Below are 70,819 nucleotides of genomic sequence, written 5' to 3'. Positions count from 1 at the left end.
CCCTAGATGGATGCTAACTATGGTGGTGATGATGTTTACTTGCTAATTCATGTCTGACTCTGCAACCCCATGGACTGCAGACCTCCAGGCTCCTGTCCATGGGATTTCCCAGGCAACAGTACTGGAGTGGGTTGCCATTTCCTTTTCCAGGGGATTTTCCTGACCCAGGGATTGAACCTGCATTTTCTACATTGCAGGTGGATTCTTTACCACTGAGCTACCTGGGACGCCAACTATGGTACCTGTGGGTTCCAAATGGCCTCTTCTGTAGCTCTGGCAGATTCCAGTCTAAAGACTGGTCAGTCCAGACTCCTCTTCCAGCACCCCCACAGCGGAAGGCAATGCTTCCAGCCTCCTCTTGTTAGCAGCTCATTTACACTTGGACAAGCCTGGAGATTCTTCTCCCCTACGTCCCTCACCCATGCTTTGCATATTATTAAAATCAAATCATCTTGATGTCTGGGCTGAGAGACTTTTACTTCTTTCCTCACTGAAATCTATTTTGAAACTGATGGATGTGTGAAGAACATATGCAATGTAGATTAGCCTCAGAATGACTGATTTTTTCATAATTCTGAGAAAAAGAGAAATTATTGCCCTTAGAAGGTGTCATCTATCTGCATACAATTTGGGTTAGAAAGAAAACGTCCTTATCAGGACATTATTATATAGCTCTCAACCCAGCACCAGGAAACAGTGTAATTTGAGACAATGAATATCATCAATGCCATGAATTCCACGTAATTGTATTTCATTGAGAAAAAGAAGAATGTGTCTCTCTGCGCGTCTTCGGGTGGGGAGAGGCGGGGAAGAGAGAAGGACTGCACTGTGCCATCTGGACTGTCAGAACAGAGATGAAAAATAGCATAGCCACTCACCCGGCCCCTGGGAATGCAGTCACATGTTCAGAAATGCAAAATATGAACACAATTAAGCTAAGGTAAAAAGAAATCAGCCTGACAGCTAATTATTCTCTGCAACCCAGCCTGCCCTGACTGAGCTCCTGCTATGGGCCCAGGGCTGTGGCAGCTGCCCCGTAAATTCACTGCCCTGGTTGAATTCCTTCCACCAGTCCTCGTAACAGAAGAAGTCGAGACTCAACGAGCCTGCAAGGATCTGACAGAGCCAGGATTTGAACCCTGTCTCCCAAGTTTGATATTATGACTCAAGGGACTGGAAGAGGCTCTAGCTGAATAAGTAAAGAACTGGCTCGTCAAGCTGAAAAGTCTAGGGGTAAATGCTTTGGGCATGGCGGGATCTAATGACAATGATCAGGCTCAAACGACATGATCAGGATACTCGTGCCTCTCAGCTCCACTTCCTCTGTGTAGCCTTTTTTTCTCAGGATAGTTCATCCTGTGTGGCAGCCTCTGAAAACCCCAAGCCTAGAATCCTCACAGCTCAGTAACTTTAGTCATTATTAAAAGTGGTTTTTACATTTCTTTCTCTCTGCGCTAGTTTCTAGGAAAAGCCTCCAGACCCAGTCTCCTTAGGGCAGCTTGGAACCCGTTGCTGAAGCCATCACTGTTGGGGTGGGGGGGCGGGCAGGACAGGAAGATGAATGCTCTGACTGGCCAGACTTTGGTCATGTGCCCACCCAACCCCCAAACTGTGGGTGAAGAAAGCGGAATCTTTTAAAATGTGTAGCAATGAAGATCAAGGTGTCCTTCCCAGAACAAGGATTAAGAGGGCAGCAACGCACAGTCCTCACCTCCCCCACTCAAAATTCTATCCTCTTAGCCTACCCTTAAAGCTCCTGCCATGCACTAACACTATAGTGTAAATTGGCTTATTTCTGCAAAGGCACATTCTTATCAGCATATCCTGGGTACCCAGCAGAGCACCTGGTACATAAGAGCTGTGAAATATTTGCTCAATAAAAGAATGAGTGAGTCAGAAACACCAAACCTGCCTCTCAACTACAGGGTTTATGTGATAGGGCCTCTTCCACGGGAGACTAAATGATCAGCACCCCCACTAAGTGCTTAACAAATGCTCAGCACCTGTGCATCCAGGCAAGCAGAGAACAAGCCCCCACTCCGATGCCTCCCGCAGGGAGCAGAGGGATGGGAACACCTGCCCCAGAGGGTTGGGAGGAAGCCCCACTGGCCACCCCCGACCCCCCAGGAGGGGGACCTGCCACAATCCCTGAGGCTTCATCATTGACCGGAGACATATTGTTACTTGAACATTTTTGACCAGAGACGGATCAATACGTTCTTAGAGAATGATAGAATTAACATCACTGTGCAAAGTTGTTAGACCTTAAAACTGATCAAGCCTTCATTTATGAAACTGTCCACTGTCATTATCATTCACATTTTGCTCTCTTATGCTTTTGTTACAACCTTGTATATAGTATACAGATGTTTATTACCATAAAATTTTCAAAAATGACACATCACAAAATTTCTCATTTCTACAGGAGCCCCTCCCCCCCCCACACACACACACGAAGATCCACTTTGTCAACTGCCAGGTAAAATAAATGAAAATATTCTAGAGGAAATAATACCCACAGAACTTTAGAAAAAAGTGCTGCCCATAAGTGTAGCCTGCTCTTCCACAGACTGGGAAAGCACAGTGAAACATGGTGTATTTGTAATACCCTGTTCTGCAGACAGTTGCCTGCTATACAGCCTGCTGCTACTGCTGCTACGTCACTTGTCGTGTCCGACTCTGTGCAACCCCATAGACGGCAGCCCACCAGGCTCCCTCGTCCCCGGGATTCTCCAGGCAAGAATACTGGAGTGGGCTGCCATTTCCCTCTCCAATGCATGAAAGTGAAAAGTGAAAGCGAAGTCGCCCAGTCGTGTCTGACTCTCGGTGACCCCAAGGACTGCAGCCTACCAGGCTCCTCCATCCATGGGATTCTCCAGGCAAGAGTACTGGAGTGGGGTGCCATTTACAGCCTATCACCCTCTAACAAAACACTGGATGCTTTAGTAAGACATACAGCGACTCAAATAAACGCATTAGGTGCAAAAAAGTTGTTGATATTTATTCAAACGTGGTGTTTCCATATTCACTGACGTAACAAATCACCAGCCACAGGCATGGTGGTGCCTGTGTTAGTTTTGATTTTTAAAAAAATCCCCTGGTCAGCAATATGTAAAAGCACAGACTGCAGAATCCACTCCCAGGAGATCCTATTCCATAAATCCTCAGGGAGGCCCAAGAATTGGCACTCTGTGTAAGTTCCCAGGTGCTGCTGCTTCTTCAGGAATCAGTTTGAGAACCGAGCTTTTCTGCAGCGAAATTTTAATGCTAATATTATTTCCAGTGTTTGGTCAGCAGCTACTGAGTGCCCCAAGGGTTCACAGGGCGGTACAGCAGGGAGTTGGCTAGAAAAGAAAAATTTGCTCATTTTAATCAGTCCCTAAAAGGAAGCCTAAGATGCAGGAGAAGCTTGCTGTCCCGCAGAGATGCCCACCCCCACAGCTGACTTCTAGACTCATTCTCAAACTGTGGTCCTCTGACCACTGACCTCATGACCCCCCGAAGATGACTGTCTAAAAGTAGCTTCCGAGTCAGGAATATGTTTAGGAATCATACCAGGAGACGTTTTTAAGGTGCACAGAAAGAGATTTACTGTGAGGGATTGGCCTCACCTGGTTATGGAAGATGAGACATCACAGGACCTGTCAGCCACAAGACAGAGGTGCGGGAGGCTGGTGGGGTAGCTCCAGTCCAAGTTCTAAGGCCCGAGAACCAGGGCAGCCAGTGGTGTACATCCCTGAAGAAGACTTATAAAACCCAAGAAACAGCAGCACTAAGGCCCAAGGCAGAGAAAGATGGATGACTTTACCCTGCCGAGAGCGAATTTTCAGTTTCTCTGCCCTTTTATGCTAATCGGGCCTGCTGTGGACTGGATGACCCCTGCCCATATTCGTGAGGGTGACCTGGATGGCTCAGCCAGGTACCAGGGCTGGAGGTGACAGGAGGACCCATGGTCCAGCCATGCTTTCCTGAGGGACATCCCCACAGAGGCCTGGCCCAGCATCTCCAAATTCAACAGGTTCTTATTTAAATAGGAGACCCACTGCATCAAGGACTCCCGGGTGGTACTTGAATGTAACTAGTCAGTAACAAGGATTCCCTGGGTTCTCTTAGAATCAGGCCCTACAACCATAAAACAGCTGATAACACGCAAGAACGGAAGGAAGGAAAGGACTTGTTAAGCAAAGGCATCCACAGCATGCCAGGCCCTTTACACACACAGTTGCTTGAATCCCTGCCAGACCCTATGAGATGGGTATAATTAGCCCCCTTTTACAGATCTGAAGATACTAAGGGTCAGAGACGTTTACTAACAATAGCTAGCCCAGCTAATAAGAAGCCAGAATCAAACCCACGGTATTGATTCCAAATACTGCCCTCTGTCTGCCATGCGGGATAATGGAAACAAGGCAGGCAGTAACAAGCAGGAGGCTCAAGGACTCAGAAGCTTCTAGCATCCAGAGTGAAGACTGTTGGTGAGAGGCTGTGAAGAGGGACAGACGGAGGAAGTGGCGGTCTGGGAAACTCCCTGGACACTGAGACCCACCCCCCACCCCAAGCTTTCCGCAGAACAACGTACATGCCCAATTTCATATCAAGCTGAAAGCAACTTCCCGAGATGAAAGTCAAACTACCCATCTGAACCCTGAGGAAGGCCTGGGGTGGAAGTTTCCACAGTTCCGCGGTTCTTACTTCCCCTTGTTCTGAAGTGTCATCCCCTGAATCTGACTCTGACTCATGGTGTTTCCCCAGTTTCACTGTCTGGAAAACAGCAACCCCAAGACACGTAGCCCTGTGAGTCTTAACTGAATGATATAAACGAAAAAGCTTGATCCTGAGAGGAAGTCCTACAGAGATGCCCAATGTCATCATTGTCATTCATATGTCAATGAGCAGCGCATGCCAAGAATTTGATATAAGCTTCCCAAGGACCATGAAATTACACTTTTGCACACTGTGTTTAAAACATGCCAAACACTATTTTTTTTTTCCTGTACCACTGGTGGCTAAGACTGTATATTTTTAAGATACCATAAGGAAAAGTGAAGCAAGAGTGGTCTCTTGTGGAAGTAAACAGTACATACAACAATTTATAGAATGACTCACAGGGGGTGGTGTTTCAGAAGCGAATTGGTGGGAAATGGTCAATTTTCAGAGCGGGTGGTTTTTGAAGGTGCAGACCTGAAATCTGAGCCTACTTGGGATTCTTTCCTTGGGGCCATGAAAATTTGGTTCCTCCTGTTGGCCGCCAGCCTTCCCCCTCCGCACCCCTCCATCAGCCAGGTGAGTCTGAAGCAGGTATTCCGGAGATATGCTCTGAGATTCAGCCTTCCAGTGAGTTTCACTGGCTTTGCGTGGGGCATGCAACTGCATTTTCTTCAAACATTACTGTCGAAGTGGGGCCACGCTACTAAAGGCTTTCCTTCCTGGATACCCACTCAAAACAGGGCTGCACAACATGCATGGACCGGGAAATTGTCTTACTGAGTGATAGAAGTCAGACAGAGGAAGTGAAATATTATGTGATACCACTTGTATACAGAATCTGAAAAAAAAAATGATACAAATGAACTTAAAAAAGAGAGACAGGCAAAAAATAAACCTATGATTACTAGGGAGAAGGGTGGAGCCAGCCGGGAGAGAGACTTTGGGATTGTCGTGTACATACTAATGTTTTTTACATGGACAGGAACCTGCTGCACAGCACAGGGAGCTCAGTTCCTTGTTCTTTGATGACCTAGATGTATGGGATGTGGGGAGAGAGGTTCAAGAGGGAGGAAATATGTGTTTACTGAAAGCTGATTCATTTCATCGTACTGCAGAAACTAACAACATTGTAAAGCAACTAGCTCCAATTAAAAAAAAACATACATACCTCATAGTTTTTTTTTGTTGTTTTTTTTTTAAAGGACCTACTGTATAGCACAGGGAACTTTGTTCAATATTATGTACAACCTAACTGGGAAAAGAATTTGAAAAAGAATGGCTACACATATAACTGAATTACTTTGCTGTACACCTGAAACGGACACAACATTGTAAATCAGCTATATTCTAATATAAAATCAGAAGTTTTTTTTTAAAAAAAAACCTGGGCTGTCAGCCATCGGCAGCCCCTCATCTTGGTTTGTGTCCAGGAAAGACAAGGAAGGACTAAGGCTGGCACAGAAGGAACAAAAGTCAGAGGCTGGGAGGAGCCCCAAAATGCTTGGGGGATTTCTCAACAAAGGATGCACACTGTTTTATGTCCCCCAATTTTGATGAACATCTTGCCATTTTTTTAGGCTGTGCCAGAACTGGATGATGACTTGTGTTTCAAGATTTGGGAAGCCAATTTCACATACAATGAGTTTATCTATTATGAAATTCGACATAAACACTGAGATCATCTAAAATATGCCGACCATACAAAGAATAAAAGGTGGGCATTCGTGCAGCTAAGAACGAGCCCAAACTAAGAATGAACATTGCCAGGACGCCCATGTGCCTCTCCAAGCACGGCCACTCCAGGGATGAGCCCCAGGCTAACTTTTATGACAATCATCTTACTTTTCTTTGTAGCTCTCACATGTGTTTGTATTTCTAAGCCTACATTTATCTTGAGTTGCCCTTGAACTGCATATAAATGGACCTGTTGTGACTTGCTTCTCTCCTCTATAATATTCCATTGTACAAATCGACTCCTTTTGATAAACCTTTTGGGTTGTTTTCCATTTTAGCACACAAAACGACTGAGAACAGTCTCACTGTTGTTGTTTAGTCACCAACTCTTATCTGACTCTTTTCTGACCCCATGGACTATAGCCCACCAGGCTCCTCTGTCCATGGGGTTTCCCAGGAAAGATACTGGAGTGGGTTGCCATTTCTTTCTCTGGGGATCTTCCCAACCCAGGGGTAGAACTCGCATCTCTTGCACTGGCAGGCAGGTTCTTTACCACTGAGCCTGCAGGGAAGCCCCCAAGAGTGTCATACCATCGCCTGATTCCCATAGGCAAGGGATCCTCCAGATTGGAAGTTGGGCGCACATTTTCTGTAAATGGGAAGATAGTAAATATATGGAATTTTACAAGCCAGACAGTCCCTGTCTCTCCCAGCTGTCCAACTCTGCCACTGTATCATAAAAGCAACCATGACCAGATGTCAACAAATAACATGACTGTGCTGCAAAACTTGAAACAGCAGCAGATGGCAGGCTGGATTTGGGCTATAGTCCCATAGTTTGCTGACTTCTGCTAAAGATGGCCTGCTGAGGAGTGGAAACACTGGGGCCGCCCCATTGCACAGCTCCATGGCAACCAGAGTGTGCACTGCACATCCTGCTGCAGCCCAGACTGCTGAGCCAAGGGCGTGTGCACCCGACTGCCGCGTGAGGCCAAACTCTTCCCCGAAGTGGTTTTGCAAGTTTGCATTTCCACCAGCGCAGAAAGATGCCCCCTTCACTCACATTCCCACCATCCTTGGTATCAGTCACTTTTGGTGAATTTACAGGTAATACAGTAGCTTGGGTTTGCATTTCACTAGTAAGTGGCTGAGTCCTAATTTCACGCATTTCTGACAGCCACCTTACTCTTCTGTAAACTGAAGATAAGTCCTTTTTCCTTGGGCACTTGAGTGGCAGAAGTCCTGTGCTGCTGTATCGCCCTCTCATCCCTGTGCCCAAGCCAGGCTTACACACTGCAGAGGCAACGATGTTGATAATTCAAATGACGTCTTAGATGTTTAAAGCTTTCCTACTGAGGAGAGACAGGTGACCAAGACTGGTGGTTGAGGAACTTCCCTGGTGGTTCAGCGGCTAAGACTCTCGGCTTCCAGTGCAGGGGGCTTGGGTTTGCTTTCTGGTCAGAGAACCAGATCCTGCATGCTGCAACTAAGACCTGGCACAGCCAAAAAAATAAAAAATAAATACTGGTGGTCGAGGCTGAGGCCACTTGGTGGGGGAAAGGGACCAAGATAGATCATATTAGAACCCTGAACCCTATGAAGAAGACAGCATAAGCAGCTGTCTAAGTGGTTTCCAGGGGACCCTGGATCTTATAAAACTGGCTTGGCTGTGGGATGTGGAAAGTTAGGGTGTATGTGCAAGTGGAGAGAGTCCCTATTACCACGCCTCCTTCACCAAAGCTACAAGTTCTGGCTTGTTTGTCTTTATGTGGGTTCATCTGTTTATAAGTTCAATCACTATATCACATATTATTTTAAAAGAATTTATAAGCTCCTGTAAAAGACTATAGACCATTATTCAATATTCGTCAACTTATAGAAAGCCAATCTGAGAAACATCCCCCCAAGGATACACAGTCATCCCTTGGTATCTGCAGGAGATCGGTTATGTAAAACCAAAGGATGCTCAAGTCCCTTCTGTAACTATTCATATTGAAGCTGTCCCTCCATATCTGTGGATGCAGAACACCAACTGGTATGATATAGCTAGGGATTAAGATCTGGGTGCCGAGACCACCCGCTGGCTGGGTGACCTTGGGCTGATGTTCCACTTCTCTGGAACTATTTCCTAATGCGAAGAATGGGAGTAGTGACGGGCCTTCTCTCACTGGCTTAGTATCGGTGTTAAATGAGATAATACATGGGAAAAGCCAGCTACGTTTCAGGGAAAAAGTAAAAGCAGTAAAGGCAGGTTGGTGCTGTCTTAGTAGTTTTTTTAAAAATGCAATCAGAAATATAGTGGAATATCCCTTAAATAAATCCATGTAAAACTCTTCTGCCTCAGGACCACTTGTCTTCTATTGAAGAAGTAGCCTTGGTTTGATTAGATAAGGAGAGGCCAAGAGCCCAGCGACTTTCCCTTTGCTCTGGCTGCCAGGAAGCTGAGATTCCGTAACCAGAGGGTAGAGGGGATGTGTTAGGAAAGGGGTACATGAATGTGAGCCACAAAATGTGCACACTAAAGTGAAAGTGAAAGTCATTCAGTCATGTCCGACTCTTTGAGACCCTATGGACTATATAGTCCATGGAATTCTCCAGGCGAGAATACTGTGGGTAGCCATTCCCTTCTCTAGCAGATCTTCCCAACCTAGGAATCAAACTGGGGTCTTCTACATTGCAGGCAGATTCTTTAACAGCTGAGCTACCAAGGAAGCCCCATGCACATATTAATGTAAGTGTAAATACAGACAGTAGTCAAAGAATATGTAACCAAAATATGTATGAATGAAAGAGATCAATCAGGTGACTTTAATTAAAACATTATTTTATGAATTTTGTTATTCATTTTTAATAGTTGTGATTTGCTGTGATGTCTTTTCTCATCCTAAATACATGTTCACTTTTAGATTCACCTTTATAATTTTATGTTCTTCTTCTTAAAGGGTTGCCTCTAGAACTTGGATCAACCCCTGCAAGACAAGGAAAATTGAGTGTCCTTCCTATTAGAAGATTTTCCAAGGGACAAGGCTACAGGGAAAGCTCTCAAGCTGTGGTCCTTACATTGTCAGCATCAGTCTTACCTGGAAACTTGTCAGCAATGCAGATTCTCAGGTCTCACCCCAGGCCTACTGAATTCTACACTGTGAGGTGCAGCCCAGTGACCTGTGTTTTCATACACTCCAGGTGAACTGGAGGCACTCTGAAGCCTGCAACCCATTGACTCCAAGGGAATCAATTTCCAGATCCTCAAGGTAAAAACACACATTTGTACTTTTACCTAAAATGGACCAGCTTGAGACCTGATGTATGATCTACCATCTCTCAACACCCACAGTTCTGTCTTCTACCTTATCAGAGGGCAGGCCTCTCACAAACCCAGAATCCACTACTCTTGGGTGCACAGCCATGTTGTGTTTTTATTCTGGGGCACCAAAGGGTCCCTTTCTGTTGGGCTTCCCTGATAGCTCAGTTGGTAAAGAATCTGCCTGCAATGCAGGAGATCCCAGTTTGATTCCTGGGTCAGGAAGCTCTGCTGGAGAAGGGATAGGCTACCCACTCCAGTGTTCTTGGGCTTCCCTGATGGCTCAGCTGGTAAAGAATCTGCCTGCCATGCGGGAGACCTGGGTTTGATCCCTGGGTTGGGAAGATCCCCTGGAGAAAGGAACGGCTACCCAACCCACTCCAGTATTCTGGCCTGGACAATTCCATGGACTGTATAGTTCATGGGATCGCAAAGAGTTGGACATGACTGAGTGACTTTCACGTCAAAGGGTCCAGGTGAAATATTTTTCATGTAGCAACCTGCCTTTTCCCTTCCTCCTTGTTGGCAAACAATGCCTTGCTCCAGAGGTTGTCTCCATACATTTCATTCCTGCAGCAAACTAGAGCACAATCTCCTGCCAGCATTTCTCCACCTTAGAACCCGGAGGGGAGATGACTATTACTGGACATGCATTACCACATCTATTAGGACTGAAAAATGAAGTCAGACTTTTCCGGTGAGCAAATAAGCCACAGTGCCAATTAGCCTGAAAACAAGGATCAACTTAGCCAACTAGATTAAATGATGCATATATTTTTCTAAATTGGATGTGTTAAGCCTGCAGCTTCAAGGTTCTGATGCAAACATATTTAAGGGAAGTCATAAGATAAAGGCACTTATTCTTAAAAATGTATTACCAGAGATATGTTGCACTGAATATTATTTCTAAATTTCCCAGCACTCGAGTATTTCAGGTTATATAGAGTGCCTCTAAATTGAAAAATAACAGATACAAAGAATAATCATTTGATAAATTTTGGAAAGCCTTTCTGAAATGCAAACCACAAAGTGCAAAAGTAAACGACCCTTAATAACTGAACAAAGCTTTTTGCAAGTCAGTGGTTTCCAATTCTCTGCTTGCAACAAAACTGAAGGAAAGCCCAATTAATTTGTTCACAAATGGATTCTTAAAGATAAGTCCTCATCATAAAGTATTGGGTAATTTTTTGGCAATATTGCTAAGTTCAAATAATTAAGATATCTATATCCATAGATATTTATATGTAATAGCTAAAAAAATTCTTTGTATTCCTATCCACTTATTTCTGTGAAGGAAGGTACATCTATGAAAATAAGAAAAAAGATGATAATTGATACTGAAATTCATCTCATTCTATGGTGATGTTCCAATGGTGTTCATCCAGATACATGCAATTCAACTAGGGAAGGGAAAAAAAAAACTGTTATGTAATCAAAGGAAATTTTTTTCAACAAAATACTACCTTTTCAATAATTATCAAAATACATATTTATCCCATTCATATAGTAATTGTAATGTTAGCTCAATCCTGAAAAAAATGTTTTTAATACATAGATGTTTTAAACTTTCTATTTAGCAAACTATATTTTGTGGCACACTTTGTGTGCACAGCAAAACTTATAAAGGATTGAAATATGTTCAATCAATATAAGATTCTGTGGTGGAAAAGGAATAAACAAGAACATGTTTGAATGTACTTTTATTTTTATTTTTTTTCAAATATTTTGGCCACACAGGACAGTATGTGGGATCTTTGTTCCCTGACCACGGATTGAACCTGCATCCCCTGTAGTAGAATGGTAGGTAACAAACTTCAGTGGTTTTTAGATTTAAATAAATATATTTAAAAGAGTAACTTTCAGTGTTGTTTTAAAACATCCCTAACAAATCAGTTTACAGTGGCTCAGATAGGCTTTCCAAGGATAGAAGCCAGATCCTGGCTTCCATTTGGTCTTCTCGCTAAGCAGGTGTCAAGCTTTGCAAACAAGCAGGAAGTTTCCTTCAAGAATTTGACCAGCCTGCCATGGAAGCTGCCCTTAGCCCTGCTCCACTCAGAGCAGGGTTTCCTCAGTGTTTCCCATGATGCAAGAAACCCTGGCCTTGGAAATGTGGACACTTAAGGAAGACCAAGCTCTTCCAGGAGGGCATTTCTGTCATGTGGAGGCAGTACAGACCCCAAAGTGGCCACACCGCCTCCTCACACATCCCCTGCTCAGGCACAGAGGTTATTCTGAGCTGTGGGGCAAGACTCTGGGCCAGGCCCCTCCAGAGGAAAATGAGGAAAACATATTCCTCCCTGGGATCCCTGTTTAAAGGCTGTAGGACTGGTCCTTGGTACCAAATCTGATTTGGTCATGATTATAATAAATATGCACACAGAGCCCGTCACGTGCTAACCCACTCAGTCCACCCTATGCATATGGATTATCATCATCATCCATGTCATGGATGGGAAAACTGAAAACAAGATGATATAACTTGCATAACTTGGCACAAAGCTCATCAGTGGTAGAGCTAGGACTTACCTCAAATGGTGAGGATCTGAGGTCCAAACCTCACCCTGATGCTCTACAGTGCCATCCACACAGGACGCTCTAGTCCACTTGCTCCATGGCGGGCCGAGGACTCAGGGTCCCAGGGCTCAGACTCTTGGAGAGGGAAGGCGGGGCCGAGGTGGGATCCATGGTTCTTCGGCTGTCCGCAGGTGCACTGGGCCAGCCTCGGCTTGTTAGGCAGACTAACCCATGAGACTTCATAAACATCTACCCTGCCTTACAGGGGCATGCATTCCGGTATCAGCAGGCACTTTCCATCTCGAGACTACCCTTTACCCTGTAGCAATTCATGATTTTTACAAAGGCCCATCAAAATTGCCATGACACATAACAGCGTTGGCAGGATCTCACAGGGGCCAAATCAGCAACCTCTTCTAGACACTGTCATGACTCAGGCAGCAGTAGGCACAGGGGCCATCCCTCCGAAACCCTCCTGGCTCCTGCTTCCTCTGGACTGTGAATCCCATCTTAACCTGTAAGAAGTTGGGAGAAAGGAACTGCCGTGCTTAAGGTAACAGAGAGAACTGCTTCCAGGCTCTAGAAAGACTTGGATAAATGACAGCAAGAATTGCAAGTAAGTCAGTGCCTGGGAGAAAGAGGCCAAGGTAAAGAGGGTAGAGACAGAACAAAGGTCACCAAAAGTGGTTCTGACCCATATGTGAAGGACGGTTAAATCATGGCGTGGCAGACAAACTGGAGTGGTATTAGTCAGGGCCGAGCTGTAAAAAAACAAAACAAAGTTTTTATTCATCCAGTTTTATGTTTCCCTTAAAGACTTTGCTCCTCATGTTAGCCCTCTATATAATGTGCATATGTAAGTACATAAAAGAGAAACAAAATGACAACTCAAAAAAAAAAAGAATTATTTTAATAAAAATTACTCATAAAAATCCTAATAAATTTCCAAGAGCAAGATATTTCTTAGTACATTTATAAAAGAACATTTGGTCCTTTTACAAAAAGCTCCCTTTTAATTTAAATACATTTCTTATTTACAGATTACACATAAAATATCATCTATAGTTGCAAAGCATATTGCACATTACAGACAGAAGCATTTGTGTATTTCAATAGGTTTTCCCAGAGATTCCAACTCTAGATTTTTGTCCTTTTGTAAAAACAGATTTCCCTTTCTTGGGCATAATAAATAAAAAATACAGCTTGTGTTTTGCTATTTAAAACTAAAAATACCTTTCAAAATATTACTTCTCTGCCTCTCAGAAAGAGGGAAGGGGATAATGAATTGGGAAGGTCCACAGGTACTTGACACTCGCCAGATTCACATCCAGATTCAAGTTGGGAACACAACCCTGAGCCCTGTAAAACCTGGAGACACAGCCCAGACACCCCCCTCTTCTCACTTTCACAAGAGTCCCTGCCCTGCAGGAACAGGCACTAGAGAAAGAGCTGGATGTCTGGGAATGCAAAAGGAAAGAAAGATCAAGATTTTTTTTTTTTTCCCTAAAGTTCCTGCTCAGCCACTGCAGGGCTAGGGCAATCATCCAGCCCGACCTGTTAACCAGCATTAAATTTGAAATCAGCAAAAGAGAAAGACCTCTGGAAAAAGGAATGTCTGATACTGCGTCTGTGAAACCCAAAGCAAAAGATGACAATTTGCAATCATTCAATCAAGTGAACTAAGAAAATGGCTGAGGGGTGTTTTTCTTTGGTGGGGGACACGGCGTGGAGGTAAGAGAGGAATTCAGCTGAGACCCTCAGACTGCACCATGGCACTTATCCAGCCAGAGAGCTAGAGACTAACTTCCACCTGCACAGACACCATCCTGGAGCATAACTACCTAGAAAACTACTGAAGTGTGTGCTCTTGCCCTGTGACCCAGGACAGCCTCAGAACCTGGGGATGCAGAAGCTCTGAAGGACAGACTTGAACATGGAAGCTGATTTTCACCCAGGCCAGGACAATCAGAGACCTAGCAAACACTTTCCTCACCACCTCCTCCTCCTCCAGGAAACAGAATCCCTCAGTTATACCATCTCAACCCACGAAGCCTGCCCTGGAACGATTTAGAACTCTGGGGGGATAGATTTCAACTCAACCCACAAAGGTAGCTGTAAGGCAGCTTCCCACAAAGGTTTGGCAAAACCACTTTCACTGAGTCAACTAAAGCGGAGTCTTTAGACACGAGCTGCACCTGGGAATACGAGGATGGTGCGGGCTGTTCCAAAGCGTGGAATGGTTGGCATCAGGGTGTTCCCAGGGCAAGTCACAGAGCAAGGGACTTCCCCTGACACTCCTCTCCTCAGCCCTCCCCTCCCTGATCTCTTCTAACACAGAATAGAAGGAACAGCAAAAACCCTGTAGGATACATCACAATTGTCGACATTCTGATCTTCAAAAAGAAAGCAAGATTTGAATGTGGCTCAGAGAACTTTCTCTTGTAACTAGCAAGAGATGGCATTCTGGCATCTATTCACTGAGGGCAACCTGAAAGCTTGGCAACCAGGGTGAGAATGAGCCCCTCACCCTCGGACTCACAACCGGTACAAGTCCAGGACCTGGAAGCTGAGAGGGAACATGTCTTCCGTCAACCTGTGGCCCTGAGATGCTTCTGAAACACTCAGGCCCTGGCCCCTGGTCCAGAGTGGGAGGGGCGATGGGATGCCTGAGCCCACAGGAGAGGGTCGTGCGGGTGTGATCACACCACCGCGTGATCACGGAGGGCCCACTTTCTTCCCTGAGGTGCCCCATTCTCCCAAGAGGCTCACTGATAGTCCCATCTTGGCATACCTGGAGAAAAGGCGCAGGGCCACTTGTGCATGTGTGTGTATTTAAATGGGATATTTTGGTTTCAATGAAGCATTGAAAATATATAGGATATTCTCAAAGAAAATTTTCTATTCAGTAGGTCAGACAGTGTGATAAACAGAATGCTTCTAAAATGAAGAAAAAATGTAAAATAAGAAGCATTTGATGTGTTTTTTTTTCCTTTAAAACAATTTGCACAGTAAATGTTAAAAAGACAGACATTGATTACTGTGACATTTATTACTGAAAATCCCTTTTCTAGAAATCTCAAAGAACTGAATTATATACCCATTTTAAAAAACAGTAACACAAGTTTTCAAGAAGAATAAAACTCCTCTCTTTTAGAAGGAAATGCAACGGCTTACGCAGCCCTCTCTTCTAGCTTTAAAAAGACTAAAATAAAATCATTTGAAGTGTGCCAGCAGTAACAGGGGCACCACACACGACAGGTGAAGTTGGAGGTTTTGAAGAGACTTCCTACCCTCTCTGCGGAGATTCGTTTCAACCTCTGACGCTACAGGGAAGCCAAGTACAGGGTTCAAGCCCACCTCTGCTTTCTCTGAGCACTCTGCACAAGTTCAAAGAGACATACTCCATTCTCGCTAGGGAAATAATGACAACAAAGAAGAGAGGTGCTTTAGCACGACTTCCTTCGTATATATGCTTGCTTAAAATAGCAGGCTGAAAGGCAGGGATGGGCCAAGAAGTTTTCAGAATCTACCTACCTGATATGCCATCCTATCCCCCTTTCACTGTGGTCTCACCATGGAGCAATACGAAACAAGCCTGCTAAAACCATAGCAGCAGCTGTGACATCCAGTGGCCCAAACAAAAATGTAAGGCACTAATCGAAAGCCTGTATTACACAGAGAAACGGCTCAAGGACACCAGGAAGTCATTTGGTCGTTTCTTTCTCCCTGACTTGGCTAATTGGCACTAGACACAGGAAACGAAAACAAAACAATCCCAACCCAAACACGGTCAGAACTGAGAATCCTTGGTTGGCAGATATAAGACTCAAATGATCACAGGTATTTTTCTCTCCCTAAAAGGCACCTGGTTCTGAAACCGTGGTAGATCCTCAGGTAAGCTCATGGGAAACAGAGACCACCACCTGGAAGACCTACTTGCTAGGCTCTTGAACGGTGACGCGACAGCCTAAGAGACTGCCTGTTAGACTTCGGCTTCCTTTGTGAGCAGATAATCTTGTCACTGTGACAATCACACGGGGCACAGACGTATAACTGGATTTTTCCCCACGCGACTGACAGTCCCAGGGAGGAGACCTGGGAAGGAGCCCAGCGATCCAGAGAGGGGATAACAAAATGGAATAAACAGAGTAGTCAGGGGAGCCGCAGGACCTGTTGCACAGAAATTCATTCACAATCCTCCAGTGGAGAGGTAGTCAGGCTGCAGTCACACGAGCACAGGCAGAGGAGACTTGACTCGACAGACCCCGAAGTAGGAAGCTCTTAGGATCCAGCCAAAGACACCCTGTCCACGGAGCACATCGTAAGAGGCCAACTTCTACGTACCTTTCCACTTCAAAGCATATCCTTAAGACAAACGGCATTTTATTGAACAGAAGAGAAACACTAAAGTGTGCAAGGATCTACCAGATGTGCGCGGGGAGCTGGAAAGAAATTCCTACACCATCATGGATGGCCAGACTTCCATCCTCCTCCACTTCGGGTTGGGTCTCGGCCTGGCCCGGGGTTCAGCTGTTTGGGGCCCGGTTTCAGATGGAGACCACACGGGGGAGGGCAGATCAAATCAGGCCCACCATCTGGTCAATCTGCCGCATGTAGATGCTCTTCAGGGGCAGGGCGTATCGCCGCTCATCAGGAACCCGATTGCACTGGAAAGAAAATCAATGAAGTACCATTTGAATGAGTTAAAACCCTGTGTGTTAATCCCTCAGAAGGGGTGACCAGATGACCTCCCCTGGGGTTTCTCATCCTAGCACTGTGGACTCTTTGGGCCTATCCTGGGCACTGCAGGATGGTTAACAGCATCCCTGGGCCCCCCCACTACATGCCCCTCACCCCTTATCCCCAGCTGTGACAATCAATGTCCCCCGACACTGCCCAATGTCCTTTGAGGAGCACAGGTACCTCCAGTTTAGGACCACTGATGTAATTTACAGATGAAGATGTAGAGACCCAGGGAAACTAAAGACATGCACCCAGGGACTCCCCTGGAGGTTAGGACTCCACGCTTCCACTGTAGGGGGCACAGGTTTGATCCCTGCTTGGGAAACTAAGATCCCACATGCTGCAAGGTGTGGCCAAAAACATAAAGACATACGCGCATGCAAGTACAGATGGTTCGGACTAAAAGCTGTATCCCTTGCGTGTTTAATCGATCCAGAATTGCAAAAAGAAAAAAACCTTTGGCTATTTGAAACCTGTTGCTTTTCTGAGTTTACATGATTAAGAGTGCTAAGCTTTCTTCTCCCTCTCTCTCAGAGGGGACCTAAGTTTGAGAACCGAATGTGCTGTGTGGAAGCAGTTTCCACATACATTCACGCCCCTCCTCAGAAAAACACTTTCCTGCTGCTCTTACTGGAACTCGCTTGCCCAGGGCCTCATCTCTGCAAGATCCAGACTGACAGGTCCTTCAGGTGGTCCCCACCCTCCCTCCCAGCTCCTGCTTTTTGTAGGAGCTGTGCCCTCTGCCTGTCCCTCTGAAACCTCCCCCTCATCGTTCCAGTAGTGACTGAGAATCAAGCTCCCGAGTGAAGCCTTCCTTGGCTTGCCAGCAAGCTAATTTCTCCATCTTCCATGTCCCAACAGCACTTCACACAGCCTCCTACTGACGAGCACTCAGGAAGGGGTGGGGGGGGTGCAGATCTCCGTCTGCACCAGACCCTGAGCCCAACCAACACCAGGACCACAATGACTGGCCCACACCCCTGGCGGCTGGCACAGTGGGATCTGGTCTGTGAGGCGAGCATCTCCTTCAGTCCAAGTCTGGGTTCCACCATGTGCTCCGCCGTGTGACCTGAACCTTTCAGTGCCTCGCTGCTGCTGTCTACGAAACGGACACATTGACACCTACCCCTCCCAGGGCTGCTATGAGAATTTCACATACTTAATTTCAGCACTTAGATTGGTGCTCAGCACATGTGAACTCTATAAATGCTGGCTCTGATGGTTACTTTTCCTCCTGCCCTTCCCTTTCCTTCTCAGTTGTATTTTATTCATTTAACCTACACTCCATGGCCTAATGGAAATTTCAAGGACTTTGCTCTGCTCTGGCCTGTTGATTTAGTTCAGAGACTGATAATAAAGACTTTCAATGAGTCACGAAAGGAAAAAGTACAGTCTGGGATGAGAGGGCATGCCCTAACCCAGGTAGCCTGGGGGGAGGTGGCAGGACTCTTGGCAACTGAGGATTTTCCTGAGGAGGGAGCTGGCATACGATGCATTGTGAGAGCATGAGGTTTGCTCTATCACCGGATGCAGCGGCCACATCCAGACCATCCTGCTGGGCTCAAATCAACACAACTATCTTTGGCTGAAAGGAAAGACTTGAGGATTTGTTTCCAAACCTTCCTCACTGCTCTTGGGGATAGTCCAAGCGTGCCCAGTTGAGCGCCCCTCCCCCTTTAAATGAGGCCAGATACGTCTCTCACTTTAAACATTTTTTGGCTACACCACATGGCATGTGGGATCTTAGTTCCCTGACAGCTGATCAACCATGCACCCTGCATTGGGAGAGCAGAGTCTTAACCACCGGACCTCCAGGGACGTCCTGACCCAAGGGACGCTATTCACAGGCTCCCTGGCCCTCGGGCCCCTGGTGGGGCTGGCCCACGAGAAGCTCCAGCAGATCGGAAGCGCTGTGTTCACTTTGCCAGCCCCCTTCCCACACAGTCACAGAAGCCCACCCAGAGCAGCGGCTCCTGCCCAGAGGCCGCCCCCGGCACCGGCTTCTCTGCATCAGGGTTCCCGTGACCACCCTGTCTGCTGGCACCTCAGCCCAGAGCACTGGCAGGCGGCTGCCCCCATGGTATCCTTACACCCTGACAGCACCTACAGAAACGGCCCCCTGCTGAAACTTCTCAAATTACCCAAGCTGCGGGTGCCAGGAATATTCTGTCAGGACCCCTGAATGACAACAGGATGAGGAGTATTTTCTCTTCCTCCACAGACAAATCAGCCCCGGAGACAGCAACTTACATTGGAGCTGGAGTTGATGACGTTCAGCTCCTGAGGTTTAGGCCTGTGCCCAGACTTTCCCACTTGGTCCAGCCCTCCCTCTTCAGAGAAGAACTCCTTCCACGGTGACTCCCGGAGATGTTCATCAACAGATATAATGTGTCCCTCAGTTGTAAACATGTATCTGGTTCCAGATTTGTGTACTGGGTTCTCCTCATCAAAGAGCTAGTGGGGGAAAAAAAAACAGATACAATTGTAGCATGTTTGGAACTAATTTATAGGGGTGAGTCCAGACTACTTTGCTAAGCTCTCAGACCAACCCAGGCTGTGAAGTGTGCATGCTAAGTGGCTTCAGTCAGTGTGACTCTTCGTGACCCTATGACTGGAAGCCAGCCCCGCTCCTCTGTCCATGGAATTTTCCAGCCAAGAATACTGGAGTAGATTGCCATGCCCTCCTCCAGATCTTCCTGACTCAGGGATCAAACCCACGTCTCTTATGTCTCCTGCACTGGCAGGCAGATTCTTTACCACTAGCAGCACCAGGGAAGCCCGTGGGGCAGAATCACCAGTTATGTTTAAGTTCAGATGCTTGAACTTCCCTGATCCCACCTAGACCTAGAGGTTAGAAAGCCCAGGGCTAAGGCCCCAGTGACACTAGTCTGTATAGGCCCCAGATAATGCTCCTCACCCTGCTCCCCTGAGAGTTCAAGTGCTGGGACTCAGGAACTGGCCCCCACCTCAGCCCTAACCTGTAAAAACTCCATAGAGAAGGAGGTACGTGGCTTATTCTTCACTGGACCCCCAGGGTCTGGCCCTGACACACATTCCTACATGGGCTCTGTGGGAACAGGGCACCCAAGGCAGTCCCTTCCTTCAGCAATGGACATGGGGGTGAAGAAGGGTGCAGCAAGGGCATCTAGAAAGAAGACCTAGCCTAGTAGGGACAGGTCAGAGTGGGAGAAAGCAGGTGTGCAAAAAATGACATACGAGGCAAAATGTAGAACAGATCTCTTCAAGATGGGAAAAAACCTTACAGGCATCTCAAGTATTTTACAAATGAGAAAAAAACACTCAGCAGGAGCGAAGGAGAAGAACAGGGCCAGCCCAGGTTCTCCCCCTCCCCCCATGACCAGACCGAGTTCTTTCCCTTCAAACACCCTGGGGGTCTCCTTCATTCATTCGCTCTAGGATTTGCCCCTTGAACATCCCAGACGCCAAAGCTGCAGGAACGGATGTCTGGAAGAACCATCTGAGCCACTTGGCAGAATGACACTCCTGTGCCTGCTTCTGAACCTTCCAACTCAACATGGCTCTAATCTTAACAGGGTGACTCCAACCCAGCTGCCCCCAGGCTTGGAAACCACTGAACTAGATACAGGGAACCTATCACCACTGATGGCTATCTCCAGATCTTCACCTAAGCTCCCCATGCTGTTTCCCCACCAGGACCTCCCGACCTTTGGAGCCTGGAGAGCAAGAAAGCAGCCTCATGCCCTGGTGCAAATGCCTCACGTGTCCATGGCTGAGTAGCCGAGTGGAAAGGGCACTGGACAAGGAGTCAGGACTGGTTGCTCAAGCCTCGGCTCTGCCACGTCACCACCCCCAGAACCCAAGCAAGACCCCTGACCTCCCTCCAGAGATGGCAGATCCCAAGGGGAAGAATGAACACCGACCAGATGATCCCAAAGGTTTCTTCCAGATCCAAAAGTTCAGTTTCTACCCAAACAGGTGAGCATGTGTGTCTGGACAGAGAGTTGGCAGGGCTGTGGGTCTCACGGGAACACACGTGTCAGGGAAAATGAGATCTGAGACCCTGCTCTTTTCCTCAGAGGAGCCTTCTGACCCCCAGGCTCACAAGGGTCCTCTAAGAACTGCTGTCTGCACTCCACACGCTGTGTGACGCTAGATCTCCGTGTGTGTGTGTGTTCTGGGCAGTACTTCCTCCATGAGGCCAGGAACCACAGAGGACACATCAATGTGCTTTTGTTCTGACAGGGTGGCACGCCTGGGCCAGTGAGATGCCCAGCACAGAGCAGTGCCTGCTCATGTATGTTAGATGGAAGGCAAAAGGCATGCCTGCTTGCTGTATAGCACAGGGATATGCTTTGTGATGACCTACAGGGTGGGATCGGGGTGGGGAGGTGGGAGATTCTAGAGGGAGGGGACATATGTATACTTATGGCTGATTCATGTTGTTGTACAGCAGAAACCAACACAACATTGTAAAGCAATTATCCTCCCATTTAAAAAAAAAAGAAGGAACGCCTGCTTTCAGCAGAATCAAACACTCTGGGTCAATCTCACAGCACACGTACCAGATACAAGTATTTACAGGTCTCGCTGAGGAAGAAGCTCTCCATCCGGTCCTCCTTGGACTTGTCGATGACATGATGCAGCGTAGCGTAGCCACACCTACGAAACAATCGTCCCGTCAGTCCCACAGTGCTCCCTCCCACATGCTCGCTCATTTAAGAGGCAGAAGCCATCTATTAACAGAATAACCAATGACCAAACGCCACAGGGGAAAATAAAATAGGGTGGGTTTAAAGGCTACCTTTTTTGTAGCCTCAACTGACTGACTGCAAATTCGTTAAAAAATGGTCTGGCAGCCAAATCATCAGGTGAATGGTGGGGAAAGGGGTCCGAGGGTGGTGGAGAGTGTTTGCCAAAAGCGTGACAAGACACCAAGAAAACTGACCGGCAACAAATTCCAAAAGACCGATTTACATTTCCTGTCCCAAGATTTATAGACTGACTTCTCATTCGGATGGTTTAAAACAGTATTTTCTAAGAAAATATTTATTTTCTAGGTTCATTTATTACTAGGTTAAGAAAAGCAGGTCACAAAATTTAGTTTTTATACACGTATACACACATTACAGACATATATAAATGTATAAAAAAGAGTGTAGGACTCTATACTTAAATGCTAATGGTAGTTATCTCTGCACATGGAGATCACAGTGATAATATTCTACTTCTATATTTTCTATACTCCCTGAACTTTTCACTATATGTATTTTTTGTATAACAAGGAAATAAGTTACTTAAAAAGAGCCCACAGAGTCCTCTGGAACTCTACAGGAATAAAGGCAAAAAACAATTTTTTGTGAATTAAATTTTTTGTGAATTTTTTGTGAATTAAAAGAATTTTTTTAATTCACACTATAATGGGCAGGTTCTACTACACAAAAAGCAAGGAATCTCCCTGCAAAATTAACATTAAGGGTCTGTTCTAAAAAGTAAAACACAAAATAGAATATTATTACCCCAGAACGACTCAAAATAAAAGTGGTCAACAGGAAGAGGAAGGAACTTAGGAAACTAACTTGACTTTTGTGTACTTTTCCAGACTCTGCAGAATGTCCATTCCTACATGGAGGTAGAAGGGATTCTTGGTTGCCTAGAGAGAACATGAGAGAGTGTGATCCAGCGGGGCCTGGGACACGCCATCCACACACGCGGCTTCCCCGAAGGAGGGGCGGTCACTTCATCCTACAGGGTCTCGAACGTTAAAGGACTAAGGCATACTGTGGATTCTGGTCAAAGTGCACCTCCAACCTGCTTAACTTGAATGTCAGACTGGGGATGGCAAGAAGGCCTGCTTCCAGGGCAGATCAACCCCCTGCCTTCGGCTCTCCTGATCCCCACCATGACACAGTCCTGCATCTAAGGACAAATCCAGTTTCTGTGTTGTCTCAGAACTCTTCAGAAACATCAGCTGCGAGCACAAGAAAACAGGACTTTGCCTCCACTCCACACGCAGCGCTGGGAAGAACTGCCGGGCAAGACTTCTGAAGCATCTGCAGGGGCCTCCACACTCTGTTCTCTAATCGCCCCCAGGACGCAGACCCGGGGCCGCTGCCTCTTCTGTCACAGGCTCACAGATGGTTTTGTGAGGGGAAGAAAAATTCTCTGGGAGGACTAGACCTTCCTCCCAAAACTACTTTAAAAGTTGGGAAAATCTACAATCCATTCCCAGTGCCAAGCCCGCAGCAGCAGCAGAAGCAAATGACCACAAAGTCACCGTCTCTGGATTAGGAGAAGTGCAGGGAGAGGGCAAGGCGGTAAAGCCGAAGATTTCTTTGGCTTCTAAGAAAATAGGCAATGTGAGGTAGAAGCTGCAAGAGGAAAGAAAGTGACAGAAGCCAAGAGCCTAAACCCAAGGGCAACAGACCTCAGCTTAAGGGGAGGCCTCAGACGGTGCCGAGTCACCCTGGCAGCGTGAGTGGCCTGACTCGGCCCTGAGTCCAGGGAGGCAGAGTCACAGGCTGGCTCCTCCTCTGACAGGTTACCTACAACTCACGAGGTCTCTCTACCCCATGAGGTCAATTACCAGCTGCACAGGATTTCTCCCTCTTGTAGAAGCAAATGGCAAGGATTTGGTGTTTAAAAAAAAAAAAAAAAAGATTGAATAAATCTAAACTACAACACTGGGAATTCTTCGGTGGTCCAGTGGTTAAGAATCCACCTTCCGAGTCAGGGACATGGGTCTGATCCCGGGTCAGGGAACTAAGATCCCACACGCCACAGGGTAACTAAGTCCATGTGCCACAAGCACTGAGCCTGCACACTCTGGAGTCCACGCTCTGCAACGAGAGAAGCCCACGCACCACAAGGAAGACCCAGTGCAGTCAAAATGAAAAAATAAAAATAAACTACAGCACTAATCCTGCTAGCCGAGCTCGTAAGATCTCCTTGCAAGGGCCTGCCCACTACGCACATCATTATACGGCTGCTGAACACACGGAGGGCCAGCCTCTCAGAAAGTGAGCAGCTCTGGTGCTATATTTGCAAATGGCTGACAGCTCTCGGTGTGTACATATGCACGGCGTGCACAGAGGTATAAATATCTGCCTTAAACTGTGGGGGAGAAGATTCTTCACAGTTAAAGTGACATTTCCTCTGGCATTCAAGTAATTTCACAAAAGAGAAAGACTGTTGTTGTTTTTTTTTTAAGGATTAAACAAAAATAGGTATTCAGATGAATCCCAGGTGATTCCCTTCCCAGCTAAGAAACAGACTTCATTCGTCTCAATAATTTACAGCCCAGGGCTCCACAGCACCTGAGGACAGAAATGCATCCCCCCAGGAGAGTTCTTTGGTCCAATATATTTGGAAAACAGTGAGTATTAAATCTGCCTCTTGGCTGTTTTAAGGATGGGAGAAACAAGTCCTGGAGTGAAGACAGGAGCCAGCTTTGCACAATGTGGGTCACACGTGTATGTGACCGTGGATGCCTTCCCTGTCCTGTGGAACCACAGTTTACACTCCGTGCTCACCAGGCTCTGGGCTGGCGGTCACCCCAACAGTCACTGTGAAGTAACTTGGTTCTCCACCTGTCAGCAAGCACTCCCTGTGAACCAACTGCTCCAGGTCTTCCCAGCAGTACCTGGTAGAGGAGATACGTGGACTCCACCAGTTCGGGCCTCAGCGGGTAGAAGAGCACGTCGGGGGCCTGCAGCTGCCAGTTGTACCTCTCGGGGAGGGCCCCGTAGCGCTTCCAGATGGCGTAGTAGAAGGCATGCAGGCAGATGGCGTCTTCCACATCTCCTATCAGAACCTGTGGGAAAGACGCAGGGCCCCAGGCTAGGATGGGGTTCTCACAGTGGCAGGATGTGACACATGGGCCCTGGGCTCCCCCTCCACCCACTGGTTATCTGATCCACAAACATAGCTGGAGACAAACCCAACCCAAAAGCTGCCTGTGGGACAGATGCCACCCCCCATCTGGCCATCAGCACTACATCCCTGAGGACTGCAGAGGACAAGAGGCTAACTCCTCATGAGCAAAGCATCGACACCTGAGAGATGGACCATCCAGAAATTTTACACCCTTTACTTTTCAGGCATGGCTTTGCACTGATTCAGTGTGGAGTAATTTTCAAAGAGAATAATGGACACATACTATGCCATGAACTGCCCAAATCTGAAGGAGCCAGAGAATGTTCTGGAACCATAAAAAGAAAAGAGGGGGCGGAACCCTTTCCAATGACTTCTTTCACTGAGCAAACGGAACTGTGAAATACCTGCAGTCCAGGGAAGAAGGCCTGCAGAGAGTCAATCCACGTGTTCATGAGCTGCCCGCTGAACATGTTCACGTTGACATAGAGGGGCGGGTCCCCTTCTCCCTCATTACAGGCTTCCCGACTGAGGAGCCAAGCAGAATGGTCAGAGAAAAGGAAGAGACACAGCTCTAGCCCTGTTCCTCCATCAGCCCCCAGCAGCTTCACTTCAGTGGAATCAACATCAACCTTTGCTCCCAACACATTCCTTAAACCTTTGGAGACAGACCCTCTCTCCCTGTCAATACAGTACTCTAGCACGAGATGACACCTACTAGAAGACAAAAGTTCTGAACTTGGCCATCGTAACACATTGACTTGTCACTGCACTTTGCAGAAAGCACTTTGACATGCAGGTTTGACTAATATTTCCATGTAACTTGGTATATTTTCCAGCCAATGCAAAAGCATTTCTGTACAGAGCTTCCCTCATAGTTCAGTTGGTAATGAATCTGCCTACAATGCAGAGACCCCTGTTCGATTCCTCGGGTGTGAAGATCTGCTGGAGCAGGGATTATGCTACCCACTCCAGTATTCTTGGGCTTCCCTTGTGGCTCAGCTGGTAAAGAATCCGCCTGCAATGTGGGAGACCTGGGTTCAATCCCTGGGTTGGGAAGATTCCCTGAAGAAGGGAAAGGCTACCCATTCCAGTATTCTGGCCTGGAGAACTCCCTAGATTGTATAGTCCATGGGAACGCAAAGTCGGACACGACTGAACAACTTTCGCTTTCACTTTCAATTTGGTTTATACAGTGAGTCAGTTTTGACCTGAGTGGGGAAGCCTAGTTCTTTCTGCACAAGAGTCTCATCTCTAATAGAATCCTACACTATGGGGCCTGGGCCTGGAGGAGCACATCAGAGCAAGGAGCTGAGGGATTATCACTAGATTTAGTAAATGCAGGGGCTTTAAAAAGCAAAAAGGACTGAACTCTGGCCAAACAGCCTCTTACCTAAACATTGCACTCGCATGTTCGTACAACAGCTAGGGTGGAAATGTGTCTGAGAAAATCCTACCAAGCAGGCAACTCAGTAGCTGTCACTTGCACTGGCCACTTAATAAATGCCAAGTGCACAGGGGAAGACCCAGGAAGAGAGAGGAGGCATAGGGTAGAAGCTGCTGCAGCTTCAAATGCCACTTCTCTGCCATCCTGAATGCACAACCGACAAGCAGCAAGCAGTATTGTTTTTAACAAACACGCCATTTTGCTGTATAATAAAAACTAATGCAACACTGTAAACCAACTATACTCTAATAAAAATTAATTTAAAAAAATAAAAAATAATTACTAAGAAAACAAACGTAGAGGGGAAAAAAAAATGTGGTACCTGTCCTTCCTCTCATCAAGTATAAAGACGGAACCTAACTTCTCTGGAAAGTGAACCAAAACAACTGTGCTACAAGACAGCTCTACATACAGTTAAAGCCTGAGAAACCCAGGGACGTGTCACTCCTTGTGGCAGCCGTTAGTGACCCCTGCCTCTGGGCTGTCACACCTTTGTTCCGTCCCTCACACACTGCACCAGCCTTGGTCTGTGTGACCAACAATCCAGCAGAAGTGCTGGTTGTCATTCCCAGATTAGGGCGTGGAAGCACAGGGCAGTTTCTGGAGGGTCTCCTTCTGTCTCTCTCAGACCTCTCATTCTGGGGCAGCCAGCTGCCATGAGCTGCCTATGGAGAGGTCCATGTGGCAAGGAACTGAGACCTCCGGCCACAGCCAGGGAGCAACCGAAGCTTGGCAGGGAGCCCTCCAGCCTGGCCCGAGCCATGACATGGCTGCAGCCCCCACCCAGAGCTTGTGGGCGACCTCATGAGAATCGGCGAGAGAACATTCGCTGTTTAAGCCACTAGGCTTCAGGGTAATTTGTTACATAGCCGTAAAGAGCCAATACACCACTTCATCCCCAAATGACCAGCTAACAACTAGGAGGCAAGAAAATGAGGCCAGAGACCAGAGCCTGTGTATTGAATTCCTCAAGACACATTCTACTTGCTCAATGGAACAACGAGACAGGCAGTGAGGAGACATACCCTCTTCTTAAGTAGTTCTGAATACTCTGATATGCAGCATTAAACATTTCTAGGTCTTCTTTTTCTCCAAAGAGAATGTAAGATTTCAAGAGGTATTCATAGAAGGAGTCCAGTCCGGCACCCAAGCCACTCTGCTTGCCGACCCAGTGGCCCGTCTGAATGTTTACAACATTGCCTGTGAAAATAAGTGGAGCTCGTCAGGACCCAGGGCTGAGGGGCAGGAGGCCTCCTACTTCAGCCCCATGGCTCCTCAGTACCTTCATCCCGCACAGGGAAGAGGAGGCAAGGGTACAAGGCCTCTTGCGTGATTTGACAAATGGAAGGAAGACTAAAAATATCTGTATTAGGATTTAAAAGTGCTGTATACAAAAGTTTCATGTGACAGGCTGAAGGGCTTATGGAAAATTTTAAAGTTGACAATTTGGGGTGACACTGGGTGACAAATGGGGCGACTATTTTATTTTTCCTGTTGTTAAATAAAACAAATTTGTGAGAAATGAAGGAATAATCGAAAATCACTTTTAAATGGCAGTACTTTTGCAATGACACTCTAGGCTCCAAGACCCCCAATCCAGTTCCCTCCCAGTGACAAGAAAATATTTCTCAAAATAAGACATAAGAGGCAACAACCTATTTTAAGATAACATCTTGAGCTAGTAAAATACTAATAATTATTGAAGATAAATAATGAGTACATAGGGGCTCATTATTCATGACCCTTTTTCCTACTTCAGTAGGAAATTGAATTTTTCAGTATGTTTGAAATAATTTTTTAATAATGTCTTGACCAAAATTCTGGAGGAAAAAAAGAAAAATCTAATACTGGTTTAATCTGGCTTTCAACCTACTACCACATAGTGAGATTTCTGTAAAGGAGAAAGTCACTCAACCAGTTAACTCTAAATTCCTATATTTGGAACCTCATACTGAAGCAACATCATTTGCCTCTGAGGCAGCTCTTTTTATAGCATTCCCATTAACAATTATTTTCAAGTGGAATATGCCAAGGGATTCAAATCGGAAGGGAGCCCTCAGATAGGAAAAGCATGATTCCATGCCATCAAAACTTCCATTCTCCCTCTAAGAGAAAAATCACACGGAGAAACACTGAGGGGCCCCCTCTCTGAGCTGTCAATTTTCAGGTTCCATGGCACAAGGAAAAAGGAGTGGAGAGGAGGAAGGGCCCCAGAGAAGAGGAAAGGAAAGGGGGTGATGCTCTCAGCACCACCCTGACAGGTTCCCCGCACCTAACAATCCCGTGTCGCTGCTCCGCAAGCTCCAAAGGGCTTTCACCGCTCGCCTGGCCACCCACTCAAACGTGGAATCCCCCAGCAGTCGGCTTAGAATCCCAAATTCCACCAGGAGGGAGCCGGCACCGGCCGTGCACGTCTCATTATTGCTATCGGGAGGAACGCCTGTCTTTAGATTCACCTGGGGATAGAAAGAGACAAAGGATTTGTGGCAACAGTCAAGGAACTCACGTGGCTAGGAGGCCAAGTCACAGCGACCACACTCCACTAAGGAACCAAGCTTACTGCAGGCTGAGTCAGCCCCTGCCTCCTGCTCTACACCCGGGACAAACATGGGAACGAGTTTAAGACACACAAACAAGATGATACGAACATCAGAGCCCCATGTTATTCATAAGAGCCAGTCTTGGGGGAATCACATAACGCTATTCACTAACATGCCTCTTTTCAGCAGATTTCCAGGTTCTCTTCACGGTTATGCAGCACCAGGCTTTGGCATGGGGGACAAAGGCAATCTGTGGAATCATGTAGAAATTTTAAGTGAGCTGCTATGAAGCCAGTCCTGTTCAGCAAACATGAACAAATCTCGGGCTGGCAGAGAAAGGGCACCCAGCGAGAGCGTGACAGCCTGTTCCATCATAGAGGCTCCTGAGGTCTGGCAGTTCTCCACTGGTTACCCAGAGCCTGACTCAACTCCCAGAGGAGCTCTGGGCTCAGCAAATCAGACGCCACAAAGATAGAATCTTCTTCCAGATCTTGCATTTAAATCAGCAGCTAACTTACTGGTCTGTACAGGCTTTATTTGAAAGGTCCCGGTGAAACAACATACACTGAACTCCTATGGTATACATGTGAGGGTGTCTGGGGAAATGGACCCAGGTCAGAAATGAAGACAAAGTCCCCTCACTGTTTTGTTGTAGCACAGGATACAAACCCCACCTGTAAAAAGGGTTAAGAAGACTGAGCAGAGGAACGTAACTTCCTTAAGAGGAAGGATAAGTCAGATATGTCCTATGCCCAGCACACAACAGGTGTTCAGTAAAGGCTGAATGAGTTAAAACCGATGTATATCGTATTTAGGGCTAAATTCTCTCAAGGACATGGATTTCCTCTCCCACAAATAAAGTCACCAACAAAGAGTGTTCATTCAGTCAGGGGGTGAGTCATGGAAACCGTGCACCTACCCGAGGGTAGGGGATCCCAGTCTTGGTGTTTTCAAAGGCAGGGAGGAGCCTCACGGCCAGGTCATGGGCCATGTGCAACAGCTCGTTGTCGTAACCCTTAATCGTCATGTCGCCAAAGGGCTGCTTGGAGTCGGTTATTATTCTGTGGGCAGAAAGAAGGCTCCCCAGGACCCTAATGACAGGAAGAACAAAAGAATAATAATCATGTTGGCTGTACAGTCCGGTTCAGAATGACGGCAGCAGGCTCGAATCCCCTATGGACTTAGCACTGCCTGAATCAGAGGGCCTAAACTTACTGACCCCCTGACATTCTTTCTGGCCCTTTACAGGGGACAATCAATTGCTAGCTAAGCACACTACTGAAAGGGAGAAGGTGATCCGTTCATCTGAGTCTACTGAGAATATCCACTTCTAGTGATAACCTTGTTTGGTCATCGTCATCATCTCATCTCAAGGGAGCGGCCTCATCAGTCCCAGCATAACTATCACTTTTTAGTACTAATAAACTACTCTTGGTTTCTCTCACTTGGGGGAGAAAACTTAGCCAAACAAGAAAAGAGAAAAGAGCAAGATAACAAATACCAAGTAACTTTTGTAGCTCTGGCTGCCAAACAACATGAAATTCTCCAACTTCTGGTGCAGAGGCAAGGAGAGGAAGAGGAGGAGAAAAGGAGAGAGTGGCCCACAGAGAGACAGGGGCCACCAGCTTACATCCCCAGCCCTCAGGGGCCATGAGTTCATGTCCCCTCCAATGAGCTGAAGTGGACTCTGACATTTTTCAGAACTTTAAATAAATGCTACATCTGGAATGTTATGCAGTGATACAATTTTCAAAGTTTCAGTGGAAGAGGAAAGCCGTCACAGTCTATCAAACTAAAAAGGTGAGATATAAAGCATGAGTCAATACATTAGAGGGAGAGATGGAGGAAGTTAGAGGGGTAGGGGGGAAAGGAAGGAGAGAGAAAGACACACAGGGAGCAAAGTGACCCACATGGTCAGCAGTGGTTTTCTGCAGGTGGTAGGTGAGATGAGAAACTCTGATTTCTTCAGAAATACACAGGGGTTTTCCTAGGACACAGTGAAGGAAATGAGACCAGACATAAAGTGAAATCATAAAAAACTCTTTTAAAGGGACACCTATCTTAAATATACATTAAAGTGTCTTTCTATTCAGCCCCAAATGGAATTACTTTGAAACGGCAATTGTTTCAGTTTTGAACCATCCAAAAGGGATGAAAAGGGGACACTGAGCCCACGAGGTCTACATGGACTCCCCAGCTGGACCCTGTGGCCCATGAACCCTCACAGGGATATTCGCCTCACTCACACACACAAGACCAGCTTTCAGTCTGTTTGACAATCCTTTTACCTTATGGTGGCCTCGAAGACCTGGACAGTGGAATCTTTGTCAAAGGAAACTGTGTTGATCACTAACTTGACTGCTTTCTGGAACTCGGATGAATTTCCCATTATCTTTAAAAAGAGGAACACAAGCCATTATGACGGCATGAAATGACACTGAGGTTACGTGATCACAGGAGCTGGGCCACATCATCTGAATGTCTGTACGTGCTGTGGTTTTGCCACTCATGGGAGCAGAAACACAAAAAAGCCCAGTTATCTCTTAGAATACATTCTGCGACAGATGGCAAGCCCATTTCCACCAAACTCAAGAACCGTATCTGCAGACGGCAAAACTTTGACAATAACGCCTCATAAAATCATTAGCAGCCGTCACCACCCCTCCGCATCCTCCCTCAGCTTCACTCTGATTATTTAGCAAAGCAGGCATTACAGTTCCTGAAGTTCCTGAAATGAGTTAAAACCAATCCCCAAATAAAAGAAACAAAAAACACGATATTCCCTCTGTTCCTCAAATAATTCAACAGCTTGGGTGCTTGGCTCCCAGGAGACTAAAACATCTGGGAAACTGACTCTTTGCTTGTTACCCAGATGTCTGAACACATTGAGAAATAGTGGTATTATCTTTGGGAGGACAGCATAAGGCCAATGCCATTCAAAACCAACATAACACACAAGTAACCAGCCTTACGTCCTTTATAAAAAATATTCTAGAATTATGATTCCTATTTTTGGGTGTGTGGATATGGTATCATTCCAAGCTTCTCTCTCTTATGTGAAGTGCAAATTGAGCATAAAATTTGATAAATTAACCAGAACTGAAATGTTTTCATGCTGTTCAAAATTTTATGACCATCCTGGGACTATAATGACAGCATAAGGACACATCCAAAAAAAAAGAAAGAAAAAACAAATGATGTCATTCAGATACTACTTTTTCAAGTGTTTCTTATCTCCTAGTAATTATTGATCTAGTGCATCTTTTTGTCTTTTTCTCCCCCTCACTGTTATTTTGCTGTTCCATGCAGAGAAAGTACAGTTTCTTTTCTGGCTTTTAATTTTGTTTTTTAACAAGATTATGCAATCCTGCTGCAAGTTGCATAAAGGAGTCAAGGGACTGCTATTGTCTGAGTGTTTCCCAAATACACCTGTTACAGTTTGTTTAAAATGTCAGCAAAAGCAAAGGGAAACCTCAACAGAAGTAACATCTGAAAAAGAAGGCTGCAGTGTACATCAAAGACCGGATATTTCTACTGTGAAAACCACAGAAATGGGTCTGTTTCCCTACAGATGTTCACCAGCAGCCGAATCTGTTAGCAGTTGCAGATGCTGATATGAGCTCAGAGCACGTGCAAGACAGAGGAGGAAGGTTTCAGGGACACAGTGTAATTTACCATTTTAGAAGCTACAGAACAGAGTAATGATGCTCTGAAATCGCTCACTCAGGCTGAAGAAGAGCTAGGTTGGACAGAAGCATTACACAGGCTTCTTTACTGCAGAACTCACAGCCTTGAAAAGGCTGGTGTCCACAGTGGCTTTCTAAGAGTGGGCAGACTGGGAGGATTTCTCAAGTTCATTTGGGAACAGAATTCTCCTTTGCAGGAGCACACCCTTGGAATCTGTGTTGGGAAATGTCAGATGTGTCAAAATTCATTTTCTTAACACCTATTTGTACTCCCACCATGTATCGGACACCATGAGGTGTGGACAGAGTGCAGTGATGAACAGGGGCAAGGTCTCTGTAGTTCACAAGCACGGCAGAGAGATATAAAGATACAATGGGACCAAATGAGAGGGCTCAGGGAGAAAAGGTGGCCTTTCTAAGCTAGATATATATATATGTCTTGGGATTTTTTTTAAAGCAACATTTGTAGGCTGAGTCAGCCTCTGGTATCTTCAACGAGTTAACTCTAATTAGGGTGAACATGCTAGTCTGGGTGGCTTCCCTGGTAGGTTTAGCAGGAAAGAATCTGCTTGCCAATGCAGGAGACACCTGGTTTGATCCCTGGGTTGGGAAGATCCCCTGGAGAAGGAAATGGCAACCCACTCCAGTATTCTTGCCTGGAGAACCCCAAGGACAGAGGAGCCTGGCGGGCTACAGTCCACAGGGCCGCAAAGAGCTGGATACAACTGCGTGACCAAACAACAACACTAGTTTGGGCCTATTCTGATTGGTGACGGTGGATACCGACAGGCAGCAGCCATCACTTGAGAAGGAGAAATTAAACTGAGAAGGGAAACTAAACTGCTGTGCAACTACAGCCTGGCAGCATGCAACCCTGGACTTCCTGCAGACCGTGAGCCCAGGAGAACACACAAAGACCGCCCAAGCTCTCCCCCGGTTCTGGTAATTTTGCTGCTGGTCAAGATCTAGGACAGCCGTCATGCAAACTTAGCTAGAATTACCCAATTCTAACTCCTGACAGTTTTAAACTCTTTTAAGGACAGTTAAAATGCAGGATTGGGAATCGGCTAGAGTAAAAATTTTCTAATGGTAAAAGTGTGCTGAAACAATGAAGAAGAGCCAAGAGGCAGTAAAATTAGGTTTATAAGGAAACTTTTTAACATTCCACCGGAATTACAAGCCCTCGCCATGATGCAGAGCATGTGCACAGGGCAGCCTGGTAATAAGAACCATGCAGGGGCCGGCCTGTTTCCCATGTGCGAATGTGTCCCGAGGTCTCCAGCTGAGGGAAACCAATAAGGCCTGAGGAGGTAAAGGCAGTCTCCAAGTTGGCAGCCCAAGTCTAGAGTGGGCAGTGTCCACACGAAACTCAGAAAGCAAAGAACACAAGAGTGTTCACACAGAGGGCCTCTTGCAGAGGCTGGGACCAGGGCTTGGACCTGCTCTCAGGGAGTCAGGAGCTGTGGGACCTTTCAGAGGATCTTCTCCCCTGGAGATCTTGACTTTCACTTCAGAAATCTTAACTCCAGTATCTGTAAACTGGTTCCTTTAAGGAATAAAATAGTGGGAAACTGGGACAAAAATAGGTTTCCCCAAAATAATCACACTGCCTTCTCCACATTTTTAGGGGGATCACATTTCCTCTCATTTTACCTTCCGTGTTTATCTTGCTCTCCGTGTTAAGCTCATTAAAATGAACAACGGCTATGAATACATTCTGAGTATCACGTTTCCTGGAATTCTCATCCCTGGGGTGAAGCAACGGTATTAACTCCAAAATATCTTAATTAACTTCAATAAATAAATAAATAAATACGGCCGAACACTTACTGCAAGGGTATCCAACGCATCAACCAGAGTAAGGGAATAATTCCCTAGCACATCATTGATGTTCAGATTTGAGCTGAAAAAGAAATGAAATGAAAATTACACAAAGGTACTTTAAAAGAGGGGGGGGAAAAGACAATAAAACTAAACACGCATTAGAAACTAAAATTGCTGGAAGCCTTTATTTATTCAGGGACCCCTGTGGATGGATCAGTTGGGCAATGGTCCTTCTGCCGCACAAGGGACAGCCTCTACAGAGTCACAGGAGAGCAGAGACGCACGTGTTTATACTATGGTATAAAAAAAAGAGCATGGAACAGGAAGCAAGGAGATGGAAAGCAAGAGTCGTTGCTCTGTCTGAGACCCAGCTGTATCGCTATAGATGATCTCTCTGTCTAGCTTCAAAAAGCTCTGATTTCGAAATCATTAGGAATGAAAAAGGAGAGGCCCTGTCACATGACCTGCCTGTAACTAAAACTTGAATACAGAAATCAGACACTGCGGCAGATTACACACACAAAGCAGTGAATAAATACCTCAACTACGGTCCCCATCTCACTTATCTGTCCTTTGGGCGGGGGAATAAATTAACTGCTTTCTACATTGTTTCACTAACACCTCACCCAAAGAATCCCCCCCACCCCCACCCCACCCCCGCAGCTCCATGAATCTTGAGGAGTTTTAACAGGCTGGAATTTTAACAGAAACAAAGGCAGGGCTTCTCTTACGGAGAGCTGTCTTAATGCTTCTGCCCACACACCTCCTGCCCCACAATCAACACCCATCGCGCCTTCTGAAATCATCTTCAGACGCCAACTTCAGGACCGCAGCGAGGTTAACTGACAAGTTCTTTGTAACGCTAAAAAAAATCACCAGGACGACAATGACATATCTGGGAAAGGTGGGGATGGCCAAAGACTGAAACATCAAGTCGGTTTGACAAGTTCTAGGGGGCTCAGTTATTCCCATCCCATGCCCGCAGACCCAGGAAGTATTAATAACTGCAGAAGCTTGAAAAGACTTGAAACTGAGGAGAGAAATGAAAAAGATGTACGTAAGGAGGAAAACGGGATGACTGTTTCAAGGTTATGAGTATCAAAGACCACAGTGAAAAAGCCCTAGTTTTATTTTCAGCAACTGATGCACCGATATGACATCTTCCACCCAGTCCCCAGACCACGCTACCTACTCCTTGGGTGTCTGTAAAGGGTCCTGTCCCACACTCCCGGGGACAGCAAGCATCTCTGTGTTCCTAATCCGTTCTCTGCTCTCAGAGGCCTCCTATCTGCCTTAGCTGGGCCGAAGCAGGCCCCACGTGGCGCAGGCACAAACAGCTCCAACACTTCACATCTTCTCTTGCCTGAACCTTAGTTTTATGTTGCTTATGCCACTTAGTCTAGGGCAAAGAATGTATAGCAAAACTTTACCTACATTTTGTGCAGCAGGCTATCTAGAAGGGGCTATGTAGGAACCAGAGCGAACCAGTGTCTCACAGCCATGAAGCCAGCACACTGCACGGCTGAAGAACTGCACTGCTGCTTCTAGCTGTTGATTCTTTCTAAACACACGTACACGACTGTAAAAGGTCCTCTCAAGACAAGAGCTGCGGGTTCAAATCTGCACTTCAAGGATGGTGCCAGCCAGAAAGGGTATAGGAAGTGTCAAAAGCTGGAGAAGGGCAAACAGACAGAGAGATCCTCAATTCAACCAACTCCAGATCATTCTCCTGGACTTAAATATTTAGTTCCCTTGCTCTGCTGTTCAGAAACAAACAGCTGGCTCCAACCACCCATCTCAGCAGAAAACAGGGCCCCTCATCACTCAGCCTCCAGGCTAGATGTTGGGTGAACTGCGTGTGACCACCTTCCCGAGCATACCCTCTCTTCTGCGGCATCCGTCACCCTCTCCACCTGCCCCAGCCCCTGGAAGGAGTGACTGGTCTGGAGCCCTGTACTCCGTCCCATGTTTTACCGTGCTTTTCCTTTTAGGACATAGCTAAAAGGGACTCAGGTTTAAAATACTTCTCAATAGAACACCCTCGCAGTCACTGACAAAGAACCAGTACAAGAGCTGTCACAGGAAAAACTGTATTTGTGATAACTGGCACTTCCTTCTCTCCATTCAGTCAGACAAATCCACTCAAAATATCTAAGGCATTCATTAAAACACCTTTAAATTATTTTCTACCATATCAGGGCTTCCCTGGTGGCTCAGCAGGTAAAGAATCCCCCTGCAATGCGGGAGACCTGGGTTCGATCCCTGGGTTGGGAAGATCCCCTGGAGAAGGGAAAGGCTACCCGCTCCAGTATTCTGGCCTGGAGAATTCCATGGACTGCACAGCCCATGGGTTCGCAAAGAGTCGGACATGACTGAGCAACTTTCACTTTCAGTTTCTTTTCACCAGATCACTGATACACATTCTTTTCACATGTGCCAAGAGAGAAAAAAAGAAAAACGGAGAGGGGAAGGAAGGAAAAAATAAACATCAGAAAAGCCTCTTGGCCTAACACCACCAAACTATCAAGATTCCATTCAGGCTCTGTAGAGACCCTCTTGATCACCATTCAGCCTGGAACTCAAACTTATTTAAGAATCGGTAACAGGTTGGGCTCAAAAGTGCTCGTCTTTCCACATAAGCGGCTGCCAAACCACGACGGCAACCCACTTAATTCATCATGTATGACTATATTCATGACCCTCATCCCACTTTGAATTTTTAAGGTTCTTCTCAACCCAGAACAGAGAAGATGGAGAGAACTTTGGCCTTTTATAGAAAACTTCTGGTGATACAGCTAACAATGCTCACATAGTGTGTTCAAAATTAAAGGTATGTGTTAAAAAAAAAAATCCCCACATATACTTAACCTGTTCAGAAATCTACCTGGTGCTGGGTAGGCACAGAAGTAATATAACAAACAGTCCCTGTGTTCCAGGGATTTGATAATCTGGGGAGACAAGACACAGGGAAAGGAAGGTGAACTCACAACACTATTCAACTGTCATGCGATATTAAAACGTGGAACAGCAGCTTCAAGGAAAGGACCCAACAGGAGCACTGAGTAGATCAAGGACAGTCATCTTCAAACAGTTCAATGACGTCATGGAAAAAAAGACTTGAGCCTGATTCTAAACAGGCCAGGATTTCAGGAAGGAAGAGGAATGTGGAGGAGCCATCCTAAACGAGAGGTGCCTAGGAACCAGTCCATGTGGGAGCCAGTATAGGTGTGGTTTGATTTGCTTTCTTGTTTGAACTGCAATAGCGTTGGGCAGAAAGCAAAGAAGGGTCACATACCCAAGGTCTGAAATAACATTGTTGGTTCATGAGACGACTGCAAATTTTTAATATCCAGATTTACTTGAAGGGACCTGAATTTGGATCCTCCAACCCAAACTGGGGATGTGAGAGGAACTGAGTTTGCATAGTGATCTGTAGCTGGACAGAAACAGTTGCTATTTTTAAACAGTGTTCCGGTTTTATTTATTTCGTGTCAATACTCCTCACCCTATCTCCAGTCAAACAAGACAGGCAAGTTAAGCCTTAAGTAAATGTGACTAAAAAGAAAAGACACGTATGTTTAGCACTCGCATTTCATTTCTGTACTTTTTACATATTATTCAAATTGTTATTTTATTTTTTACATGAATCATGAGAATTCACTTGGCAACAATTATAAGAATACAGCTGCTTAAAATAATTATCTGGAATATATTTATTACGGGCTATTTATTTCAGAGATGTAAATGTGGCCTACTGTTTCCTCAAATATACTAAAGTGTGAGAGTAGCTACGTTAAAGGAAAAGGAGGAAGAAAAATTAACTTTTCACTTTACAAGTGGCCAGGGTCTACTCAAGGCCGCCATAATCCCAGAGCTCTTTCATCTCCTCAAAGACACCAAGGCTGACTAACCAAAAGGTTTATTATTAACCTATGGGCACAACTTCTCATACAGTATCCCTTCGATATTTCTAACTCCGTCTTTCCAACAGCAACATATCTATCTGTCTCAAAGTGACCTGACCCCAACTTATCCAGACTGTCACTGAACAGTCAAACCAAACCAATCATCAGCATATGTCATCAGGAAGCAAAGAAAGTAACTTAAGCAAAACAACTCAATTTCCTCCAATCTGGAAGAGCCCAGTAATATTTTTTAAATTTTTTAGTTAAAAATTTTCTCCCCAAAAAAATTGAGATAGAAAATACACTTCTGTGTATAAAGCCTGATACAGTGAAACTTGAAAACATAACTCATCAGTTTCCTACAATTCTAGAAAGGCCCAGTCCTTTTAAGTTAACCCCGGATGTGCCCATGGCTTCACGAAAAATCATTCTCTCCAAATGCAATTTAAAACAAGAATTTGTAGATAATCAAACCATTTTTAAAACTCTTCAATCCCCTTTAGTGTATGGGTTCCTTTTTAGGACCTAAGGACTGAACTTGGCTGCTTCTCATCAGGTGAAGCAAATCACAAGCCTCAAATGTCCAAAGAGACCAGCAGGCCAACTCCTCCAGTCCCACCCGAGGGGAGCGACCCACACAAAGACAGTCACCTATCCCGTCTAACAGGGTCAGTGTCTGTCAAGGCACAGTGGTTCCCTCCAGCTAGGAGGTCCTCAGCTGGGAGTACTGTCCTCTTGGACTCTGAGGTCAACAGCGGTGACCCTTGAGCTCAGCCTCTGCAAACACGGTTGACAGAACTGGAGGACTGGCAGACCTGTCCTCACAGCTCTGCCGGAGAGTGAGGGAGATTATGGGACAGACCCTCAGAGCAAGGAAGGTCCCGCTGAGTATCAGGACCCTAAATCTGGACCACTCAGTCTCTCTCTCCCCCTCCTCCCTGACCATCCTCAGCCTAAGGAGCAGTCCCTGTAATAAAGGAGAAAGACTGTAGCCCTGCTCTGCCTACAAGTCACTGCGTGGCTTTAGAAGTCCCTTCTCAGGATCAACTCCTGAATTTTTCTATTTTTTACACAGTTAAGCGGAAGTTGGCTAGAAGTGGGGAGATAAGAGCTCGTCTTGAAGCTGCATTTCAGTTTGATTTGATGTTCACCTAGAGATATATGTCTAAGCGTCCCCCTCCACCCCCGGCCCCCAGCCCAAGCCAGTCCTCGGTAAGTGCCACTGTCCCTTCAGATCTCTGGGCCTCAGTTTCCCCATCTGTAAAAGGGCTCAGGTGTCCAGTAACTCAGAGATTCCAGGAGAATCAAGACAGAAGACAGTCACCGGCCCATCCATGCACTCCCCTGGCCCAGGGCGACCTCAAAGTAGGTGAGCCGAGGCACCAGGAGCTGCCCCCGGGAAACTAAACACCCGCGCAGCGCCGGGGGAACCCGGAGGACCCAAGGCTGCACCCGCCCGGAGGACGGAAGGAAGCGCGTGCGGCGCGCGCTCCGGGGTGTCTGGCCGGCGCGGGCTACTCACGGGTCCCCGCGGTCGGGTCCTCGGCCGCGGCAGTGGATGGGGTTGAGCTCGTCCTGAGGAAAGGCGTGCGCCATGTAGTTGTCGTAGCCGAACACGAACATGCCCCGCGCCAGGTCGCGCATCTGGGCGCGCAGCTGCGGTGGGAAGGCGCTGCTGTAGCGCTTCTCATACTCGTCCCGGCCGCGGCCCCGGCCGCCCAGCACGTAGCCCCAGTGGGCCGGGCCGCACACGCCCTGCCCGGGCCGCCGCGGAGCCCGCCGCCGCCTCCCCTCTGCCGCCTCGGGGGCCGGTGGCTGCAGCCACGACGGCCCCGACAGCCCCCCGGGCCGGTCCGCTGGCCCCGAGGCGGGAGATGCGGGGCCGTCGGGACCCCTCAGGCGCTGGAAGCCGAAGCTGAGCGGGAAGCGCTGGTAGAAGCCCATGCTGGGCCCCAGCCCGAAGACGAGCCACAGCACTCCGTGGAGGCCAAGCCGAAGGAGTACCAGCCCCAGGACGAGCGCTCGCCATTGCATGGTCGCGAGGGCGCCGCGGGCATTATTTTGAAACGCGGGGGGCCTTCCCCGCCGACCACCGCACCCCACGCCCGCCCCTTAGCTCCGCTCACTTCCCCTTTAAGGAACTCCCTCGTGACGCACCAGGAACTGGCCCATTGTCCCCCCACCCCTAGCACCTCGAGCCCGGCCGGCCAGTCCCCGCATTCGCCCGCCCAGTCGCCCGGATTGGCCCGACCCCGACCCGGCCTCGCAGGGAGCGGCCCGGGACTCCCCACCGCGCCATAGGCCGCCCGGACGTCCTCGGAGCCGCGAGGCCCCGCCCCTCCCTTCCGCCCCGCCCCCGGCCCGGCGTCCGGCCCCGCCCCCTGGGCAGTCGGAGTCGGACCGGCTGGCGTGGCGAGTAGGGGCCGCTCCCGCTCGGGACAAGGCAACTTCCAGCCAATGGGAGTGCGGCACGGGAGCAGCCAGCTGCCGGACAGGACGTGGCCACGGGCCCGCCCGGTTCCGTGTAGAGCCTGTTTCCCGCGGACCTGGGGAGGAAGAAAACCACTCCAGCTCTATGTTAGGGATGGTGACAGATAAAAGACGTAAGGAACGAGGAGGAAAAGGACATTTCTGTAGGGCAGGGTTTTTCATTTGTCTGTTATATGGTGGGGGTGATGATCCTACCGTTTAGCTTAAGACTGCACAAAACGGTGTCCTGATTTCTTTTCGTTAATACATCCTATTTTGTACCTTTAACACTGTATTAAAACACGCTAACTTGTAAGAATCTTTCACAGAGATTGTAAAACCCATATTCCCAGCTCCTGTCCACCGAGGTCCAAAGGAACTTCCCGAGAATGTATGTATAACCAGCGCTCTTGAGCAATTTTTAGCAATCGTCAATCTCAGGAAATACTAAGGTAGGTTATATTGCCTTTGTCAAGGAAAGAATCTTTTTTAAAAGGATCAGGAGTTGGGGGTAGGAGTCAAGACTGCCGCTGCTGAGAGTCATTTCCTAGGCAGGTTGATAAGAAGTCTAGGGGTCCCCAAGGAGAGAGGGGTCTGGAATTCTCAAGGAGGAAGAAAGGACAAACTTTTTTCTTCTCTACATTCCTTAGGATTATATAACAATGTATTCTGCCTGAGGACAGTCTCTGGATTAAACCTTCTGGCTAATTCTGTAAATTATGGGAGTAGACCTGCTCTTTACAAGGATTATATAACAACAATGTATTCTGCCTGAGGACAGTCTCTGGATTAAACCTTCTGGCTAATTCTGTTATCTTAAAATGTAAATTATGGGAGTAGGTCTGGTGAGGTCTTTACAACCTCCAGACATTCTTTGGATTTACTGGAGAGTACATAACTTCATTGCTAACACAAACAAGCGGGTACTCTTTCTGCCCCCTTCTGATCTCTATGTCAGAAGCTTTCTCTAGCTCCTTTATACTTTAATAAAACTTTATTACACAAAAGCTCTGAGCGATCAAGCCTCGTCTTTGGCCCCAGATTGAATTCTTCTCCTCCGGGGGCCAAGAATCCGTCGTAATTCAACAACAAACTTTCACTGCCACGACCAAAGTATTTTTACCGTATCTATTTGTGGCTCAGCTGGTAAAGAATCGGCCTGAAATGTGGCAGACCTAGGTTCGATCCCTGGGTTGGGAAGATCTCCTGGAGAAGGGAAAGGCTACCCACTCCAGTATTCTGGCCTGGAGAATCCCATGGACTGTATAGAGGGCTCGCAGAGTCGGACGCGACTGAACAACTTTCACTTTTCACTTTTTCATTTAACCATGTCGCTTCTTGCCCCTCCCACTGCTACCATCTCTCCTGTACACTGTCGTCATGACCTAACCTTTGGGGTGTGGGAAAGATTCCTGGTCAAATCTTTTACCCCTCTGAATCCGCTTCCCATGGGCTTCTGTGGTGGATCAAAGGTAAAAAAAGACTGCAATGCAGGAGATACAGGTTTGATCCCTGGGTGGGGAAGGTACCCTGGAGAATAAAATGGCAACCCTCTGCAGTATTCTTGCGTGGAGAATCCCATAGACAGAGAAGCCTGGTGGACTACAGTCCATGTGATCAGAGAGTTGGACATGACTGAGCAACTAAACCACCACCACCATCTTTCCATAATTAGTAAGGTGGCAAATGTCAGCTCCAAAGGATTATTGGTTTCATGTGATGACAACAGTATGAGGGTTTTGTTTTCTTTTGTTTGCTGAATTGGAAATGTCTGCTAAGTTTTGCCCTCCATAAGTTTAAACCATATGCCTGTTATACTGAGGTTCCTGAAAAGCTTGAGAAGCAAAGCCTGATGGTTAGCTCAAATCAGACTGGCTGAGGGACCAGGGGAGTGATTAAGAGGATGATGAAGCTGTTGTGTGGCCTACTCATCACATTCTCAGGGTCAGGGGATTTTTAGGAACACAGAGGAGGTATAATGGGGACTAAGAAGGAACCCGAAGAAACATCTGATTATAATACAAGGTAGCTGGCACATAGTAAGGCCCTTTTTGTTGACTGAGTCTTATTCTTGTCCAAAATCCTGCCTGCCCAAGCGTTGAAAAGAATGTAAAAAAAATTGTAGCATGGATATTTTGCCTACAGATTCTTCTCTGTGAAAGACACCTAGGGACTCTGCTGAAAGTCCAACTTGAGGTCTTGATCCTCAGCTTTCAGGTCTGCCTCCTCCAGAACTTGCAAAGTAAATAAGAATATTAACGATCATGTCGTATGTTTCCTGACTTATATTGCAAATTTGAACTCATCACAGTCAACTGCAGACTACATTGGTAATAACTCCTATCTTCACATTAGATACGAGTTCTAACAAAGACCAGGACCCCCCTGGTGGCACAGACAGTAAAGAATCTGCCTGCAATGCAGGAGACCCAGGTTCGATCTCTGGGCCAGGGAAGGTTCCCTGCAGAAGCAAATGACTACCTACTCTAGTATTCTTGCCCAGAGAACTCCATTCTTGCCTAGAAAATTCTGATGGGTTCATGGGGTCACAAAGAGTCAGACATGACTGAGCAACTAACAAAAACAAATCTTTTTTCATAACCAGAGAAAAACCATTTGACTTTTGAAAGATGCTTTTCATGGTCAAACTGACAACAGTTGCCAGTTATATATGTTGAGCGAGTTTCAAAATAATTTCACGTGTTCTCATTTAATCTTTGCAGAAAAGCTTGTAAGCTCTGTTCCATAAGCCATAAAAGGAAGAAGTCAGGTTGGGGGGGGCTCAAGTTCTCCAAGCTAGTTGGCTCCAGGCAGAAAGAATTATTGCCCTGGTTTCTCACACTTTATTCCCAGAAACTCACTGTAACTAGCTGACCCTCAAAGGAAAAAAAATTAGTGCTTCCCTACTCTTCCCAAACCAACAATGCTGACGCTAATGTCCTGCACAGCCTAAGATTTAGGGGTCAGACTCACAGTGTTTCCTTCTCCAATTAAACTGAACAGTAACAACAAAAATCTCATGCTAGCCCTTTAGACTAGACTCCCCTCAAGGTAAATGTAGCTAAGATTGGAACAACACCCAGCTCACACAAGAAAACCCAATCTTAAAAATCATCTCCTTAAGTAACTGTCTTGTGATAGATGTTCCCATACATAATCTCACAAAAGCATCACGGGACTAATTAAAGGGAACACTGAAATGCACTATGGGAAAAATGGGTAACACCAGAGATAACAGCTAAGAACCCAGAGTCAGAAGTCGAACTGCCAGGTCTTCAGATCTTAGCACTGCCCTCTGAGTAACCTTGGGAAGTTATTTTTCAGGACCTGTTCTCTCAACTGTAAAGTGAGGGTGATAAGATAGTAGTTACCACATATGGTTTTGAGAATTAAGTTTATTTGTATATAGTATACCTACAACAGTGCTGCATACGTGGTGAGCCCTATCTAGATACTAAGTCATGTCAGAAGCTTTTGTGACCCCACGGACTGTAGGCAGGCTCCTCTGTCCATGGAATTTCCCAGGCAAGGATACTGGAGTGGGTAGCCATTTCCTTCTCCAGATCGTCCCAACCCAGGGATCGGAACTGCAAGTCCTGAGTGCAGGCGGATTCTTTACCAATGATCCACCTAGGAAGCTTGAGCTGTATTATTATGACACATGAACTCTGGGTTAAGACCTGCATCTAATATAAGTACCTGGAACATAAACAGCTGAGGTCTGTTGGATGAATTAAATAACTAAGCCCCTATTATCAAAGCAGTATTTTAGGAGGAAACAGAGTATAAAATAGGACAAGGGTTAAAACTCACCATAGTCTAAGAACAGTTGAAAAAGCTTTGAATCAAGTCTAATTCCAGCTCTATTTAACTCAACCTGTTCCAGCTTCCACACATCAGGGTCCATTCAATCTCTGTCCGACTTTGATAGTTGAAGATGACTGCTTACATCTATTTCAGTTCCTTCAAAGATATCAATTGTAAACACACATTACAGTTTTGAGGATCAGTTTTGTAAGGCTGCGTGAGTGAATCAATACACTAGCCTCCTGAAACTGCAAAGCCAGAAAAAACTCTGGCCTTTTGATGACCCTAAAGAGCAGTCTCAGAGATTCCTATGTGAAATATCAGGACTAGAATAGTCTATTAAAAGGAAGGATTTTTCCCCTCTAAGAAGTTATGTGATTTATTACCCCAAAACAATAATGTAAAAAAAGATGATGATGACTTTCAAAATTCTGACTACTGCTTCTTTCTGAAGCAATATATACTTGCTTTATAAAGGTGGGGTAAGGGAGAATAAACAAACAATAAAGAGTGGGGGGAATACCTGTAACCCCATGACTGATCTGGTAAAGATCCAACTCCATAATTCACTAATACTGTTTCCTTAGCTAGGTTAAATTTCACGTTTGTTTTAAAACTGGACAGAGAATTAGAGAATTATCATCCGTACCTCTTGTAACAGCATTAGTCTCAAAGTCTGTCCACACACTAGGTTGGCAAGACTCAGGGGACAGAGACTAGTGGAAATTAAAACTAGTACACCCCCTGAGGGGGCCAAAGTGGCAATTCCCAGAGAAAGTGCAAAGGCATTTACCCTTGACCCAGTCATGTTTCTGTGCATTGCTGCACGTGGACGTAATGATCCACTGGAGTAATGTTTATAAAAGCAAAAAGGTTATATTTCTGTTTTTTCAATAAAAAAAAACACCATAAAAGGTAAGAAATTGATATTAAGAGGGATGGTAGTGGAAGAGCAGTAACTCAGTCATAGGTGAATGGGGCTTACATATGAAAAAAATCAAATTATTGGGAAAATAAATGGAACTTAGAAAAAACGTGGTGAGCTTCCTTGCCCACATGTTCTAACTGCTAAATCAAACACAGCACGTTTCCAACAAGAAATGATTTTCATCACCACCATTCATATGCCACATGTCCCAGCCCTTAAGTTATTGATGCATCCAGAAAAAGTAGGAATGATACAAATTTGTAACTCTTAAAGGTGAAGAGAGCTAGCAATTTCATAAAGTGGCTACTGGTTAAGATGATTTCTTTTTCCTTAGGGGATTATACAAGTAGAAAAAGAAGTCATCTAATTCATGTATTGGGTAATAGTAGAAAAGATGGACTCTCTTAAAATGTAGAAACAAGATAGTACATTATGTAATACAGACTGTACAAAACAGAAGGCTGTAGATTATGTAAGAGCTGGTTGGAGACATACTATAATTAGCAATCTGTTAATGTTCTACTCCCCCAGCTCAACAGGGAGCATAATTTTGGTTGGGGGATTTCCCCCTACCTTACTATTTTAAAGGAAGTTATTTTCTTACTGCCCCAGGTTTCTCCAAGCTTTAGAAAAATTGCAGCAGAACCCTAGCAACACAGCAGTTATAAAGTATTAAATATTCACTCTAAATATGTGGCCCCAAATTGGTAGTATATATGTGGTTTATATTTTTCCACATTGTATACCAGAATATATTTTTTTGCAGTCTGGGAGAAATGATTTAAAATTTTTAATGGCTTTCAAAGCCCATGTGGCTACAGCATTTCCTTCAGACAAAATGTAAGTTATGTCATTCTGTAAAATGTCTGTGATCTCTAGCCCTTAACTACGTTAAAGTTACGAAATTTAAGCCTTTCTGTGGTTTCAGGACTGTTTTAGGAGGAACACACAACACCAACAATCACTGGGATACCAGGACCAGCGGGCATTTTCATCTCTTCCCTGCCTTCTGTCTCACCACCATCCAGATCTCTAGGCTGCTAGAACCAGAGCTTGTTAGTGGAAGAAAGGATAGCAGAAACCCTCTACTATTCATAAGGGAAAACTGCAGAGCCAAAAGGAGCTCAGCAACTTACCAGTCACACAACCGTTAACAGCAAAGAAGAGAACTCATTCTCTTAAAACACCCATCCAGCACATGGAACCAAGCTAAGGAAGCATTTTAAGGTGACAAATTTTTCACACCACAATCCTTTGATGAATACAAGACCTCCAAGTCCCAGTAAAATGAGGTTTAGGTATCCCCTCCTTCCCAATTTCTGCCAGGAAATCTACATCACCTACATCACCAGCTACCTTGGGATTTTAAAACAGAATTACCTTACCGGAGAGAACTTGTTAATGAAATGGAATAATGAATGACTTTGGCTGTTCAGATTAAGGAACTTTCCATTGAGTCTGTCTGGGACGTCAATGACTCGTTTTCCTACGAACATTCAAGAGGCAGCCATTACAAAAGTACCTATTTTTATTAATAGCTGAATTTTAAACAGAAATTGTGTGGAAAATATTTACTAATCAACAGGAAGCACCTGCCATGGGCTGCATTATTTGTAGAACTGCAAACTGAAGGGAAATCAGGCAAGCCTAGTGTTTGCTTTTGGAGAAGGAAATGGCACCCCACTCTAGTGTTCTTGCCTGGAGAATCCCAGGGACGGGGGAGCCTGGTGGGCTGCCGTCTATGGAGTCGCACAGAGTCAGACATAACTGAAGCGACTTAGCAGCAGCAGCAGTGTTTGCTTTGTCTTCCTTTTCAAGTATGTTCACTGATGTACATGTTGCTGATGGAACAACCTTTAAAGTTTGGAACAAAATGAAAATATTTCACATACTGATATAGTGGTTCCCCCAATGACACATTTCTAGAGAAAAGCATTCAGCCACTTGGGCTTCCCAGGTGGCGCTGGTGGTAAAGAACCCACCTGCCAATGCAGGTAGACCCAACAGATGTGGATCTTCTGCATCCGGAAGATCCCCTGGAGGAGGGCAAGACAACCCACTGCAGTATTCTTGCGTGGAGAATCCCAAGGACAGAGGAGCCTGGTGGGCTACAGTCCATAGGATAGAACCAAGGCAGACACAACTGAAGCGACTTAGCACACATACACACACATTCATTCAGCCAACTGCATGTTACAGATATGGTTCCAGCTACAGTAGAATCAAGGCTCCAGTTCTCAATCCTCCAGTCCCTGAAAAGGCTGAATTATAATACCAAAGCAACATTTCAGTGTAACTGGATCCTACAGGAAAAGAATACACAAAGGCAATTAGTTCGTTAGTCAAAAACAATTAGCACAAAAGCAGACAGTCCAATTCATCCCATTTACTTGACAAAATCAAAGGGACTAATTTTAGAAGTCTCAACTTTTGAAAGTAAATATAGACTTAGAACTGAGAGTGAAGTAAGCTAAATTTATATCCCCTCCCCACCCTGCTCCTAAAACACTCCTTCAAAACACCACTTTAGTAGGAAGCTGCTGAGGACCAAATTGATAGCTTGACTATATGGCTCCAATTCAATAAAAAACTTAAACCTGATACCCAGTTACTTCTATCCTAGAAATGTAAAAACACACGTCACTGACCAACACTGTATGGTTGTAGAGTGACAACGTGGATATGGAAGAAAAGCCAAGCTGAACTTCTCTGAAAAAATACATAAAATCATTTCCCCAATAGCTTTGATGGAATAAATGTTCACGTTCACAGTGTGAAAGATAACATAAAACAGATCAAATGTTTTACTTTAGAAGTGTGCCTCTTTGGGAAAACCACCATGTTTCATTCTGGAACTGAAGTCAGTAAGGAGACATGTCTTGCAATTTCAGTTTATTAATAGTTTTGTTATGATTTTAAAAACTGGATTACAAAATGCTTAACTAGCTCTTGCCACTTATTTTCAAAAAGTCCTAAATTTGGTGTATTATGACAGTTTACAATATCTTCTTGACTTAGGGATTAAACCTAAGTCTCTGCATTGGGAGTGGATTCTTTAACCACTGAGCCACCAGGGAAGCCCATTACAGGCAGTATCATTGCCTCCATCCCACCCCACAAATCACAGTGTCAGTCCTGTGAATATTTAAGTGCTTATTTCAATTTTAACTGGCCCACAGACCCACTTCTTTGAAAGCTGAGCTGATTTCCTTCTAGCACATGCTCTACAGACTGTGTTCATGGTATCTTCCCAACCCCTTTCCACTGTGTCAGCACCTTTCATTATGATGCATATTTTAAGTTCAAACTGTCAATACAACCCTCAAAATGCAAGTTTATTGAATAAAGCTGAGAAGAGCAGTAAACAGACAAAAAAATGCATCCACCTAAATTAAAAAAATTCACGTATTTACAAAGTTCGGTAACTGTTAGGTTTCACATGCAGAAGTTAATGCACAGGAAAATGTTGGTAGTAGTGTCTGGATGTCTTGAAATGCTGGAAGCAATGAAGAGACACAAACACATTACGGTTTAGCTGCAGGTCAATTAAACGAACCTATGCGGTCCCCGCAAAGTCACACATTCTAGTTCTGGTTCCTCCTTTTAGGCACAAGCAAGTTGCCACATTCTTTGTAATGGTTCACAGTGACCATTAATGGCGTTGATATACAGTAGCAAGTTTACATATCCCTTTGTTTACAGAACCATCCATCCCATCAGGGAAGTATGCAACATGCATCAAAGAGTAAGAACAGAATTTTAAAAGCTGAGGTTCTACTCATAGAAATGTGAGTGGAGGAAAGCAAGTAGTGTCTGTGCAACACGGTGCAGTATTTTGTACAGAATATTTTTAAGGCCATGGCAGTCTATAAATTAAAACTGGTATCATTAAAAGAACTTACGGTTGACTGCACTTTGAGTGCTCAACACGTTTGGAAATGCACTGTCTACGTGAGTGCTGCTTAACAAAAGAAACAAAATCACACACAGTGTGAGGCAACACATAAGCAGGTGTACCACAGACTTTGAGCTACTACAGTGGGCTATGTAAGGAACGATTCACAAGTGATCCAGTTTTCATATGTCCCTTTATGTGTATGGAGACCACTACGCTACAAAACATGTTCATGGAAGTCTGTACACATCTCCGTAGCACAGAAGCAAACAACAGACAGCATTGGTTCCTCCGCTCTCTGTGTGATTATTCAACAACCTGCGGACACTGGGCATGATTACATCAGAGAAAGCAGGCAGGTCTAGAGTTGTCACAATAATCAGGATGTCCAATGGCACCAGACAAAACAGTGCCAAAGCTTGTATCGGTAAGAGAGAAAAATAAGACTTTTTGTCTCTAAGTACCTATTGTGCTGAAAGTCAACTTTATGACTGGATATAAAAAGTCAAGAATTAAGAGTGTCATGCAGCAACACTGGTTTAATAACTGGACAGAGAAAGAACAAACAGGTGTGTGAACAGTCTGACATTCTTAACACGTTTTATTATATTGGCTGGAATGCTCTAAATTCATGAAAGCTTTTGAGAAAATCTTCAATTCCCAACCCCTTAAAAAAGTGTGTTGAACCAGGAGAAAAAAAAGGAGAAAAAATATAGAAGTAATGATCTGGACAGATACAAAACAGTATGCCTCAGTTCCTCCTGTACCCCCAACTGCTTTCTGGAGATGAAGAATTCTCACAGAGCAGAATGTGTTTAAAATTCATTGCCTAAGATCTTCCCAGTGTAAAGAACCAATAACAACATTGATCTGGTGCCTCTGCTCACTCTTTGCAGACCATTTTTTAAAATTCCTAAGGTGTAATTATACATTTCACATGCATTTGTGAGATATATAAACATTATGTTTCTATCCCACATGAGTCAGGCTAAAGGTTTGCTAAATACTGTGTGTGGCACTAGAAACTTCATGCTGTATCAAGTCAGTAATCAGTATTAAGCTACTGGACTCTATAATGAAATATCATAGATAGACATTTACCGAAAACCAATAGAAAAACCTGGCCCAGAAAGACCAGAACAGAAGTATGCAATTTTTCTTGATTTAAGATGGTCAAAGTGTGTTTTGTTTTGTTTAAAAAAAAAAAAAAAAGCTCTACACACTGTTAAAGACAAGTATGTATAAGACGTCTTTTTGTGTGTGTTGACTTTATCATGACAACTCTAGCTGATTCTTTATGAAGGATTAGGGATACACATCTTCAGCAGTGCACATGAGAAATAAACTCTGAAAAAGGCAATTTCTTGGGTTTAGGAAGGACCATATTCTGGGAAGTACTTCAGAGGAACGGACAATAATTCTAGGATTAGAGCCAGGAAGGACTGGAAGACTTCAGGAGATGCTTCAGCTTCTTCTAGATTTTGAATGTTGAATAAGCCACTGAAGTGTGATATCTAAAGACAGAGGGAAAAAAAGTGAAGATGTTAAGACATCAAAGTGAAGAAACGAGATATCAGAGATAATATTTAAAATGCGGCTATTTCAAAGCATACGTCAGGCCTGCCCTCTTCTTTTCTGCCTCTCTACTACTGTAATACATAGATATCTGTATCTGTACTACTCTTCTTCATTATCTGACCTTTGAGAGGTTAATCTGGAAACACAAGGAACTGAACAGTCTCCAATTTAAAAGTTAAATTGTGTACAGAACAGCATGTGCCTTTCTTTATTCATTCAAAAGTTTAATGATTGCCTGTGAGATCAGGTATTGTATGTGAAGTCCCAGGAAGGCAAAGAGATGGGAGAACCCCTCTCTACTTTCCATTTGGGTTTGGAGGATGATGATACATTTGGGTTTGGAGGATGGCCCTCACAGAATTCCAGGCACAAGAAAGCGCAAAAGAATAAACAAAGGCAGGAAAGTGTGTTGAGCTCTGGATGGATTACAAGTGATAAGAGGTGGCTGAAGCGCAAGGATGGGGAAGGGATGCCGCTCACTACTGAGGCTAGAGCAGGGGTTCTCAAGCTCACCCTGACATTGGGGGCTGGATATTCTTTGGTAGGAAGGTGGAAAGGAGAGTCTTTCCCGTGTATAGTAGAATATTTTGCAACATCTATAACCCTGACCACAGGATGCCATTATTACCACCCCCACCCTCAGCTGTGAAAACAAGTCATGTCTCCAGGGATCTCCAAACAGCCCCTGTGGAGCACAGCTGTCTTCAGTTGAGCACCACAGGCCTAGAGAGAGCCAGATACCCTTATGTGCCATTGTAAGAGGCTTGGAAGTTGGGATTTTATTCTCAAATCAATAGGAAGTCATTGGAGAATTTTAAGCAGGGAAGCTATACTGTTTATTGTAAACTGTAAGTTCACTGTAGCAAGTTCGACAATGTCAACGGAGGAGGGCACCTGGGAGGGCTGCCGGTATAGAGACTGATCATTCACAACACAAACAACAAAGGGACGAAGGGCTAAACCAAATCGGGTGTTGTAAGAACAGAGGAATAAAATGGGAAGCATATTTAAAATACAGAACTAATAGGACTGACCCAATGCACAGGGTGAGAAAGCATCTTTTCACCTGAATAAGTGTGTGTTTATCATGCAGCTGCTGACTAACCCAATGGCTAAAGGAAGAAGAGATGTGGAAAAGAAAAAGACTAAGAATTCGGCAGTGAGCACATCAGGTTTGAGGTACCGAAGGTTAACACATGGAGACGTTCAGCAGGTAGTTTCAGCTATACAGAGCTGAGGAAGAAATGGAGATACCACTGTGGAGGTGGCAACTGAAGCTACAGTGGCTGAGAATAGCCAGGAAAAGCACTTTTGACAGAAGAAGGCAGCTAAATCAAAACACTGAATTACTATCCCTTGAGTTCTTTAAAATGTGTTACCCGCATAAAGGATATGTGAGCACCTACTAAAAGCAGCACTCTCTTTCTCCAAGCCTGGATAATATTCAATCTCCCAATTTTCCAGCTAACATTCATTACAGAAACTGTAAGCCAAACACTGTATATAAAGAAGAGCCTAGAGCTGAGATGTGAATAGACACAACCTGTTCAGAGTTGGGGAAACAATGTTGAAGCAGGTTATTTGCACTTCAAAAGGAGGACAGCAGTGTGTAATACAAGCAAAGCTACAATCACTAGGACTGAAAGGAGGCAAAGGGAAATCTGAAAGTGAAATGACTAGGTTTAAGTATTTAAGAAACACATGGTAAAAACAAACCAACCAACCTATGGACACTGGACTTAAGTCATACCCTAAAGACAGATGAATCCTTAAGACCAGACTAAAAGGCAAAAAGTAAGATATTCAGATGAAAGAGTAGTTACCTCTATGATAAAAAAGGCCACAAGTATCAACCATCTTCAAAAAGACCATCTTCCCTGAAATAATCTACCCTATGTGTAGGGCTTCCCTGGTGGCTCAGAGGGTAAAGCGTCTGCCTGCAATGCGGGAGACCCGGGTTCAATCCCTGGGTCTGGAAGATCCTCTGGAGAAGGAAATGGCACCCCACTCCAGTACTCTTGCCTGGAGAATCCCATGGAGGGAGGAGCCTGGTAGGCTACAGTCCATGGGGTCACAAAGAATCAGACACGACTGAGCGACTTCACTTCATGCGTAGTTTGAGGACACATTACTAATTAAACTAAGGGACCTCATGCTCCCCATTAGAAACCTGCAAGTATAACATACAACCCAACCCATGTGCAATGAATACTTTGGGGAGCAATTTAGAAAATTCGTAAATTTGGTACTAAAATATATTACAAAAGCTGAAATTGAGTATTCTGAGATTTTTTACTAACTTGGCTGTTGCACTTCTCGCTCCAAATAAACAGGCTTTACAAACTGATTTTGAATCTAGCTAACAGTGGATCCGTTTCCTTGAGCTTGATAATAACATGAAGTGAACCAGGAGTTCTACGATCCCAAACCTGGTGCCCATAGAGCTCTGAAGTAAACTGTGAAGACAGGGCTAAAAGGGCATTAAGAAGGTCTCACCAGTTCTCCCGCATTTCCTTCATAAATGAGCAAAGTATCTGACCAGTTTGTCACAGCAGAAAATAAGGGTTTTAAGGGAGTAATGGATTTACAGAAGCGCACAACGTACTAAAAATCATGGTTAGTACAGAACAGGGTCTCTCAATCTTGCCACTACTGACATTTTAGGCCAAACAATTCTCAGCTCTGGAGGCAATAGGATGTTTAAGACCACTATGGTCTCCACCCACTAGATGCCAGCATCATTCTCCTCATAAGACAACTGAAAGAGTTTCCAGGGGGAAAAAATGCCAATGTCTCTGGGAGAAAAATAATCCCTCTGTGAAAACCTCTGCTGTGTAAGAAAATGCTCTCTTGGGGGCACAGCTTAAAACTTAACAAGAGTTCCCCTCAACATAGGAAAAACATTTTAAATAAACGAAGTAACCCTAAGTGCTGGAATAGTCTGTTCTCAAATGAGCTAGATGATCCCAAAATAACAAGTCACTTATTCTATCTAATTAACAGAGGAGAGTTTGTGTCCATCAGCAATGTAGTGGGCTCAGACTGCTCTGGGTGGTCTTTGAAGGAAGCCCAGAATCAGTGAGAAACACCATCAGTACTATAAGTGAGTTAGAGCAGGTGTGAGGGGAAAAGGGCAGGCGCTGAGATAAAGACTGGAAATGACTGGGGAAAAAAGTTAAGTACAGTGAGAAACAAGACAGATTGAATAAAGGCTAAAGAAAAAGTGTCAAAAACCTTTTAAACCCACTGTTTTGGCACTACTGATTTATTACATTGTATTCTGATATACTTTTTCAATTGATGAATTGACTATGGAAGAATGGTGAGCAAGAGAGAATCTGAAGATGGGGAAGGAGCCATGAGCCAAGAGAGCAGGCACTCTCTAGAGGCAGAAAAGGGCCAAGAAAGATTCTCCCCTCTACAGGCTCCAGAAGGAGCGCGCCTGTAATGTTAGTCCTAGACTTTAGCTCAGTGAGGTCAGTGACAGGCTTCTGACTGACAGCAGCAAGAGAAAACGAATATACTCCTGTGAGGTCCCCCACAAGCTAAACACTGCAATTCACTGTTTTACTCACTCTTCTTGTAAGAGAGTGTTGAAGTTGCTGCCACCATCCCCATTTTACAGATGAGTACCACACAGAAATCTGGGAGTTTAAGTGCTGTCCAAGGCCAATGAGAAAGTAACTTAGGACCAGGTGTTCCACGCTGAGGCTGCCTTGCTCCAAAGCCCACACTATTTCTAGCCACTATGCAGCCCTGATGGAGAGCCTCTTCTTCTATAGTGACCCACTGAGAGAAAATTTTTCACCAGTGACCACCAACTGGGAGAAGTGAAGGAGCCATGAAAATCCCTAGGTTCCTACCCATCTGCTTCAAGGCACACACATCAAACTCTCCTTTCACACTTCAGTGGAGTCTGTCATGTCAGACAAGACGGCTTGAGAAGCTTTTGTCACCAAGTTATTTTTTACTAGAGAGTATTTATTGCACTGGTCTTTTCACTTGAGCAGCTAACACTGAAAAGCCTTTCACCTTGTCAAACATTTCTCTTTCTTTTCTAACTTTCTGATCGTCTCCATGCCAATATACTTGAATTAAATAATCCCTCACCAAATTAACAGACTGAAGTTGAGTCAGACATATTTATTCTTTATGGATACTGTACTGGATTGAATGGTGACCACTGAAAATTCACATCCACCTGGAACCTCAGAATTTATTTGGAAATTGGGTCTTTGCAGACATAGGATGAGGTAATTCTGGATTAGGCTTGGCCCTAGTCCAGTAACGTGTCCTTGTAAGAAGAGGAAACAGACCCTCAGACATACACGCAGAGGAGAAAGCCATGTTGAAGCCAGAGGAAGAGGGTGGAGATACAAAGCTACAATCAAGGAGGGTCAAAGACTGCTGGCAGCCCCACGCCAGGAAAAGGCAGGGAAAGATCCTCCCCTAGAGCCATCAGAGAGAGCACAGCCCTGCTGACACTGATACCAAACTTCTACCCTCCTCAACCTGAGAGAATAAATTTCTGCTGTTTCTAAGCCACCCCATTTGTAGTACTTTGCAGGCCTAGGAAATTAATACAGAACATTAAGTAGGTAAAGGGTTATTTTTGGCTTATATGTGAGTGCTAACATACTGTAGTAATATACTGGTTTGATAAATGAAAAATCCTTACAGTGCCTGTAAACCAACTTCTGTTAAGTCTTATTTCAAGAACATCATTCTGTTACAAAGCACAGTTAGACACTAGCTCTGCAAAAATGCAATAAGCTGATAGTACATAATTAATCTCATGTCTTTATTGCATTTACTTCTTTAAATAGCACAGAGCAGATTCAGGATACTGTATTTGTTGCTAAAAGGTATAATGTCTACTCTTTTACCTGAGGCAAAAGCAATAGTACTTTATAGCAGAAATCAAGTAAACAGAAATAAAGGTAATAAACAGTAAAAAGAATGAGACATCCCTTCTATTGGTATCAACTTCTCCACAAATATCAGTCATTTCTTACCTATATTATCCTTTTCTTTGCAAGAAATTGAATAGCAGCAAATTTCTCTATCCTGAATAGCAGACAGATTCCTGTAAGAAGCAGAATTAGGAAAGTAAGTCTGGGCTTTTAAAACAACTGTCATCTTATCACTCTATGCTCAACATTACTTGTTCTTTTAAATTATTATACTGAAGAAACTGTTATTACTAATAAAATTTTACAGGTTACTTCTCTAGTATGTCAAGTTTATCTACCCCAAAACAGGGCTATGATCATTACTAAAAAATGGAGCAAAACTAAACAAAACCAAAAAATAGTATATTTTGTGGGCAAAATAGAACCAGCTTTTTTTAAAAAAAAAAAAAAAAACCCATCATTCATTCTTAAGACATACATTTTTTCAATTAGCTGTTTCTCATCCAAGGCATTAGGAAGATCTCTCTTGTTTCCAAGCACTAGCACCTTTAAAAAGAAAAGTCATTGAGTAAATTTTATGTAAGAAAATGTCACAGAAGCATATTCACATGTGTACACAGTAAAATTAGGAGGTTACCATAGTATTAAAAGCATATTTACATGACCAGTGGCCTATCTCATTCACTTCATAATTCAAATAAGCATTTACTCTAACTTCTATTAATGCCATGCAGATGTCTAATTCAATATGTGGCTACCAACTTCTATTTAAGATATTCTAAGTCTATGGTATGCATTCTAGTATTTCTTAACAAATCTTTATCAAAATGTGAATATGATCTTAACTGCCAAGGGTGGAGGCATGATTTTCAACCACTGTTATCTGTTAGGCATTAATCTAACAGGTAACATGTAAATAAGACTTTAAAATCCTATATCCATCCTATAAAATATCATGTATAAATATTGAGACAATGGGTAAGTTTGGGAATCAGGATTAATACAGTAGCCATCAACTCAGAACAAACGTGTCATGTGATTACTAGATGTGCTTTGCAAAAAGAGCAAAGTGGAGAGGGGCATCCCATAACCATTCTGTCTTTCCCACGTATCTCCTTTCTGCCTTACTAAAAGCAGAAACTATGAGTACACACAAGGTATTTGATAACATCCTTACTCTGAGTCAATGTCCTCCGAGAACTTGTATCTTTCACCAAGCCTAAGAAAGTGCACACCATGTCTACCTTGTTGCCTCGTCAAACACGTGTCAAACCTATGTCTTTCACTTAATACAAGTCCCACCCCCACCCTCAACTCCAGACACTGTGACTGATTCTACTCACAGGCCCTAGACTCTTCTTCTCACAAAGAAGAAAGAGCCAAGAAAAGATGCGGAGTGCAAGGAGCACCAGGAGCTCTCGAAAGAATGCTGAGATCATAGGGGTCAGAGGGCCAAAAGCCAAACCTCAGCACCCTTGGGCAAACTCTGGCGGCTCAGAAGGTAAAGAATCCATCTGCAATGTAAGTACCAGGTTTTGATCCCTGTGGTGGGAAGATCCACTGGAGAAGGGAATGGCAACCTACTCCAGTATTCTGGCCTGGAGAATCCTGTGGACAGAGGAGCCTCACGGCTACAGTCCATGGGGTCACAAAGAGTCAGACAGGACTGAGTCACTAACACTTTCACTAGTCTTACCAAGTCACCCCAGGTTCTCAACCTGGATCTATGTGAGTTTAAAATAAAAAATGTCATTTGTGATCAGTTCTCAGTTTTGGGATTGCCTGGCATCTTAGTCCTCTTCCTACATTTAAGAAGTCTTTCAAAAAAAAAACAAAGAAATCTTCCACCTTATGACTCTGCCTCCCAATAAAGCTAGTGGCTTCTGTAGATAATTTCTTTTCCAGCCTTCTTTTCTGCTACAGAATGGACATATAATCTACAAACCAAAACTCTGAATGCAGAGCCAGTTTTACAAGAAAGCAGGAATATTGAACCCATTCTGCTACAGAAGGAAGGAGCATCAACTAAATGACCTTCCAACTGGAGCAATTGTGTCTGGTGTTCACAAACTGCGTGGGGTCACCAGACTTACTGTATGATGTCAATCTGGATGTGGTCCTAGCAGCTGCTCAGCTTTCCCTTGTCCCAGTGTGTTTTCTCAACACGGTTATGGGAAGCCTTCTCAAGACTCTGTAAACTACCCAATATTGTTTCAATGAATTCCTCTCTACTTAAACAGCTTTCTACTGTTTGCTACTAAGAACTCTCACGGGGAACAAGATTTTTTTTTTTTTTTAACTTATGGTATGCAATATTTTGGTCATCTGATGCAAACAGCTGACTTACTGGAAAAGTCCCTGATGCTGGGAAAGATTGAGGGCAGAAGGAAAAGAGGGTGTCAGAGGATGAGATGGCTGGATGGCATCACCAATGCAAAGAACATGAATTTGAGCAAACTTCAGGAGATGGTGAGGGACAGAGAGGCCTGGCATGCTGCAGTTCATAGGGTCACAAAGAGTCGGACATGACTAGGCAACTGAACAACAACATGCAGAACTAGTTAATATAGAAGAAAAAGGGTAGGCCTTGAAGTCAGAAATAAACAGATTCAAAACCTGGCTGTGTCATACACTGGTCGCCATGTGATCCTGTGCAAATAACAACTGTTACCAGGAGGAATCACACCATCAACCTCAGTACACTGTGATGATTAACTGAGATAACATACTTCAGAGATCTGACCCTCAAGACCTTGTCATGAGGGTAAAGCCTGGGCCTTTTCCAGCATTCTTTCACTCAACAAATGGCACCACCTTCCATCTAACCATATTAGCCAGGAACTAGGAATTACCCTGTTTATCTTCCCTGCTAAGTCTGGTGGACCGTCTTCCTAAATAGCCTCCACATCTATTTCCTTCTCACAACCTTGTCTATGACAACCCCAATCCATGGTACTCTATTTCGCCAAGACGAGTTCACAACTGCCCTGAACTTGAAAACTGTTTCAATCGCTTCCTAAAACTGTCCTCCTTATGCTAAGCTGCTTCAGTTGTGTCTGACTCTTTGCCACTCCATGGACTGTAGCTCGCCAAGCTCCTCTGTCCAAGGGATTCTCCAGGCCAGAATACTGGAGTGGGCAGCCATGCCCTGCTCCAGGGAACCTTCCCGACCCAGGGATGGAGCCCGAGTGTCGCCTACGTCTTCTGCACAGGCAGGGGGGTTCTTTACCACTAGCGCCACCTGGGAATAGTCCCCGTACAATCCATTTTTAAACTGAAACAAGAACAATTTAGATAAGCCTGAGCATTTAAAACACACAGTCCCACCCAGCACAGCCTCCTGAAGTACCCTTGCTATCACAGGCTCACAATGCTCTACCTGCCCACTCTGCTCAGTGCTCTAGAGACACCAGCCTCCTCGCAAATCCCACTTCCTCCTGCCGAAGAGCCTCTGCCTGCAACTCTCTTTTCCTCCAACTGTCACATCCCTCACATGCCTACACATCCCTCATATCTCAGCTCAAGTAGCACTTCTTGGGGAATCTTTCCTTCTCTCAAACTATATCAAATCTCTCCTTCAGAGCACTTATCAGAGCTGCATTATTCAAGCCATTTTCATATCATCTACCTAGCTTCCTATTAAACCATAAGCTCCATGATGGCAGGAAGCATGTTTCTATCTACTTCTGTTCACTACTATTTCCCCAGGATTAAGCACTGCTTCTACTACATACAGTTCACTGAACAGCTTAAGAAATGACTAAATAGCACACTGCCCAGCATATAGTGGATACTCAGTAAATATAAGCTGTCCAAACTTTAAAACAAATAAGACACTCTACTAATTTCAAACGTAATTAACAAAAATGGATAATTAAACTTTTAATATAACTACAAATATTAATAATCATATAATGTGAAATTAACCATACTTACTGGAATTCCTTGTAACTGCGGTTTATCTAGAAGATTATGTAGTTCATTTCGAGAGGCTTCTATCTTTTCACGATCTGCAGCATCTATCATGTAACTTAAAAAAAAAAAGTGATCTCAAAATGCCTCCACCATATTCTTTGATGATCACAATGAACAAACTTTTCATTTTCTTAATTTACACTACTGAAACTGTTGGTCAAAATTAAGTCCTAGATTTTAAAAGGCTGTCACCCCAAAATACTTTTTAATAGACTGTCCTACAGATACAAACTACTATATACAGAATTAGATAAGCTTCAAGGATATATTATATAGCACAGGAAATTATACCCATTATCTTTCAATAACCCATAGTGGAATATAAACTGCAAAAATACTTAATCACTATGCTGTACACCTGAAACTAATACTGTTAAGCAACTATACATCAATAAAATAAGCAGAGAAACAGACTGTTCTTTAGGGGGCTAAGACATGACAGTAAAACATGTATATCCATTAGCTCTTAGCAACATAGAGAAAAAAAAAACAGTCATTTGATGATTTCTTTTTTTAAAGTCTGATGTTCAATGGGAAATTAAACGAAGAAAATACCTAAAAATGACTTTACTGCCAGAAATAAAAATTAAGCCTTTAAAAGTATGAAAAATGACTTATTCCCTTGAGACCTAAACTGACTATATAAGGGGGGATGGGGGACGGGGGGTGGGGGTGGAAGGGAGGCAGCTTACACAATAGCATTGACTCCTCTGCAGTACCGTTCCCACATGCTCCGGAAGCGGGGTTGTCCTCCTATGTCCCAAATCTTCAAATCAAGATAGACAAATCTTAATAACAATATTTCAAACAACACAGTGACGAAAAAAGCGGCAGACAGAAGGGAAAAAATGAAGCAGATATGCTCAGCTCCACAATGTTAGAGCCAAACTGCTTTGGAAAAATTTGAGCTCAAACAAGCTCTTGACCTGGAAGATCCTGGGAACATTTCTGAACTTGAAATTCGTATTTAATACATTTACATTAGATCTAATAGGTGCTGCCTGAGCAAAGATTTCATTTTGGGGCAATACTTTCTTTGCCTGTTAACCAATAGATTTCCAATGCTGAAAACCAATTTTTAAAAAATAGTACTCTTAGAATCTGCATGATCACACATCATCCACATGTGAAGTCCAAGAGAAAAAAAAAAAAACTCTTCATTCAGAATCTATTAAAGTTTAATTGTCTGATGGGGTATATATATTAGAATGTAATCACTTTAAATTATTCTGTATGTAACATAGAAAATATTCCTACCTAGGTGCTTCTCTTATATAAAATTATTTTATCCATATGAAAACCACCAACTACAGTCATTTCACTATTATGGCTACTCTGTAGGGGTATGTAAAGGTCTTAAGCCATGATGTTTATCTTCAAAAGGCTTCCAATTTAGCTACAGACACTGGACGCATCCATAATGACATACACATGAGACATTAGAAGCTTCATTAGATAAGCTACAGAAAGAATTTAGTAAGCAGTTTCTGTGAGCCACAAGAACTGGGTAAAACAGCCATAAGGGTTCAGGCTATAGAAGCAAAACTCCCCACATGAACAAAGGAGTCAAAAATAATAAAAATAAATTAAAACCCGGTCCAACAGTCCACAACACAAACCTATCAAACTTATTCTAGAAACAAAATTGTGTTAAACTAATTAACTTTTTACTATTTTAAAGTTTTAATTTTAGGGCTTAGTAGTAAAGAAAGGAAAACTAGGTTACTGTATTTGCTACCATAAATACAATACTAAATTACCAATATTATAAAGTTACTCCCTTTCAACATAAATTATTCATGAAATATATGCAATATTACATTCCAAACACTCTGAAGATGGAATTTTTATTTCCTAGGAACATCTAAATCCCAAATATTACTTTTGCCAACCCATATGCAAAGTTTTGTATGAGACTGAACATTTCAACACTTAAACATTTTTATCTATTAGAGAAAGAAGGAAAAAATTAATTTACACTCTTTTGGAACATGCCCAATTAAGAACTGCCAATACTCATGTAAAAACCAAAGAAACAAACAGAAAAATTCCTAATTTGTCTGTGCTAACAATTTACATCAAGTAGGGCAAGAAGCTGACGTACCTTTATTGTGACGTTACCTTTAGTTACTTTTCTCATGTTGAAGCCCACTGTAGGTATCATATCTTCACTGAACTGACCTGACTGAATGAAAGAAAACATCTGAAGTTAGACTCATTGTTACTTATTAAAACTGCAACACTGTATAATCTTTCACATCAACTTTACTTCTGTACCCACATTCAGTTCAGTCGCTCAGTCGTGTCCAACTCCTTGCGACCCCATGAATTGCAGCACGCCAGGCCTCCCTGTCCACCACCATCTCCCGAAGTTCACTCAAACCCACGTCCATCGAGTTGGTGATGCCATCCAGCCATCTCATCCTCTGTCATCCCCTTCTCCTCCTGCCCCCAATCCCTCCCAGCATCAGAGTCTTTTCCAATGAGTCAACTCTTTGCATGAGGTGGCCAAAGTACTGGAGTTTCAGCTGTAGCATCATTCCTTCCAGAGAACACCCAGGCCTGATCTCCTTCAGGATGGACTGGTTGGATCTCCTTGCATTCCAAGGGACTCTCAACAGTCTTCTCCAACACCACAGTTCAAAAGCATCAATTCTTCAGTGCTAAGCAAGTAACTATTTTTTAGTGATGGTAACCTTAAGAAAATACTCCTGACAGCCATAGATTTTGAACAGATGCATTTTTTTTCATTCACATTCTCCTTTTAAAGATATTTTTGAAACTAATGCAAATTTTACATATTTTTAAGTTTAAGAAAAATACTGTACAACTACTTAAGAAATCTGTTGTGTAAATTTCCTCCACCTATACATACATTTTTGTATACAAGGTAGAAGTAAATCAGAAGCAAACAGTCAAAGTTTTCTATCTGTAGTACTGAAATTATACTGACAATACTGTTAAACTTCACTATTGCTCTTCTGAGTCAGCTTTTTAATAATGCTTACAAAATGTTTTTCCATAAAGATGATCCTCCTTTTATGTAGGATTCTATTCAATTCCATTCTCTTTTGGTTTATGACATTCCTGTCAGAGACCAAAATTAAGTATCTTCTAATACTATTTATATTTTTAAATGTTTATCCATCTGGAATTTGATTACACAGTGTAACAAAGGTCCATTTTACAAGTGGATCTATAAATCCACACTTTCCTGACTAGATTGACGTGAAATGGCAAATTTCATATAGCAGCAGTTCTATAACTGAGTCCTCAATTCTTTTCCATTAGTCTTTTTTTTTCCAATTGGAAATAAATTAGGATTACACAATTACTGTAGCTTATCTATATATTATTCTAAATAGCAGATCAAGAATTTGGAATGTTTAGAAATGTGGTTCATTGCTCACGTTTGAAATAAACTTTAGAAAGTAATTATTTCTGTTACAATACTGGCTGCCTTTTATCAACTCTTGATATTGAACCAAGTCTCTCCACCCAAGCACATATGTCTGTCCACTCAAAACAAATCATTCTTTATATCCTCCAGTGAAGTATACCTAATGAGTCACATTAATACTGATTTTATATATTATGTATTTTGCGAAATATTTCTCAAATGATCTGACTTGGGAATATGAACTATATCAACACGGGGCTCGTTAAACAAATGGGACTATTTTAAAGTCCCTAACATCGGCCAATTGTTAGCCACACATTCATTTCAAAATGACTACAAGTACTGAGCACAATGAATTCCAATTTCACAAGCTAATTTCTGCTACATAACCCCCAAAATGTTCTACTTCTTTTTCTTTTCCCCTACTGTTCAGTGGCATTTGGGCTAATTTCAGAAAAAATGTTAACACAACCATAATCACTATTGTATTTACACCTGTGAAACAGTATAATTTTCAGAACTTTCACATATATGATTTATATGTGAAGATTTAGTTGTGATATCCAAACTACATATATCAAAACTAGCCATGACAAAAGAACAAAATATATAACCTGAGTAAAACATGGGCAAAGCTAACATCAAAGGCATGCTCTATAAAGGAAATAAGCTAATAACTTCATTAACACTTCTGCTCTGCAAGACACAATGTCAAACAGACTCAAGCCACAGAGTAGGGGAAAAATATTTGCAAAAGACATCTGATAAAAGACTATTACTGGAAATATACAATGGAACTGTTAAAACTCAACAATATGAAAACAATCCAACTAAAATATGAGCCAAAGATCTCACCAAAGGAGATATACAGATGACAAAGACGCACACGAAAGGACGTGCCGCACCATACGTCACCAGGAAAACGCAACTCAGAACAATGAGATACCACTGCAAACCATGTAGAGTGGCCCAAATCTGGTATCTTTTGATAACACCAAACACAGATGAGGATGTGGAGCAAGAGGAACTCTCAGTCACTGCTGATAGCTTTGCAGAATGGTGTAGCCACTTTGGCAGACAGCTGACAGTATTTTACAAAACCAAACGTACTCTTACCATACAACCCAGCAATCACACTCCTTGGTATTTACCAAAAGGGCTTGAATACTTAAGTCCACACAAAAATCCACACATTAAATGATTACAGCATCATTGTTTATAATTGCTAAAACCTAAAACAACCAAGATGCCCTTCAGTAAGTGAACAGATAAGACCAGTACATCCAGACAATATAGTATTATTCAGTACTAAAAAGAAATGAGCAACTAAGTCACAAAGAACATGGAGGAACCTTAAATGCATATTTAATGAAAGACCCAATGTGGCAAGACTACATACTGCATGATTCCAACAATACGATATTATGAAAAAAAGAAAACAGTAAATAAAAATATCAGTAGTTGTCAGGGGTGGGAGAATGAAAACAATATGACCGTTCCTCAAAACACTAAAAACAGAATTGCCACATGATCCAGCAATTCCAGTTCTGAGTATATAACCAAAATAACTGGAAGTAGGAATTTGAGATATTTATACAACCATGCTCACAGCATTATTCACAACAGCCAAAATGTGGAAGCTACCTGAGAGTACATCTGATGATGCACAGACAAACAAAGTGTGGTCTATTCCTACAATGTAATACTATTCAGCCTTAAAACCTTATTCATGCTACACCATGGAGGAACCTTGAGGACACTGTGCCAAGTGAAACAAGCCAGGCCCAAAAAAGACAAAAACTTCATGATTCTATTTATATGAGAAACCTACAGTAGTTAAATTCATAAAGACAGAAAGTAGAATGGTAGTTGCCAAAGGCTAGAGTGGTGGAAACGGAGTTAATGCTTAGTGGGTATGGGATTTCAGGTTGGGTAGATAAAAAGTCCTACAGATGGAGAGTGGTGATGGCTACACAGAAATGTGAATGTACTTATTAGTACTGAATTATACACTTAATAGTTAAGATGGTAAATTTTATATCTTGTGCATTATACAATTACAAAAAATTGTGTGATGCAAATGAAGGCAATCATTATCATTTTATGGAACAGGAAATAAATTCCCAAGGTCACACTGCTCAACAGTGGATGATTATTTTTCTTAAAGTTCGCCACTGTGAATTATAATAGGCTTTAATTAATGAATATCTGAGGAGAGGTCTGAGATAATGCCTCATTTATTTGGTATCATTAGGAAAAGAAGCTGTACCTAATAAGGCAGGCAGAAATCGGAGCTGAAGTTTTTAGGTACCAAAACTTCTAAAACAGCTTGCACACAAAGCTTTCTAAAGTACAGTACATACTTGGCTAACTTTTCACAATCCTTGGAATATGACTGAATGTGTTCTTGGTGTTTCAGGGTCATTTTACAAATTGTAAAACAAGAAAACTAAACTCCATAATCCTCAAGGGCCCTTCTGGCAGTAAAACTGTATGATTGCGACCATGATGTAGGGGCTGCGGTGTACTCAGCTGATCCTAAACTGTCTTAGTTGCTCATCTCTTTCTTCACCATCACTTCTCACTGCTGGCAGATGTTAACCATAGTTTCCCTCACTCACCTGCCACTGATAACCTGCAAAGGCTGAAAATTAGGTAATCACATCTTTGGGTTTTTAATTCCAAATGTCCTGAGTACAGCACAATGTTCAAAAAACATTTGTTGGCTTTGATGAATGGATTTTGTGGAATAACAACTTATAGATTTGGAAGCATTTTCTACTTCTTTCTTAGTGTCAAATCTTAATTGTCACTTTTCAAAGCTTGTGTTGAATGACTAAGCCACTCAGTTGGCAGCTGTGCTCTAAATAACAGAATTTATTTCTATGCTGTCAAAACGCCACTAAACTGAAACTAGCAATGTAGGAAACAAGTAGATGTTTTAAAAATACTAGTTAGTTGTGTATCATGCTCTTTAACAAATACTTAAATAGCATGAAGCACTGTTCTAAATACTCAGTAAATATTAATCAATATTAACTTACTTAATCCTTTTAACAATCCTATAAAATATTTAACAATACCCTCATTTTTCAGATGAGAAAACCAAGGCAATGACAGGTTAAGCCATTTGCTCGAAGTCACATTATTTTTAAGAACTGTAAAGAGAAATAAAAATATGCTTTCATACCTGTCTTCTTAAATAGCATATCAAATATGAACTGACCTTCACTTAACACAAATTCAAGATCATGAGTGGCACTCACAGTGATTCTGGGACAATGGATGAAACTGCAGCTACTATGCACACCTAGAGTCACAAGGTTGTATCTCCAGAATTTGTTTGGCTGGGACGAAATAAATTTGAAGCAAAATAAGATGGTAAAATACCCTCGAGATTGAGGAATCTTATTACCAGTTACACTAATTACTAACCACACACAAGTCATCTTACCTTCAGGATTAAGCTATCTTACTAGAAGAAAAGGAAAGTGGAAGACCATCTCCAAAATCACTTACCGCTCTAGCATTTATGGTTTTATGTTTATTCATCAGTTCACTTCAGTTTAGTTGCTCAGTTGTGTCTAACTCTTCGAGACCCCACAGACTGCAGCACGCCAGGCTGCCCTGACCATCACCAACTCCCAGAGCTTGCTCAAACTCATATCCATCAAGTCGGTGATGTCATCCAACCATGTGATCCTCTGTCGTCCCCCTCTCCTCCCGCTTTCAATCTTTCCCAGCATCAGTCTTTTCCATGAATCAGTTCTTTGCATCAGGTGGCCAAAGTACTGGAGCTTCAGCTTAAGCATCAGTCCCTCCAATGAATATTCAGGGTTGGTAACCTTGAGGATTGACTGGTTTGATCTCCTTTCAGTCCAAGGGACTCTCAAGAGTCTTCTCCAACACCACAGTTCTGAAGTATCAGTTCTTTGGCGCTCAGCCTTCTTTATGGTCCAACTCTAACATCAATACATGACTACTGGAAAAACCATAGCCTTGACTAGACGGACCTTTGTTGGCAAAGTAATGTCTTTGCTTTTTATTTTATGCTTCTTCACAGGCCTCTCATTTAAAATATACTGCTATATTTTAAATGGATAGCCAACAAAGACCTACTGTATAGCACAAGGATCTCTCCTCAGTGTTATGTAACAGCCTGGACTGGAGGGGTTTTGGAGGAGAATGGATACATGTACATGGATAGTTAAGTCCCTTTGCTGTTCAAGTGAAACTACCTCAACACTGTGAAGCAGCTATAACCCAATATAAAATGTTCTTGGTGTTAAAAAAATTAAAATTGAATAAAATATAGTTAAGTGATGAATGCCTTCAAGAGTAGGAAAAATGTGACTTTTTCTCCCCCCCAACCATTAGTATACCAAAGGCTAAAAGCAGACCTTGTCCCATAAAGTTCATTCGTGTCAACTCCAGTATACAGAGCTTACCTCAATTTATTACTGTGCATCCCAGGAGTAAGGCAAAAACAAAAAGAAAAGGAAAGAGAAGAACCAAGGTAATAGTTAACCCTGGGAAGGCAAAAACATGAGGCAGAGGACCTGTACTAGTGAAAGGACACTTCACTGACAGTAAGAATGGGGAAGATGTTTATTCTTCGTATCCAGATTAAGGTTGAAATGCACCATGCAAGCACTGGCTGCTCATATACCACGGTATCTGACACTTGTGAGAACACAGTGAAATACCCATACTTCAGTGCTTTAAAATAGAGATTCCAAATGCCACAGATTAGGTTTTACAGTTGCTCTCATAAATGAACAAATGCAGAAATCAAGCTGCAAACAACACGGGAGAAGTTTCTCTCTGCTTGATCTGTTTCTCTGCAGTAGCAGTCTGATCCAATTCAATAAACTCTAAACACAAGTGGAAAAATACAGGCTTTGACAAATCTCTCACAGGTTTTTCTCTAAGAATCTTCTTAATTTTTAAGGCTTTAGTTATCAAGATACTTTGTAGAGACAGAGTGAAATAAGGAGCAAAAACAAGAGACTCAGACTACACTTCTCCTCTCAGCGAGAAGAAATTACTTTCACATGCTAAGCAGAGCAGTCTTCTCTCTTTTTAAACAACATAACTATGATGCAAATCATTTAAATTGCCAAAATTTACACATTTGACAAATGAGAAGATAAAGCAAATAAATATACAAGTAATTCACTTTTCTTTCCAAGAACGTTTAATTGGAAAATTCTTATTACTAATACCCATTTTCCTAGTTTGTATCATTATTATGGTTCTTATATTTCACTAATAAGTGAAGTTACTGCTAATAATATTACTCTTACATTTCAAATTACAATAGTTAAAAAAAAAGAATGGCAACCCACTTTTGCTGGAATTATTTAAAATGAAAGGTAGATCTAGAAGAAAATTTTGATGAGGAATAAGGTATTTCCATTCCTTAAACGGTCTTAAAGTATACCTCACAAACCACTCATCAGCTGCAGAGGGAAAAACAAGTAATTATACAATGAAGAATCAAGACAAAATCTTGACTTCACATGGACTTCTCAAATGGGCTTCATGTGCCCACAGAAGTATTACCATGAGGACACAACATCCCTCCATGTATTTCAACTGAGAAGGCATAAACTAAATCTAATCATGAAGAAACATCAGACTGACCCAAAACAGAGGAACATTCTATTTAAAAGGCAGGGGGAGAGGAGGAGTTTCAAAGATGCCAATGTCATAAAAGATCAAAACTCTAAAATGTTTCAGGCTAGACAGAAGGTGCTAAAGAGACAGGATGTTTAAATGCAGTACGTGACCCTAGACAGGATCCTCTACTGGGGAGCAAAAAAAACTATCAACAACATTACTGGGTCAACTGACAAAATAGTGATAGATAACATCTATGAGACATCAATTTTTTTTAAACATAATAAAGTTGGCAACTAAATTAGTCATGTAAGAGAATATTCCTAAACTCAGAAGATACAGATGTCAACATTTCGGAACAACGGGCATGGCACACAGGCCTCACTCCTACAGGGTGACAGGCACAGCACACGGACGCTACAGCGAATGAGGGGGATGGCTGGCCTCAACAGAGGGCATATAAATGCTGCAAATTTTCTGTAAATTTGAAATTGTTTCCAAAGAAAGATTTCTTAAACAGGATAATCAAATATCACCTTCTTGTGTATCATATCTAGGACACATCTAGAATTTAAAAAATAAATTTCCCACTATAATATTAGTGAAACTCATGAACAGATTCAACCTTAAGAAATTATGACAACTAGTTCAGGAACAAATCATTGCTTATCTAGTTCTGTCCTTCAATGTTCTAAAAGGATACTGACTTACAAATGTCTTCTAATAGAAAAATCCATATTTAATCATTTCTATATAAAGGAAAAGCCTCCAGGCTTTGAAATTGGCATTTTAAAATCTACTCTGATTTTCTGTATTTTAATATTTATGTATAAGCTGGGAAATGAATTAAACACAGTGTGCTCTCCCAAGTCTAAGTTCCTCTTAGTGGGTGAAAACTATCCCACTGAATACATACCCTTCTTCTCTTCTTTCTCAGCACTTCATAGATTCCACTGTGAACACATATGTCATATCTGAGGCTATCTTTTTTTAAGGGGCTAGGAAAAGTAATAATCATACACTACAGCTGTATTTCAAGGATCATATTATGTTCATTTTCTTTTTAGAAATCTTTGGACAATTTTCCTTAATTTCCAAAAAACTAGTTTGTTTTCAGTTTTAAGTGCAAACCCAGAATTACTTCCAACTACAGACATAATTCCTTCCCACAGGACATCAGTTTAAAAGGACATATTTAAGCTTCATTTGAGAGTTAAATCTTACTAACCGAAGAATAACATCTCTCAAAATCCCAGTTGGTTCTGACTTTAGTTTGTTTTAAGATGGAGGGATTCCCTTCAGTCCTTACCAAACAAAATTAAGTAGCACGTAAAATTTTCAGATTTCAGGTTTCTTAGGGGCCTGGTCAATCAAGGCCTCTCATCTTCAAATGGCCCAAATTCTGAAAAAGAGCTATCACTCCAAATAAACTAAACTCCTAAGTTATTTTTCTGAAGCAAATCAAGTAATAAAAACCTTCAGCAAAATCATAAATTTATAATGCTATCCTTCAAAAAAGAACAAAATTTTCAACAATAGTCAAAAAAGCTTCTCACTCTTCAAAAACACTAGCCAAAAAGATAAAAGCATCCTTAGGATCTGGCATGGACAGGCCCCCTGTGTAGACTCTGCTCTAGATGTCAATATTTTCCATCTGCTCTGCCAACTCCAACTGACTGGCAGTGGCTTCCACCTGGGCACAGTGAGTGTTGTGCTCTTCTTCCTTCATCTGTCTTATCCACATAGATGAGGCATTTATGAACTCTGGTCTGGATGTTCTGATGGAGGCAAGCCAGTTCTAAAACTCTGCTGCATAGATGATCCAATCAGCAGCAGCGGACACAGATAATGGATCTGGGCTCTCCTGATTCACAAACACCTATGACTGTTCACTCTCTTCTTTACGGTCCAAATGAGTTGCTGCTGTTGTTTAGCTGCTCAGTCATGACCAATTCTTTGTGACCTTATGGACTGTAACCCACCAGGATTTTCTGTCTGTGGGATTTCCTGTCTGTGGGATTTCCTGTCTGTGGGATTTCC

The 70,819-nt window shown here is 43.6% G+C and overlaps 2 protein-coding genes across 3 annotated transcripts in view; both read right to left on the bottom strand.

Annotated features, from left to right (window-relative positions):
- Positions 1–13,086: 13,086 nt before the first annotated feature.
- EDEM1 (ER degradation enhancing alpha-mannosidase like protein 1) lies at positions 13,087–40,353 on the bottom strand. Of its 2 annotated transcripts, XM_040245990.1 has the most exons (12): positions 39,715–40,347; positions 34,294–34,366; positions 31,066–31,169; positions 29,697–29,868; positions 28,510–28,693; positions 27,263–27,437; positions 25,198–25,318; positions 24,561–24,731; positions 22,498–22,571; positions 21,484–21,580; positions 19,190–19,393; positions 13,087–16,863 (listed from the first exon to the last, which is right to left on the bottom strand). In XM_040245990.1, the coding sequence occupies exons 1-12, from the start codon at positions 40,224–40,226 to the stop codon at positions 16,774–16,776; spliced, it is 1,977 nt and encodes a 658-aa protein (XP_040101924.1). In that variant the 5' UTR covers positions 40,227–40,347; the 3' UTR covers positions 13,087–16,773. The 2 variants fall into 2 exon arrangements, 1 of the variants encoding a protein (XP_040101924.1); XR_005721968.1 differs by lacking the exon at positions 22,498–22,571 and having other exon boundaries at positions 39,715–40,353.
- An 8,357-nt stretch (positions 40,354–48,710) lies between these two features.
- The window catches only part of ARL8B (ADP ribosylation factor like GTPase 8B), a 52,041-nt gene continuing 29,932 nt past the window's right edge, over positions 48,711–70,819 (bottom strand). Inside the window, exons 2-7 of the mRNA XM_040245989.1 lie at positions 61,862–61,942; positions 60,450–60,523; positions 59,719–59,812; positions 56,261–56,328; positions 55,885–55,955; positions 48,711–50,805 (exon numbers count right to left, since the gene is read on the bottom strand). Coding sequence (XP_040101923.1) covers positions 50,756–50,805; positions 55,885–55,955; positions 56,261–56,328; positions 59,719–59,812; positions 60,450–60,523; positions 61,862–61,942 — 438 coding nt within the window. The 3' untranslated portion in view covers positions 48,711–50,755. The remainder of the gene's footprint in view (positions 50,806–55,884; positions 55,956–56,260; positions 56,329–59,718; positions 59,813–60,449; positions 60,524–61,861; positions 61,943–70,819) is intronic.

The sequence above is a fragment of the Oryx dammah genome, unplaced genomic scaffold, assembly GCF_014754425.2.
Source record: "Oryx dammah isolate SB20612 unplaced genomic scaffold, SCBI_Odam_1.1 HiC_scaffold_9, whole genome shotgun sequence".
Taxonomy (NCBI): Eukaryota; Metazoa; Chordata; class Mammalia; order Artiodactyla; family Bovidae; genus Oryx; species Oryx dammah.
This window is presented reverse-complemented; position numbering and strand designations above follow the sequence as displayed.

Excerpts from the sequence above, each read along its gene's own strand:
- EDEM1 (XM_040245990.1), bottom strand. The coding sequence starts at position 40,226 with ATGCAATGGCGAGCGCTCGTCCTGGGGCTGGTACTCCTTCGGCTTGGC. Across the intron at positions 31,170-34,293 it reads ATGCGTTGGATACCCTTGCA|ATAATGGGAAATTCATCCGA; the intron begins GTAAGTGTTCGG and ends CTCTTTTTAAAG. Across the intron at positions 21,581-22,497 it reads GAAAAGTACACAAAAGTCAA|GTGTGGCTACGCTACGCTGC; the intron begins GTTAGTTTCCTA and ends ATTGTTTCGTAG.